The sequence below is a fragment of the Diadema antillarum genome, unplaced genomic scaffold (assembly GCF_040938485.1).
Source record: "Diadema antillarum isolate AM-2024a unplaced genomic scaffold, OU_Dant_1.0 seq00001455_RagTag, whole genome shotgun sequence".
Taxonomy (NCBI): domain Eukaryota; kingdom Metazoa; phylum Echinodermata; class Echinoidea; order Diadematoida; family Diadematidae; genus Diadema; species Diadema antillarum.
Genome location: NW_027272201.1, coordinates 1,131,874 through 1,200,360, shown reverse-complemented (window position 1 = coordinate 1,200,360; position 68,487 = coordinate 1,131,874). Strand labels below are relative to the sequence as shown.

The 68,487-nt window shown below is 39.5% G+C and overlaps 1 protein-coding gene across 1 annotated transcript; it reads left to right on the top strand.

Annotated features, from left to right (window-relative positions):
- The first annotated feature begins 16,511 nt into the window (after window positions 1-16,511).
- LOC139709623 (polypeptide N-acetylgalactosaminyltransferase 13-like) lies at window positions 16,512-49,200 on the top strand. Its single transcript, XM_071621582.1, has 10 exons — window positions 16,512-16,812; window positions 31,841-32,174; window positions 33,328-33,500; window positions 34,787-35,000; window positions 35,527-35,700; window positions 42,004-42,121; window positions 46,361-46,681; window positions 47,411-47,521; window positions 47,818-47,967; window positions 49,012-49,200. The coding sequence occupies exons 1-10, from the start codon at window positions 16,512-16,514 to the stop codon at window positions 49,171-49,173; spliced, it is 2,058 nt and encodes a 685-aa protein (XP_071477683.1). The 3' UTR covers window positions 49,174-49,200.
- The last annotated feature ends 19,287 nt before the right edge of the window (window positions 49,201-68,487 follow it).

Here is a 68,487-nt window from a genome sequence, read left to right as displayed (position 1 = left end):
ATTCGAAAAGCATCGAAGAGCACACTTTAAAGTTTGCTTTCTTTTGTTTAAAGGGATGGTAGAGTTTTGGTCGAGAAGGGGATTCAGATTCAACTTTTTTGTGAGATAATCAGAAACCGCTTGTCTGAAATATTACAGGCTAGCATACAATTCTAAGAGGAATTAAAAGTTTGGTTGATTAAAATCAGTTTTAAAATGGCTGAGAGATCCAAAATAAAGTAAAAACAAAGGGGTCCTAATGAACCAATTTGTTTTGCTTTGTTTCTTCATCTCAACCAAACTATACTATCCCTTTAAGGTGTTTGCTTTGTAAGCACCATACGCATATAACTAATGGACTCAATGTATAGTCTGAGACGGGCGTTCATTTGCAAAGAAGCTTACCTGTCGTTGCTTTGTATTAGCACAGCAAGTAGCGGGATAATGGAGAGAATGAAAAGATTTTGTCTTTACTTTTCTCTTTTCTTCCAGCTCTTCTCTGGCTTCTTTTTTTCTCTGCTTGTTTGTTGTATGTCGTTTCAAGTTACTCACCATCACGGCCAATGACCATGCCAACAAATTCTGTTATCTTTTCACCATCCTGGCATCTTCTTATATGTATGTTCTTTCCCTTTTTCCTCTTCCCTTTTCCCGCGTTCTTTTTTTTTTCTTGGCTTTCCTTCTCTCCTTTCACACATTCCTTCTCATTCCTCTGTCCCCTTTCCTCCTTCCTCATACTTTCTCTTTTCTTTTCCCGCCGAATCTTTTCCCCTTTTTCTTTTTGTTCTGAGGCGGTGTGATTTAATTTTTTCTTCCTCAGTATTTGCCTTTTCTTTTTCTCAAAGCTTATTCACTGATCGCCACGTAACAATTTGGCCATTCTATTTCTTCTCTTTAATGTTTAAAGCAGCTTGTAATAAGGGAAGCTGCTGTTTCGTGTAGCCATGTTAAATGTCACTCTGCATCCACTGCAATTGAGTATATAACATTATTTTCGCGATGAGTCGGGACCTTCTGGAGCACCGAGCAAAATTAGCTCCGCCTGAAATAACCCTTTGTTAGATCTCAGCACAAAAAAAAAGAAAAAAAGATGACCACATCCTACCAGTGTTCCTTGTCACTTTAATTCGGTGCCGAGGTTGAACCACTTACAACTTTTACGCCTATGACGTCATTTCCCGCTATGTGTCTTCCGGTGCGAACATGTTTTCATTTCTCGACCACCCCAGACAATCATGTACCCTTATTTCAACATCGCACAAAACATTGCCCATTAAACGCAGCTGCATGGTCCGTCCTCCCCTAATCCTCTATATACTAAGTATTCTTTCCGCCAGATCGTCGGGGATGTCTTTTTATTATTTACTGCGACTTCTGTTGTTACAGGCAGTGGAGCCGACTACACTGCAATCTTCACCTTTCTCTACTCACGGATAATGTCATGAAAACACGAGATCACAATGTACGTGAATATAGGGATGCCTCGTATTGTTGCCCCATTCTTCAAGGGACTGTTACGTTGTAGAGCACATTATTCACTAATACAAATTGGGGAAAATCAAGAGTGGCTGAGTGACGAGGTGAAATGTTGTTGGCTTTACACTGGCCCAGTTATACAGACATGGTTTGAAAGGATGACAAAAAGTGTTGTAACCTTGGAGGTGGTCATTTATTACGAGTAACATATCTACTGTCATTGATGATAAACTTCATGAGAAAAACGTCATATCGAAAAAAAAACAACAACAACTCTTGTTTATATGCTCATATAGCAAACCTATAGGCCTACCCGGAAAGCGTTTGATGTGATGTAAGTTAATACAGAGCGTTGTCAATGAATACCATCTTCATCACTGTAATTTCCTTTTAACCTGAGAGTAGGTTGAAAAAAAAGAAGATAGTTAAAAAACCAAACAAACAAAAACCTCTCACTCGCATACAAACAAGTAAACATACAAAATACATGCCACTGATTCGATCTTTGATACTAAATCCAATCCTATTTTTCTCTGTTGACATGAGCCCTGTGAAGTATAATGGTCGCCAGATTTCGCAGAGCTTTAAAACCGTCTTTGGACAAAGAACATTGAAATTACCGCTCTTCAAACTCGAAACTACCTAAAGGATCTGGCATTCTTTGGAGGTTTTAAACACTTTTACACCCGAATGATAAGTTGACAGCCATAAGTCCCCGAGTCTGAGGGTCTGGTCAACAGACTGAATAGAATCGCTTTACCAGAAGTAGGTGAAGCAATTAGAGGCTTTAGATCATTCAGGGAAAATCGACTATGTAATTATTAATGCCGTAACGCTTTCGTCTAATGCCGTAACGCTTTCGTGATTTTGCTTCGAGTATGCCTATAGTTCATGCGTTCAAGCCAAGGGGACAACCTGTGTGAAAATTACTGGAAAATGTGAGGAATGCAAGAATTAAAGTTTAGTTCTATGACATCACTATGCAAAACAACTTTACACGTTTATAGAGAAAAGTTATACTGTACACACCGATTTGGGTTTAGAAGGTTACATAATAGAAAAAAAATCGCTGGTCGTGCTTCTTTTACTAAAGCACTCACACAGATGCACGAACAAAAAACTAAAGCGAACAGACAAACATTAACCAAACACACACATATAAAAAGACACCTATAACCAAAGTGATACTTCCCGTGCTCGCCTGTTATGTACAGGAATCATATAGTTTTGGTTGAGACCTAATTTCAGGTTTCTAACATTTTTAGTGAGATAATGAGAAAACTCTTATGAAATATAAAAGAGCATGTAATTATATGAGGCATTCAACGTTTATTTGATGAAAATTGGTTTTGAAATGGCTGAGATAACCAAAAAAAGAGCGATTCTAATAGAGTGTGGGACCCACACTTTATTACGATAGCTTTGTTTTACTTTATTTTTTGATGTTTCAGTCATTCCAAACCCGATTTTCATCAAATAAACGTTGCATCCCTCTTAAAATGGTATGCTCTGTACTATATCATAAGTGTTTGTGTTTTTTTTTTTTGGTATCTCGCAAAAAGTTAAAAGCCCAATTCTCATCTCCACCAATACTTTACCACCCCTTTCAAGCCTCACCCTTTTGTCTTTCTAATACCAGGGAGGTGGTCCACCTCCATGATCTTACCATGGAGCCACTGATCTTACTATCACATGGAGCTACATCGAAGCTCCATATAAATCGTGTTACCGTGGAGTTGTAGTGTAGCTCCGTGGTCTTACTGGGGAGGTGGAAGAGCACCTCCCTGGTCTCACCATGGATCTATACCAGAGAGATGCCTGTAGTAAACACAATTTGTTTTGCCCACACTCAGCTACATACGAAAGCTGGACTTTTAGCTCACACTGCCCAGGTTTACCATGCATTGTCTGTCACTGTTGGTAAAGATTGGGTCCACATCTTTACCGACTTGATTTTTGTTTTTGCTTCAATGAAAAGACCTCCCTCCCACCTTATCATGCATCACCTTTTACTCACATTTAAAAGTCACAGTCTCATTTGCAAGTAAAGAAAAAAAATCTTGTTCAGGAAGAAAAATCTTAATTCTGACACATCGAAAACTGAGGCGTTCAGCAACGCAAAATGAGGGCTAGCGTTATATGGATGCACAGTATGATATTATTTGCGATAAGATTTACTCTGAAAGTCGGTGTCTTGGTGGAAAAACAGGAACAGACGCGGTTAAAGCCATAATCATAGCACTAATGAAATTGATTAACCTGAAGCTCACGTTGGCCAACTTGACAAAAACAAAACAAAACAAAAGAGAGACAAACAGCGGATTTGACGACTACATGTGAAAGCGTGAGCATGCTTAAAGGGGAAGGCTAGTAACTGATCAGTGGGAATCAGTGGAAATGCTGAGGGATGATTGTTCCAATCCTTATGGGATTCATTCAAGAGTTCATTGTATATCTATTGTTGTGTGAAAATGATTTGCTTCAGAACGGTCTCATATTCAAGTAATGTGCAGATTAATGCTTCCAGGTTAGCGTCCCTGGTCAGTGACGGAGCATTAATCTGCACATTACTTGAATATGAGACCGTTCTGAAGCAAATCATTTTCACACAACAATAGATATACAATGAACTCTTGAATGAATCCCATAAGGATTGGAACAATCATCTCTCAGCATTTCCACTGATTCCCACTGATCAGTTACTAGCCTTCCCCTTTAATTTCAGTACGCCATCATGCATTTATCTGATCTTATGCTTATAGTTGTCAGGGTATTCATATTGTCAACATCTCTCTGTTTGTATCCATGTGCTGTCATAGCAACTTATCTAACGGTTGCTGCGCTACTTCCGTCTATCTTTCGTGGTGCTTTTGATTTTAATACTCGATATCCGCTTAACAATTAACCATTTTGTCACAAGCGTAATTTTTTTTTTCTTTTTGAAGCGCTGCGAGCTGCGTGAGGCTGTCTGTCACTCAGATCCCGGCAGGAAATTCATGGGGATTTATGTCGACAGGACATTCAGCAGATCACAAGGAAGAATCCAGAAAAAACAACAACACACCACCACCAACAATAACAGCAAAATAATGATAAAGCTTCCCCTAAAGGAAAATGATAAGTGTTTTGAATGAGTAGGCTTTACTGAAACAACACAGACCAGGTATATGTTCATGGCTTTCCTGCCTCATGCACGGAACCAGACAGACACGCCCTTTGTGTGTTTTGAGGCACATAAAAACCTATAGCGTGAAACGCACTGTCCAAAGTCCCTTGGGTTATAGGATATATTCCAAGTTTTCAAGAATGCAGCAGGGTTCGTATGTAGGTCAAGTAAAAACTAGCATAATTGTCAGTTCGGAGGACTCGTGTATCAAAATCGACATGCAGTTGACTTTCAAGGTGGTAAATTCAATAACATCTCAATTTACTGTAATTAAGAACATCTATAAGCATGAAGAAAAGTTATGACGTGTCTGGTGAGATTATACATGAAATGATACAAAGGACAACGGGTGACCACAATTCATTGCTTAATTATGAAGATAGGTTTGATGTTTTACTGCTACATACAATACACATGTCTATAAGAGAAACACAGACCATTAAAAACTGTACATTGGGCAAAACAAAAACAAAAACAAACAAACAAACAAACAAACAAACAAACAAACAAAAAACCAAAACAAAGACAACGAAAACTGCTCGGTATATGCTGTCATCAATCTCCTCAAGAAGAGCAGTTTTTGTTTAGATCGCGATATCCAGGGCGGGTCACTGAGGAATCAGGAGTATCGATCACTTTACCGTTCGCTGGAGAGTACCAGGTCAAGGAATATAATTATAGACCAGGAAGATAGAAATATCTCTTTCCACCTCCCTGGATATGTCGTGATTTCTATTTTCTGCCATGACAGCTAACCTTGGAGTATGAAGTCTATCTATATTTGTACAGAGCAAGATATCCTGTAGCTCGCTCGCAAGGTTGAATCATTTTTAGTAATCATCCTCTCAAACTTGGAAGTGGGTGTGATCTCTTCATCTCTCAATTCTCTCAATGGCCTGCTCACAAAATCTTGACGAAACTTCATGTTTTGATGCGAAACTAATAGGAAAACGTTGCATCCTTGATAGAATCAAATCTTGATAGTTTTGCAATGGCCTAGTGGATGACCTTTAGGGGGCGCGGATATGTCTGGTGTTGAATTATTGACTAAGAGCGTGAGGAGAGATGCATGTGAGGTGATGACATCGCCTTGGCAAATTTGCGTCCTCTTGTCGCACGAAAACGTGTCATACTTTGAAATACGTAACTTTCTCGTTACATTGTATTTAGGTCCGATTGTGATGAAACTTCTTATACCGTTCAGTTTGTCTGTAAATTGTGTCGACACGAAGGTGCTGTGGACTTTCACTTGTATTTACATTAAAAACCACTTGGAAGGAAAGAGACGAACTTGAGGTCACGGAATGGGGGACTCGGCGGCTGGCCAAATTTATTCATCTCAACACCCAAGTACTTCTTCTTGACGTTTAGACGCCTGTAAATCAAAAGTCTTGTCGTATGAACGACGTAGTCGTGTGACCCTTATGCTGTTTCGATAGATATTTCTCCTGTGTCTTCATGCTTCTTTCTCGTTCTGGCGTCGACGGAATCATTTCAGAGAACGTCTCGGTTTTCTAGAGCTTGGGTTACATCGCATCAACATGAGTTTGACATTTCAGTAGCAGCGTTTTTTAGGGGTCAGCCCGAGTCAGCTGAGCTCACCCCAACGACCTCGACATTGCTCCTTTTTGTAAACGGGACATGACAAGAGGAAATCGTTCTGAAAATACCAGCTCATGATTTTTTCTTCTCCGTGGCATCGTGGGGGATTCGGAAAGAAATAATCTCATTACATATGGCATGCCGACATTTTAAACATATTTTACAAGCGGTAACCAAATTAGGATTAAGAAAATAATTCGAGATATTATCATAATCATAATCATAATCATAATCGTAATCATAATCATAATCATAATCATAATCATACTTCTATATTGTAGATTTAGGGTTTGCTTTTGCATTTCTCCTGAAAAAAAGACAAAAGTTTCATCGGGTAAGTCGAACTTTCAATGCTACATCCCTTGAATCTATAAAACATAAAGTTGTTTGATGTTTTGCTATATTAGATCAGTGCGGTGGCGGTGTCTTTCATTAAAGGGAAGGTAAACCCAAAGAGCAATGTGGATTGTGTGAAAGCAGCAACATTAGTAGAACACATCACTGAAAGTTTGAGGAAAATCGGACAATCGATGCAAAAGTTATGAATTTTTAAAGTTTTGATGTTGGAACGGCTGGATGAGAAGACTACTACAGGATATGACGTATGAGTGGACAACAATACAAAGAAAATATAAAGGAAATTCAACAAAAATTCACTTTTCTAGAATTATGAAAGAGCAATGGACCAACCGCTTTCAGAAACCAGAGGGAATAATTACTACCCTTAACATATGTCAATATCAAGTTGATGGAATTTGTAATTTTCATGAAAAATGGATTTTTGTAGAATTTTCTTTATATTTTCTTGGTATTGTTGTCCACTCATACGTCATAACCTCTAGTAGTCTCCTCATCCAGCGGTTCCAACACCAAAACTTTAAAAATTCATAACTTTTGCATCGATTGTCCGATTTTCTTCAAACTTTCACTGATGTGTTCTACTATTGTTGCTGCTTTCACTCAATCCACATTGCTCTTGGGGTTTATCTTCCCTTTAAGAGGATAAGATGATCCTATGTTTAATACCATCCCATAACTAATGAGTTGGCTAAGGTTTTCTGTACAGGGAAAGAAGACTAGGTAATTTAACTTACATATAACTTTAAAAAAAATACAAACAACGTCATAAAAACCCCGAAGTCTACGGAACCGAGGCCACTTAGTTGTGAACAATAGCTTTTGAGTGACCATGGCTAAGAACATGTACTATTAATCGTCGTTGCCCGCTCCTCACCATTCTACACTGTGATTTGAAGAGCGTTTTACCGCAAACACCTTGTCTGTGATAATCTCTTCGACTTCTGGAAATACCAAACAGATTTGAGGAATATCATGTAGTGAAGATTTTATCTAAGATAAATTGGTGGCCTTGTTTACTAGAGTACAATGTATCTGACGCTTTAGCCCTTTCTCAAGCGATAACACTTCCTGCATGGGTTAAAGAAAGGACATTTTTAGACGAGACTTCGGACAGATTTGAAGCTGTTAAATGCACCAGGGTTTTACAGTATGTTTCCCTTTCAAATCTTCCAGTACTACTTTTTGTTTATTTAATGCCATGTATTCTCCAGGGAGACATTTATTTCTCTTTTCTTTTCTTTCACATCCATAACATGACGGTTCAACCTTGAAACGAGTCATTTACCTTTCAGAAGTCATACTGTCATTGTCTTTTTAAACGACTGGAAAATAATGTAGGCCTACCAGCCAACTTGACAGTCATATCAGCCTGTTGTTGGGTTTTTTTTGTGGTACAATGTAGTTGTTGTTATTGTGATTACGGGGTTCCTCAATTAATTGTTGGTTTCAAGGGAACTCCTTTTATCACTGACGAAACATCGTGGAGAGTAGTCAGGTGGTACTCATGATATCTTCATGTAGATGTATGTGTGACCTGGTGAATATGATGCGCAAAGATTTTTTTTTTTTTTTTTTTTTTTTTTTGGGGGGGGGGAACACAACAGAGCTATTGATAGAAATTGACTTCACGATCCTTATGATTTAGCGTGAACGTCATTTACGTTAGGGGGTCCTCATGGTACGAATCTTTACCATGCTTTTCCCCGGCATTCGAAAATAGCATCGTCAGGAGTTTGTATGTGAGATCAATATAGGGCTTTTTACACTTGTAAATTTTTGCTTAGTCCCGTACCAACGGTGGGGCTAAGGGGGGGGGGGGGCTTTATTAGCCCCACCGTTGGTACGGGACTTTCCTTAGCCCACTTTCTGTTTACACTTGTTTTGGCCAAAGTGGGCTAGCCCCACCGATAGTCCCGTACTATCTGGCCCTGCAAAATAGCAGGGTTAGCACCGCAATTGCGGTGCCAAGTAAGCGAGTGTAAACAGAACGAAAAAGTAATCCGGGGCTAAGCGACGGAGACGAAGTCCGACCCCCACTGACCAATCGGAAACGAGGTGATCAAGTACTGCCGGTGCGTGCGTGTACGTGTACAGTGCACAGCGTAATCATGAATATTCATGTGGTTTGGAAAGTACCGGACTAAGAAATACGAGTGTAAACAGGTCAATTTTCTCCTTAGCCCCGGACAAGAGCTTAGTACGGGATCAATTGGCAAGCGTAAAAAGCTGAAAAAAATTGGTACGGGACTAACGATAGTCCTGGGTCAGAGAAAGTACGGGGTTAAGAAACACAAGTGTAAAAGGGGATTATGGTGAGTCCGAGAGGGAACTAGGCATTGGCTTATAGGCCTATACCTCGTTGGTGAGACATAAGAGTGGGATATCATCTGGCTTTTGGACAGTTTTGCTGTGAAAGTGAGCAAGTACGCTATTTTTTTTTTCGCATTCTTTACAGACATGTGTTATTCCTTTACCGTTCATTACGTAATCAGAGGTTTCAGATTGTGGTATTTGTTCCGTTTGTTCAGGGGTTCTCTCACACCTCCTCAGTTTAACCCTGTCGCTCCTATTGCATGTAACGTATACACATGTACATGTGAATTTTGCATGCATATCATCTCTCTTACTTTTTCGCCTCTCACTTCTCCCCTCTACACCTCCCCCCCCCCCCTCTCTCTCTCTCTCTCTCCACTGAAAACCAGGTCTCGGGAGATATTGTTTGAGGGTAATCACCGAACGCGAGTTGAGGCCACACCACACAGCAAACACCATTTGCGCAACTGATTGAACGCATGAGAAACCGGCGGGAGAAAAGCAAACGCGGTTGTTTAACCTGAGATGACAAACTGTTTGGGTTTATACTTCGGGAACACTTCGTGAGATCAGGGTAGAAAGCAGAACGCTGATAAAGGAACTGACAGTTCGGTGAACGGTGTGGGTGAACAAAATCGCCTCGCGCTAGCTAAAAGCAAAGCCAGTTAGCTCTCACATACATAAGTTGTGTCAAAAGTTAGCAACTCGAGTGGGCGCGCTGTTTATGGAATGTGCATGCATTTTTTGTGTGGGACACATTTCGTCGGAGAAACAACTGGGAAATTCATTATCATGACCTTGCAGTGGAACCAAAAATATCCGATTAAAAATGACACCAGAATTTAGTCCTTCGCAGACGACTCGGGACTAACCGTGACATTTCACCGAACTCGAAGTGGGTTGGGATATTTCGTTGTTTAGCTTTATCTTCTGTGGAATGCTACTACAACTGCTACTCTTTTATTTATTTTTTTTTTATTTTCTCAAGTTCTGCACGTCACAAGTTCATCCCGCCTTTCATTTCGCGAGCACTTTTGGGGTGAACCAGTTTTTTAATCTTGTTTGCAACAAGATAGCTGAATCTTTGCAACACGAGTTCAGACAAGAGCGATCAAGTTGTGTTGAGTCAGTTATTTGGAAATATAATTGTTGGAAGAATATTATTGTCAAGGGGCCAGTCAGTGAGAATATCGGAACAGGAAAAAAAAGAGATATGGTAATGATGTAAAGTGTGTGTCAAGCGAAACGCGTACTTTCGGCTTGCGAGTGGTTAAAGAGCTCGTCCTGCTTGCTGTAGGTGCACCTCAATGGTTCAACTTCAAGTGGCTGGGGCTAGCGTAGAATGTTCATGTGCGCTCAAGCCAAGAGGATTGCGCTCCTGATCCCGCAGAGCAAAACACATCTTTCGAGGGGATAACTCGGGTGAAAGATAATCTTGAGAGATCAGTGGATTTTAATTGCCGACATCGAGTGGTCAACCACCCACAGAGGGCGGGATAAACTACTAGTAGTTGGTTCTCTTTCGAGCACACGAGATTTCAGCTATTTCATTTTGAAAAGGAAGAGGAGGGATAAGGCCCTCACGATGTGCGATGCAGCGATATGACAAAAGGCCAAAGGATGTTGTTGTTGTTGTTGTTTTAGATTGTGGAGCTCTCTGCCGGGTGGGCAATTTGCTCCAAAAAATATAATTATTCAGATATGCCTGAAATTTAATTATAAAAACCTAAACTACTTTAAATTATTTACAAAAAAGCAAATTACATTTATTTTCATATTTACAATGATATATATACAACGGAAGGAAGGGGACAGGGTTCCGGAAATGATGTCATCTGCCTACTCCTGCATCGAGAGAAATGCAGGGTTACGCCGTTCCCGTCGGCAAAGCAGGTATAGGACCCGCCCGCCGACGCCGGTGATGTCTTGGCCTTTCCCGGGGTCAGGCGCCTCTAGTTGCCTTATCGGCCTAGGTGTTAATTATTATTAGCCTAGTAGGCAGAGACATCGTGGAAGAGAAGTGTTGATAGAAGAATAGCGGAAAGGGTGAAGACAGAACGAGAAGACAGACAGCTAGGGGGGTGGAGGGTGCTGAGCTCCTCTCTCTGACATAGGGTCAGCCCGTTACCAAGATTACATGCATGGGATATAAAAATGGATCACAATTGAAAGAAGCGTTACCGTCGGTCACGAGCCATTGATAATGCTAACCTTAGAGAAAAATGTAGATAAGTGTAGAAGAAGAGAAAGAATAGAGATATAGAACTAAGGATGGCGTTGAATATGACGGTGGTATCGGAATAAAACAAAGGCGTATTGAGTATATCGATGGTACATGTATGCGTGTGGAGTTCTCCCTTGCAGTCGTTTGACCTCTACAAACATACCTTGGTATAATTAATGTAGGTAGTGGCATAGAGATAAAAGGGAAGAGATATCAAATTGTGAAATACTGGTTTGTGTCCTTTACATATTGAAGCAGGTGGTCCATGGACTGCTGGTTGGAGAAAAGATCAGACAGCTGCAGGGTAGATTTATGTAATCTTTGTGCTAATGCTGTACGTTGTTTTAGGAATCGTGTGCAGTATAACAGGTAGTGTCCTACAGTTTCCGGGGAGTTGCAGGTGTGACAAAGGCCATTAGGGTGTTTGTGAATTAAGTGTAAGAAAGCAGGGAGTCGAGCACGACCCATTCTGAGTCTGTGAATGATAATTTCGTCTCGGCGGCAAATACAATCGATGGAGAAAAGCTGTTTGACATTACTATGAATGAAGTATAGATGACGACCATGGGTGGATGTGCGCCAGGTCTCGTTCCAGGCGTCCAGACATTTTGTCGAGATTAAATGTCTAATCTCAGAAACGGTAGGAGGGATCATGATGGTTATGTAATCTTTTTTTAGACTTTTCTTCGCGAGAGAGTCTGCACAATCATTACCTTTTAGACCACAATGTGAGGGGATCCAGACTAGGGAAAGAGAAAATCCATTAGATAATAAATGTGAACATTTCAATAAAATATCGCAAGTTAGGTCGTGTTTATTTGAGGAATAGTTTTCTAATAAAGACAGAGCGCTGAGGGAGTCTGAAAATATTGCAGCTTTCTGTGGAGAAGAAGTTTCTAGCCAGGTTAGAGCTTCTAAAATTGCAGTGAGTTCAGCACGGCATATGGAAATGCGGGAGATTCTTTCGTAGATTTTTATTTCGTGGCGGGGAATATAAATCCCAATGCCAACCCTGTTGCTGGTGGGGTCGTGAGAGCCGTCTGTGTAGAGATGAAGGTGTTTAGCATAGGTAGTGTTGATAATCTGGAGAGCAGTTTGTCTTTGCATTTCAGGGTGGGACGTCTTTGTGCAGTGGTCATGAATGGAGAGGTCGATTGTAGGAAATAATATTGACCATGGCGGACACGGGCAGTCAGATAGCGGGATGAGTTTGCTGAAAGTGGGAAATAAATGTGAAGTGCGGAGGGCAAACGGTTTTTTGTGTTCAGGCCATTTGACAGTGGCAAACTGCCAGCAGTCCGAGATGGCGGCCCGGGCTTGGTGAGTGGTGGAGAGAGAAAACAGATAAGCACAGTAGTTGAAAGCGGCCCTCTCACGGCGTATATCTAAGGGAGCTTCGTGGCATTCCACTTGGAGAGAGTGTAGTGGGGTGGAGGGGAGAGCACCAGTGGCTATACGTAGGGCGTGGCCTTGAACTGAGTCCAGCTTCTTGGCAAGTGTTGGGGAAATGGAATTGTAGATTTCACATGAATAATCAAGGTGGGGGCGAACTAATGAACGATATAATAATAACAAGGTTTTAGTATCAGCGCCCCAGGACGTGCCGGATACAGACCGAAGAAGGTTAAGGCGTCTATTACATTTATTCAGTATATAGTTTACATGAGATGACCACGATAGCGAGGAGTCAAAAATGACGCCGAGGTATTTGTAGTTTTGCACAATTTCTAAAGGAGCATCAGATACATGTATATTGAAATTACTGGCGGCAACTGATCGCGGATAAAAAATCATTACTTTGGATTTATTGCTTGATAAAGAAAGGCCCCATTGTTTCAGCCAAGAGGCGATGTTGTCGATGTCCACCTGTAATTTGAAATTGATGTATCGTAGGTTGGTGGAAGTGCGCCAAATCGCTATATCATCTGCGTAAAGAGATATATTGGATCTGCTGCAGTAAGAGATGTCGTTGATGAAAAGAGTAAAGAGAACTGGACTAATAACGCTTCCTTGAGGAAGACCGATATTTTGGTGATAAGTGTCGGACAGAAAGGAATCAATGCGTACTTGTATGGTCCGCGAGTCTAAAAAGTTGCGAATCCACTCAAGAAATCTACCTTGTAGTCCGATGGATTGGAGTTTGGCAATGAGAGCGTTGTGGTCGACGGTGTCGAATGCTTGGCTGAGATCTAGAAAAATAGCTGCGGTGTAATGTTTAGTGATTAAGGATTTACGGACATCTGATTCAAGAAGAAGAAGGTTGTTGGTTATTCTGCGATGAGGTAAGAAAGCGGATTGAGTGTGAGATACCAGATGGTGTTTGTTTATGACATAGGTTAACCTGCTGGATATCATTCGTTCCATGATCTTGCACAGGAATGGAGTCAGAGAGATGGGACGATAAGAACGTATGTCGTGCTTATCCTTGCCGGGTTTTAGAATGGGTATAACGATAGAGTGTTTCCATTGGGGTGGTAGGGTGGAAGTGTCCCATATGTGATTTATTATTCGTAACAGCGAATGAATCATGCTATCAGTCAGGTGGGATATGAGAGCTTTGTTGATCCCGTCAGCTCCAGGTGAGGAGTTTTTGGCTATGCGGATGGCTCTTTTTAGTTCCCTAAGTGTAAAGGGGGAATTTAATGGGGTGTTGTTATCATGAATGATGTTCGGTGTGGCCGTAGTGGGTAGTTCACGTGTTGAGAAATGTGAAGAGGCGGACTTCTCACAGAATGAGGCTGCTAAAGCGTTGGCTATAGTTAGAGGGTCAGAAGAAAGAGAACCATTGATATGGAGAGGAGGAAAAGTCGTGCCATGCTGGCGGTTATTGGAAAGTATTTTAATCTTACGCCATATGGTAGAGAGAGGAGTAAAACGGTTTAATGTATTACAGAACTGTTCAAAATGAGCACGTTTGGCAGATTTAATCGTTTTCCTCGCCAGAGCGGAGGCTTTGAGATAATCACAGAGATCAGAATATAAATATGAGCTTTCCAATCTTCTTTTAGCTCTGTGTTTAGCCTTGATAACCTGGGTGCATGTTGAATTCCACCACGGATTAGGAGGAAGTTTTTTTATTTTATTAGTTGGAATGGCGGTTTCCGCTGCTTTCTGGATGCACAGAATAAAAAAGTTGTAGAAATCATAAATGTTTTCAATGTCAACATTTTTCATCTTGTAAGTATTGTGTAATTCCTTTTCAAACAGCTCCCAGTTGGCCCTGTGGAAGGATAGGGATGGTTTAGGTAATCTGAAATCAGTGGGAGTGATGTTGGGTACAGGTGTATTAAGTGCTATATCACATTTGATCAGGAAGTGATCACTTCCCATAGTGGTAGTAGAGACAGACCAGTTGCATCGTGCGGCTAGAGAGGGACTTGAGAGAGTTAAATCTATGGAAGACGATGTCCCGCGTGAAATATCGATTCGTGTGGGGGAGGAATCATTCAATATAGATATGTTGTTGGATAATATATAATCAGCTATCAGTCTCCCGTTATGATCTTCCGTGGTTCCGCCCCACATAGGATGGTGAGCGTTAAAATCACCTGCTAATATAAAATTTGGGAGGCAATTGGAGGTTAATGCTTTGAGATTATCTAACGTAAGTTTTTTTAATGGATTATAAAAATTAACAACAGACAATTTAGCGGTGCCTAACAAAACATTAACTTGTTGCGCCTCGAGCGAGGGGGCGCAGTTAATGATGTCGTGTGCGATACCGGAGCGTAAGAAAATGGCGCATCCTCCTCTACGGGAGTTGGGACGGTGACGCCAGATGGGTACATAATGAGGAATAGAAAAATCAGTGTGTATATGACCCCAAGTCTCTTGAATCAAAATGATGTGTGGGGGAACGTTTGAGGTGTTAATGTGGTAAACTAATTCGTGTCCGTTGGACGATATTCCACGGGCGTTCCACTGCCAGAGCGTGAACTGCATACTGAACAGGGGAAGGGAAAACAGTATGCAGAGCAGCTGTATATCCATTATTGAGAAATGGATGTTAACAGCTCATGAATTTTTTCAGGAGGTATTATTGTGCCGAAACAGGTGTTGGCGGCCTGTACTGTTAGCTTTATTCTGTTGCTCTTCGAGTTGGCAGTCTCTAGGTTGTTGATAACAAAAACAAGGAAGGTGACCAGGTTTTCGACTGTAAGTGGAGAACCAGGAGAGCATTGCGAAGACTGGTTGATCTTGTCTACCTGTGTTGAAGCGTCTGAAGTCGAGGGTCTTGTGGGGGGAAGATTAGGGGTTGGGAGGACTTGAGATGAGTGTTTGGCTGTAGCGGGAGGATGTTGATAATGAGGGGTGGCAGACGATGTAACAGTAAGGGATGGGTTCGTATGGGAAGAAGAGGGTTGGTTAATCGGCGTGGGGAGAGCGACGGGGTCTGAGATGACTTGAGAAGCTGTTGGGTTTTCGGGCGGAGAGGTATGGGCAGGTTGTGTTGAGTTCCGTACTTGCTGGACTGCATCTGCATAAGATAACTTGTTTAGTACTTTAACTGACTGTATTTTCCTTGCCTGTTTGTATTCAGGGCAACCTGCATAAGCGGCACTGTGGGGCCCTCCACATCGCAAGCATCGAGGGGTACCTTTGATGGGACACTGGTCAAGTTGGTGGGGCTCACCACACCTGACACATCGCAGCTTGAACCGGCAGGTGTCGATGCCATGCCCAAATCGTTGGCATCTGAAGCATCGCGTGATAGGGGGAATGTACGTCGATACTTCGAAACGTTCGTACCCTAATGATACAGCTGAAGGAAGAGATTTGAGATTGAAAGTGACAATGACAACAGATGTGGCAGAGCGAGTATTATTGATCTTTTTGTAAATACGGCGTACATCGGTGACTCCCTGATCCCGTAGTTCTTGATGAATTGAGTCGTCTGATAAATCAACTGGAACGCGCTTTATTACTCCCTTTGTTAAGGTGAGGGGGGTATTAGTGTTGGTCACGGAGATTGAAGTGTTGCAGAAGTTGGTTGTCGCTAAAAAAGAATGTACTTGTTTTGAGTTGGCGCATTTAATCACGAACGATTTGGGGTGGCGTTGTACTTGTAGGACGTTGGTACACGGTCATTAAAAGGAGTTGGTACACGGTCATTAAAAGTCTGCTCAGCATGACACCAGTGATTTGCACGAACTCGTGAGGAAGACGCGTCTATCTATTGATTCCTGGCCAGGGACCAAACGGAAATTTCGGTGCTCACTGTCGTGGAGAGCGGTACATATTTTGAGATCGGTATATGAATGAATGATGCGAGCTTCGCTGCGCCGTACACAGGATCATAACCCCTGCAAACCGTGGAGTTGATGGTGCGGAGTCTGCCGCCGGTACCCGCCTGTAGACGTCGGGAATACACCTGGAGATTTAGATTCGGATATGACGCGGAATAGTCTTGGTGGTCGCCTGACGACGGTTCGCCTGGCTTGCAAAACGGGATTTTTCGCAACTTTGCTCCTCTGTCTCGTCGAGCTCCTCCTCATTCCCGGGAGTCCCCGCGAGTCTCGGAATGATGTCGCTGCGAAGGGGACGCTGAGGAAGAAAGCAGACGTTACGGACTACGAGTTCGAGTCTTCAGCTCTGCATCTCCACTCCCGGCCCGAGATCGGCGCTCAGGTGCAGAGTCCGGCAGAATCACCCGGGCATCAACGCGAACGGCCAGCCGCCACGAACAACAAAGGTGCGTGCCCTTTACTGTATTACCAGGGGTTTTTTTTTGCCAGGTATGCAGGGGTAGAATAAAAATGCGTGACTGTTAGTGCAAATTTACTTTGGAGTGAACTTGTGAACCGATACAGAAAGCTAGGAAGAACAATACAACCAGTCAGTAGGCAGTCAACGTTATAGGACACGGCGGAGAACGGTTTGAGAATCAAATTTCCACAATACTCATGGATAAATGAGAAATGGTTTCATATTCTCTTGGTGGTTACCTAAATTTGCCCTATAATCTACGAACAGTTGTGCAGATTCAGAAGGTAGGCCTAAAGTTGTGCTAAAAAACAATAACAGAACAAAATTTCGTCCAGTCCGTTGAGTAAATGAGAATCCGACGAACAAGATTGTTTAATCTGTATGATGTATATAGGCCTACTGATTTTGCTCTTGTATGTGATTGTGTACACGGAGAACCGTGTTCTTTCCACGAAACCAGACCAACATATCGACGAATTAACTCCTGATTTATACTCAAGCTGATTTCTACTTCACCTTCAAGGAAATTATTGCTAGTTTGCTACAAATATTTTTCATACATGACACAGATATTATCTTGCTACCTCCCTGGCCTGCTCTGCCAGTGGCTTGAACCTATTCAAATGATTTTCCCCAAGATAGATTACGTAAGAGGGATATACACGAGAGAAGGAGATAGATAGATAGATAGATAGATAGATAGATAGATAGATTATAGATAGATACTGTAGATAGATAGATAGATAGATAGATAGATAGATGGATAGATAGATAGATAGATAGATACTGTACATAGATAGATAGACATAAACAATACATAGATAGATAGATAGATAGATAGATGGATAGATAGATAGAGAGGGGGAGAGGGAGAGAGAGAGAGAGAGAGATAGTCACGAGACCCGTGCGGGGGCATTGAAGGAGGAGCAAACTGTTGCACATGCCCGCCTGCGGTGACTAAAGATTGTCGAAGAGGCTCCTAGAGCACAGTTGAGACGTCGAAATATAATTATTATTTTTTTGTCACCATGATTATTGCAGTCAGAAGCATTTAATAGCCTTGTCGAGCGCACAATGTATCTGTTGCTACTAATGTCATACCAAGGGCCCCTTTAAGAGATGGAGTTCCAACTGGCTGTAATTATTCAAACAGCTGCCATTTTTCTATTGATGCACAAAAGAATTCCACAGGTGCACTTGTGCCTTTGATGATCAGGCTTCCATGCCGCCGTCTTTTTGAGCAGTCTGAAGATTCATCTTAAACTCTAACATTATATGGGCAATTCCACGGTAACTCGCGTTACAAATAATGGGTACATTTTTGGGATAATGTGCCAATATCTTTGTAATTGGTAGGATCTACAAGTTACTTTTTTCATCATGGGTTAAGTAGACATACACCAACTAAATAAATCCAAAAAGAAAAATAAAGGACAAACATGTTGGGATTCTTGAATCATTTGATTTCGGTAACTCGCGTTACACAAAAAGGACATGGTCAATTCTATGAAGACCTCTTTTTGGAAAGTCTCCTCATACTAGACAATCTTGATAAAAGTTTTCCTACCTTGAATTGATAGTGGGTTAGGACTCATAAATTAACAATATCAAAGTTGAGTAACAATGACCTGGAAAAATGTAGGGAGCCTTTATGTCGGTAACTCGCGTTACATTATGTCCACTAACACAGGGTGACACAGATTGATGACATACAATTGTTCTGATGGCACTGAATCCTGTGTTGAATAATCTGAGAGATGCTTATTTGTGTAGATAGTAAAACGAATAAATGTTAAACAAATATTTTACTAATAAACCCAATAGAAGAGTGTGTTTAAGACTAATAAGAGCTTCACTCCTCATAGAGACCTTGAATATGTTTGAATATATACTAGATGATATAGGTGTATTATTACATTGTAAGTTTCAGAGTGTAAAGATGAAAAATGTTGAAAGTGTTTTTAAAACAAAACATAAAAGTATCAAACCCTATATACAAGTTTACGAAACAGCTTACAATCTTTCAAAAATTCAAATCCTATCTTTGTGAGGAGTGAAAACTAGTACATTTCTTTGCAACTGATTGACAAAAAGACCAGTTCGTAATTCCACTTTGTGCATGAACAAAAAAAAGATCGTTTGTATGAACAGGCATTTTGGTTTGTAAATTCACTGACATAAGCATCTGTGATGCGATGATTATTCATGCGATCCTTATCTAAATGATGCTTGCCAGCACATCCACCTGACAGCAAGAATGGTATTTTGCAATATAAACGGAAATAAGCTGTTACTGCATTCAATACAAAACAATGAAATGGATGCCTGCTAAATTATAAACTGATGGGAGTATTCTGATCCCCTGATCTAAATGCAAGTTCATTCTTTTTTTGAACAGAAGTTCCATAAATTGTTATGTCATGCAAGCTTATGCATTATGCTGCTTTGAAAACAAGTGAAGTGCCGAACCAACTGAGAAAAAAGAAAGGTCATTTGTACCAATGTGTACATGAGCTACAGTGTATACGAACTAGCTTATTACCCTACATCGACGTAAATAAGCACTGAATTGATCAGTGTTTTAGTAGTAGCCATGATAAAAAAGTCATGGGCGTACATACTCAAGCAGTATTCAAACTTGCGACCTCCTGATCACCGGACAGGTGTCATCTCCACTAGACCACCGTGCTTTCGCCCGACAGCAAGTGCTGGTTCTAATCCTTATAACATGCAGTGGGTACTGCGTAATTATTCAAATTCATGAAATTCTTCCGTTGAGATGTTTTCATTGCAACTGATTGACAAATTGCCCTACATCAATGTCAATAAGCTCACTGAATTGATCAGTGTTTTATTAGTAGCCATGATCATGATCATGGGCATACATACTTGAGCAGGATTCGAACCCACAACCTCCTGATCTCCGGACAGGTGTCATCTTCAGTAGACCACCGAACAAGGATTAGAACCAACACTTGCTGTGCTTTATAGCATTCTGAAATAAAAATTCTGTAATACTGATGCAGGAAATTCAAAAGATAAATCTAATGGTCTCATTCACTGCTGGATACATGTACAGTATGCAGTGAAAGCCAGGCTAGACTCTTCAATGTGGCATGTGATCAGTGGCCTTGATGCTAATCACAGTTTATTAGGCTGCCCTCCTTTGTTTCAGTCCAGCATAGTGTGTATAGCACTGCATTTGATTGTTTTCACCACAATCTAGCTCAATTAAGTGCTAAAATTTGCTTATGTTGGGGGAAACTTGTGTTTATAGTTGGTAACTCGCGTTACATGCCGGTAACTCGCGTTACATGCCGGTAACTCGCGTTACATGGTAACTCGCGTTACACTTTTCATTGACATTTTTTAATGTGATAACAGTGTTTATTCAAGTCAACATCCTGTGTACAGTATCAGGCTGTGATGAATTTAGAAAATTATGATTCCCAACAAATTACCTCCACTGCTTCCTTCAGAATGAAAAATATTTCTTGTTTCGGTAACTCGCGTTACATGTCTCAAGGGCTGAACTTCCATGTGGTGATTAGAATTTTTTGAAGGTGGCATAAAAATTTCCTCATGGGAGACTGAAGTAGAACCAATTTGCTTCTTTAAAATAAATTAATTGAAGTGCTAGCAGAATTTTTCTATTAAAAAAATTATATCAAGTTAAGCATGCATTTTAGCAATTTGGATGACTGAAAAATTGTCTTCAACATTTTTAGCTGTTTCTCGGGAAATATTTGACCGATTGATATAATTCTTTGAGTTTCTTTAACTTCAATATATGGGTAATACATAATGAGTAATTCTTTTGCAATATGATAAAGTTGAAATTTTAGTGCCATGTCCACATTCCCATGGAATTGCCCATATCGTCTATATATTCTGCTTGTTTATTTGTCAAATAAAATGAATGTTCTCCTAATGATAAAGCATATGAAACAAAAGTAAATCCCGTCCGAGATTATGTGCAAAAATGTAAACCTGAGCTGTTTGTATGAAAATATTTGAAACTGTACTCTCACTACAAAGCCGATTTTATCATCTTTCCGATAGCTCCCGGCAAATGAAACTGATATGGTATAATTTTCGAGTATAGTTCTTTATTCACTTATATGTTAGATTAGTGTAAAGTCTTGTAAAAACGAGTAATTTTGATTTTCATTTCATCAATTTTTGTACAATTTTCATTCGCACATCCCCTTGCCTGTACTATTAATGTACCGCTTGTTTTCAAAGAAGGGACGGCAAAAAGCAATTGCCATCATAAAGACATATTCTTCTTTGAGAGCAACGAGTCATGATGCTATGCCACATGAATCAATTGTCTTCCTATTTGTGAGACAGCTCCAGTTTAGCACAAACTTCAAATATTTCTGAGTGGCGGCATGAAACGTGGGATCAAAGGAAATGAGACTATTGTTACTCCATTTCTCAAACCTCCTTGGTCATACCGTGTAGCATTGAGGCAGAACTGAATTCAGTGACGGTAATGATTTTGATCTTTCACTACAACTGTAAGCATTTACACTGCCCGTATTGTCGGCAGCATAATCATTACCCAACCTTTTGAATTTGCCTTCTTCATATTTTCCAAGGCCATGGCCAGCAAGGCTACGTTCAGACGGTAATCATCAACTTCAAGGATAAGCTACATGGGGCGCCAAGTATTGCACGGTCGATTTCGTAACGAAATCAGTCATTTTGTTTAATGGACCGTGCGACACTTGGCGGCCCACCGAGAGCTTATCCTGGAAGTTGGTTTATCATCGTCTGTACATAACCATTGTGTTCCTGATGCAAATGTCTCTTTGAGTGTCACTTCCAATGTCAATGTCAAAAGTTTAATGTTAAGAAAGAAAGGAGACTATGGTTGAAGGTTTTGAATGTGTAATTATGTTGACCTGGAGAAAATAAGGCTAAAAAGTTTGGAAAAGTTTGGAAAAAAACAAGTTTAGTCAGACATTCAACTCTGTGGCAATAGATTGAATATGAAACGAGGTAGGTCATTCATACTGACTGACTACAGGAAAGGTTAGACGGAAATTGAGTGTGAATTACTTTCGGAAGAAAGGAATGACAATCACATGTTTCATGACCTCCTTTTTGTGTGTGCAACAAGTTCAAAAATATGCCAGGAACTCGCAATGCTGGAAGCGATATGTTGTATGAAAGATACTCCCCCCCCCCCCCTTTGGTAATGTATATATAATGCGTGTGTGTGTGTGCCACGATTTCACTTACAACCAATGATAGACATGTATATTGTCACGGAAGGTCATGTCTCATGTCAACGATCCACAGTAAATCACCCACATACTGATCTCTAGACGTGTAAACCTTGCTCGGACGAGCAAAGTAGTGTTTTATAATCCCACATTCACATTGAAAATTGTAGATTTAGTGTTTTCACTTTATACAAATAGATACTGACGAAGCAGTTATCGTATGTATACTGTGCGTTGAAACGCGTAGGCCTACCATGGTTTAACATTTTCAGTGGGCGTTGCCAGAAAGTCGAGCTGCAATCGATCTACTTGCAAATATCAACTCCAAATTTCGAAATTGATATCTCGACCAAAAGCAACTTGCAATCATTTTCAACTTTCCGTTGCAAGAAGGGCAAGCTTGCAATCAGTTCCAAGACTTTTAATTGGTTTGGGGGATTTGCAATTGATTGCAACTTTCTTGCAACGTCCCCTATGGATGAGAAATATTCATATGGAATATTAGGTACGCTTGTCGTAGCTCGGCAAATGATTAATAATCGATGTACTTCTTGGTACAAGAGTGGTGCATGGCCGTGGTAGGCTACTCAAATGAACTGAACCTTTTATCACGGTTTAGCAATTTGTACAATGCATCCTACAGCACGCTTAGAGTACAAAATATTAAAGTAAGCTTACATTTTGTGTAGAAACTCGCCTGTAGAGACTTCCTGTAGGCCTTCCTTTTAGAAATCAAAGTATGCATTATGTTGCTGAGGTCTAGAATGGAAACTAGCTTTGATTATGACATATTCAACTGAAATGACAATGTAGCATATAAACATAACTCAACGATTTTATCGCGACAATTTGACAACGTGCAGTATCTATGTGCAAATTCATCATAGTGGATATTTGATATGCAACATTATGATGATGGAATTTTTTATTACACTCTCGCTACACAATTTGTGCTATCAGTACGATTTTGTACACCTGAACTAGGAAACAAGCCATTTTCAACAATGATGTTCTTACACCAGACCACCATGCTGTGCTAGCATGACGTCATCAGGGCTAACTGGTGTAATTTATATGTGTGTATTTAAAAAGACAGCATTTTGTGGAATACCCACAGCTTTGCCCATGGAGCTTTCTCATTGCCTAAAGGGAAATAATCGTGACTTGAGGAAGCCTTGTCATAACCAAGGGAGCCTTATCATGGCCTACGGAGCCTTATCGTAACCTATAAGGACCGTTATCATGACTTCGGGAACGTTCTCATGACATTATGAGCATTTTCATACTGTGACGTATAAGGAGCCTTATCGTGGCTTACGTCTTATCGTTTAAAGATCATCGGGATCATGGAGGTAGAAAAGAGAAACCTTTCTACCTCCATGTCGGGATTTAAGGACTCATGCTTGAGGTCTTGCAGGCCCGTATGATCTGTATTGGAATGCGTATTTTCTTTTCGCAACATAACTTGAAAGGGTCATTATGGGGTAGGCCCTATGTGTTGATTGAAGACTGAATAGGGTGTTTTTGTCCCTGAGAATTGTCACAAAAGCTTAAGCGCCATTAATTATATGAAAGACATAATAACAGATACATTGTATTAAGTTGCTGGTGTAAAAAAAGAAAGAAAAATCCCCGCATACCAACCAATACGATTTTCTTACATTAAAAAACAAACAATCAAACAACAACTTTTCATTCATGTATTTTTGCTGCGATGCGCGTTCCCTCCGGACGAGACGGGAACTTGCAAACTCATACAAACGCCTGTCATGCCTATACCAAGTTGAAGCTCCTTGCCTACACTAATCTCCCAGCGGGAATCTGTAATGCAAATAGGGAAGCGACGGACTATGGCCTCTTTGAAGGTCAAGCCGATGGACTAGCCAATAGCTTGATGTTGTCCCCATCCCCACCCCACCCCCCCCCCCCCCCAATCCCAACTAATATTAATATATTTTCCTCTGGATACGATAAGCATAATTGGCAGACGGTGACAGATGGAAAATAAGCCTGACCAGGTCCATCATTCGAGAGATAAATTGGCGGGCTGTCCGAGCGAAATGCCTGGGATAGTTTTCGAACATTCGCAGCATTGTTACGTCTGTCTGACGCAAGCCTAACAACGCATCATCCCACGTCCTCATCCTATACCACAGAACTCTTACACCCGACCTTTTTTTTTCACACTCTGTTAGTTTCCACTCAGACTGCTGCATATTTTTTGTTCTTATTCTGAATTGTAAATATGTCTTCTGTCACTACCAGATAAAGTTATATTAAGAGAAAAAAAAAACCACAACCGATGGGCTTCCCCGTAATTGAATGGTTTTACTGAGTGTCGGATTTAATCCTCTCCAAAACATTCACCGAAACACTTGGTTCAATAGACTAGCCCAAGGCTCCACTGCATGTGTGTGTGTGCGTGTGTGTGTGTGTGTGTGTGTGTGTGTGTGTGTGTGTGTCTGTGTGTGTTTGTGTGTGTTTATGTGCATGTTTTATTCATTATGAAGTCGTAACGCTTGTATTTACTTTATTGCCTTTCCTTTCTAGAGCCCTATTCACGCTCACAGACCCACGTTCTGAATTGGTTGTGTTGGTATCGTCCGGCTCGGAAAAGTACAGTTCCGTCATGCCTGATAAGAACTTGATAATAAAATTTTCGGTGGAAATTTAATCGGTCGATTGTTTAGGTAGTGATTAAAAAAAAATGTTGTAGTTATCACATTTGATGCATTGTGTAGGTCAGTTGCATCACAAAACATCCTAGTATTATATTAAACATTTGCAATAAACCCTAAACTATAAGGAGATATCACTATTTTCTTCCTATTAAAACCATAACTGTAAACGGTTTAGTGTAAAAAAATTTTATCAGAATTATTGTTAAAATTGTGCATTTTCAACAACACTTAACATTGATTATAATGATTGCAATTTTGACATTGGTTGTTTCTCTCCCTAACTCACATTTTAGGACTATTTTGAAGCACTAGTGCTGGGTCTTTGTTTGATCTGCAAATGGTAAATAATGTCTACGTGAAAAAAAAGCAGTGAGTCATAAGCGATCTACATTGAAGTTGCAGGAGAGTGGTTGTGGCTGGGTTGCTTAGTTTCCGATACGATTCACTTCAAGTCACACCTTCATCTTTCCTGCCTGTCCCTTCGATCCAAGTGATGACAGAAAACGACAATATTGCTAGTCAACTAATGACTTAGTCAGCTTCATTCGAATAAAATAGGCCTACTCTATTAGACAGTATTTTGACACCAATTGTGTGTAGCCGATGGTTCACACCTTTTATTTGTCAGAGCTGAATTGAACATAATGTTTAGTCAGCACCTCAAATTAAGGTGGTATAGTGTATTGTCAATTGGAGCTATTGCTGTTTTCTTTTTCTTTTCATGTAGGCCCACATTTCTAATCTATTTTGACGATGATGGCAGTGGTAATGGAATTGTGATTAATATGTATCATTAATCATGAACCATAATGATTACATGAGGAAGGAGAAGAAGAATTTAGAGTGATGATAACAGCAGTTGTACTGTTCAATTAAATGATGCCGATGATTTATGTCAAAATTAATTCGTCATTATACTGTGATTAACACCCAAACTGTAATATTTATAGATTGTCATGACCGTCATCAGTGACGTAAGTAGAGGTAGCAATTGTCAGGGTGTTATTGTTTTCTGGTTGTTGTCATCGTTGCTATTGTTGTACCTCTTGTCGTGCGCGGATCTCCACGATGTTTACGTATTCCTCCATTTGTTCCGTAGAGGCCCATTCGCCGGGTCCTCCGGATTGTAATTCCAGCATAGGGGAAACGCATATTTACTGGGTTAATAGGTTACCATTGGGATCCCCAATTCTCTTCAATTTTCGCCTGACACTTTACGTCTACTCCGTCAGGGCCACCAAAATTTTCCCCTTCCCTCTGTAATCTGAAGATCAGGGGTGGTGGAATTAGGAAACATTAGCCCTCGGGGCGTGGAGGGCAATGGGTCTCGTTATCACATTATGATATCGCACCAACCCCCCATGGTGGCTCAAAAACGATGAGCTAGCTACTTGCAAATGTGTCTTATCACCATGCAGTATCCACTTTCATTTTGTGTTTCTGACTCTCCTTTGTCCCATTTTATTCAAGAGGACAAGCATTAGTATTAAGAACAGAAATCTCATCCAATTTATAGGGAAAAATAAGAATGTCATTGGGATACCATTTTTCATTCACTGACTGTATAGCGTTTATTTCTATCGTCCCGACTCAACATTTTCTGATGTCCTTATATAAGTGAAATAAAAAAGGCACGGGAAGAAATTTCAGACGAAGGTCAAATCTACCAGGTTTGCAGAAGACATGGTTACTACACTGTTTAATCTCGAGTCATTTTGAAAGGCGCAGACATCACGTGACAACTGCGTGACAACTGCGTTTCCTGTTCACATTGCGTCAAGGATTTTTATCTAGACAATATAATAATAATAATATAATACATGAATACGCAAGATGTTAGACTACCGGTACCTAATCCTTTTATAATCCACACCCAGACGCAGTGGTATGAAAATGTGTGTGTGTGTATGTGTGTGTATGTGTATGTGTGTTGTGTGTGTGTGTGTGTGTATGTGTGTGTGTGTGTGTGTGTGTGTGTGTGTGTGTGTGTGTGCTGATAACGATGCACATGGACATTATCAGTATCTTAGTGTATCCTTCAACCTGATTGGTCAGTCACATAGATAGACAAACGAGCATTGTCACCATGCAGGGTTTGGGCCATGTTGCATTCTGCGTTGACGTCACGTAGAGGACTATTAAAGTATTATGTGTCTATAGCCAACGGAGCGAAATATATGTATCGTTTTTTTTCTTTTTAGTTCAGTGGATTATCCATGCTCTTGATTTCTGTGAGAATAGTGTGAGTTTTTCATTTCATTACTTTCTTATCGCAGGGATGGCATCGACAGGGCTTACAAACAACTTTTTGTCAACTTTTCTTTCTCTCAAAAGTTCATTTCCCTTGACCTTCGTTTACCTCCCTGGAATAAGTCAGGCTTGAACCTTGATAGCATCCGGAAAGGTCAAAGGTCATCAGTATAATTTCTCGGAGAAAGGATCGCTATCGACAGCCAATTTGCAGCAGTAGGTTAAATCAGGTCATTGAGACCCTTAGGGGAAAAGGTTTATTATGTTGAATAGTTTTCGCACATGGTGAGAGTGCACAACGCACTCACCTTTTATCTACGCTACTTACCTAATATGGTATTTGTTGCGGATGATTTGACAGAGAGAGAGAGGGAGAGAGGGAGGGAGGGAGAGAAAGAGACAAAAGGGCAAATATATCGACATTAATTCGGTTTCTTACGTCTTGTTGGCGGCACTCCATTAACCGTGCTAATGATTCGTGACTTCTCCTTTCTTCACGCTCGTAAATTGGTCTAAAACCTTTAAAGGGATAGTACAGGTTCGGCCAATGAGATGGGGCTCAGGTTTCCAACGTGTGTTGATGATGATTTTTCAAGACAATAAGAAATTTCTTATGGAATATTGAAGAGGATAATAGTTCTTAGAGGAATTCAAAGTTCATTATTGATGAAAATTGGTTTTGAAATGGCTGAGATATCCAAAACAAAGCAATCCTAATAAAAATGACACCCACCTTTTAGTTTTATCAGGATCTCTTTGTTTTTAGATATCTCAGCCATTTCAAAACCTGTGTTCACTCCTAGAATTATATGCTCTTTCATATTTCGTATGAGATTTCTTATTATCTTTAAAAAAAAAAAAAATTCATCAAAAGACGTCGGAAACCTGAGGGCCCATCTCAACCGAAACTTACCATCCCTTTAAAGATGCCTAATTTTCTAGTCTCAGTGTAAATTGGGAGAGAGAAAGAGGGGGGGGGGGCAAAGATCTCCAGAAAGAGTCTAAAAGATAAAGGGAAGGGGAGAAAGAGGGAGGGGAGGGGCCGAGTGAGAATTTATCGATTATGCCGCAAACATAAGAACTTCAAACATTAGTCGAAAAGCTCCCTCTCTACATAGCATACTTAGTATCTGTTGCCGCGATGTACAGTACTGCTGCCCTTTTCAATAAAAAGGGGATTTACAAGTACAACAGATTTCTGAGAAAGTTCACTGACCGTCCGACCTTGACCATAGCCAGATTTAACCATATAATAATTTACAGCAAGCTGTTGATGGCAAACACAGAGTAGGCCTACTGGTGAGATTTGATGAGCGGGATACGAAATGACGACATGCCCTCTATTTCTTATTACAGTACTCTCCGCATAATCGGGTGGGCTCGGGCAGAGCGTTTCTTACCCGATTTAGCGGAGTACCCGATTAACAGAAGAACACGTCTCATTCATAATTGGCACATTAACTATGTGTATGTACATGCATTGTACACTGCACCAGACACCTACACTGTATGCTTAACACGCATGCTTGCACGGCCCATTATACAAACCTTACAATTGCTCAGTCATGAGCAATGATTTACACCCTTTTTATTGACAAATATGTCTTCAGAAAACTTTGTCGATTGTCTAGAGACTTCTCGCTAACACGCAGACGTTTTCCGAAATGAACACGTCTATTTGCGTGCGCTAGTCACGTAGAACGTCGGGTTACTTTTCAAGAAGTGACTGGGGAAAAGCAAAATTATTTAGCTGGTGCAAAATTATTTAGCTGATTTTCGTTGCAAACTTCCGCATTGTGAATGTTTTTGGGGAGAAATTAAGGGAGGAGCGCAAGTATGTTCAACTCCCGTCTGTATAATCAATTGTGAGTGCCAGCTACACGTGCAATGTTCGTTTACGTGTGGCAAGTCGGTAGGCCTACTGTATATATGGTACGTGACTCTTATTGTGTTTTCATGTTTAATCACTCCTCAAATGATCGGTCTTCTTTGCAAATTAAGCAGAGACTGCAATTAGCCGAGGAATATTTGACATTCATGATTTCTTTAAGTCTTATATTTGAAAATATATTTAAATATATTTAAGATGTGGGTAGAAATTAGACTAGAAGAAATTATTTACCCATTAATGCGGAGAGGCAATCCGATCATCAGGTAATTTGAACGTGCATTGGAACTGATTTTGACATTACTACCCAATTAAACGGAGTACCCGTTTAAGCGATATCCGATTACGCGGGGAGTACTGTACTTGTATTACCATTCAATCCATAGCACAACAGTATATTTTCATGAAGACATTGCATACTAAATTATGTATCATTCTAGTAATTTCTGGTCATTAAAAAAATCGTGGGTGCTAATGTCGTTTTTGCTTCGTTTTTTTTTTGCTTTTTTATTCTATTTTTGCATTTTCAACAGAAACATATTAAAATTTTACAGAAATTAGATATATGAATTACATCACAACACACAATAAGAGATAAGTTTACAGAATATATTATTAAGAGCTTTCTTGCTCGTTCTCCCTCGTTTACATTTACTGGTAGTTAAATTGAAGGAGAATATCGGTTTGTGTGAGTGTATGTGTGTGTGTGTGTGTGTGTGTGTATATATGTATATATATATATATATATATATATATATATATATATATATATATATGTGTGTGTGTGTGTGTGTGTGTGTGTGTGTGTGTGTGTGTGTGTGGTAGGCGTATGTCTTGTTTGGTCATTTTGGAGAAACTTGCTGATGGTTACCGGATTTACTTGATCCTGTATACATTTAAACGTGCACAGTCGTCGGTGTTTTTGGAAATATTGTAGTTGTAGAAAGCTACGTTTGTCTGTTTGGTGTCAGACAGGAAGTTCCCGGGCTAATATTCTTCTACCAGCTAGGGGCCAGGCGGTATAGTGGGCTGCCTTGACCTCTTCAACATTATTAGGGGTGCTGGCTCACTGCGGGGAAGTAAACGACAGACGTATACAAAGAAAATGAAATTGAATGAAAATGAAATTGAATGAAAATGAAATTGAATGAAATAAAATGAGGAGAGATTATGCCTGAAAAGGGCAACCTGAAATAAACATATCCACTCATAGAAGGCCTAACGACTGTAACTGGTATTTGAAAGAAAAAACAACAACCCTGGGCATTTCCAGATTTAATTACTAAATCGCATTATTCAATAAAAAAAATTTGAATCAAATAACCAGAAAATACGAAATGGTAATAAAACAGTTTGCTAACGTATTCAAATTGTATGCATACGTTTAGGACACGGAGAGGCCTTTCGTGACAACGACGAGACACTATTGCATGTAGGCTGATGTTTATTGGATATTGTCCAGTTGATGTATGTTGTCGTTTGTTTTTGTGTCCTCAGAGATTAAACAAAGAGCGAAATACGAAACTAAACAAACAGAATCCGAAACAGATAATTCATGATATCGTTGAATGGTATCTCGGTAGTCACCTACTCTTAAATTTTGTTTTCCGGAAAGTTCATTGAGAGGCCTATGCCTAATGAGTTCCGATTTATTGTGGTTGGTGATGTTTCCCTGATACGCACCTCAAAACATGAAGGTCAACACGCAACAAAAATAATCATTGTGCTCACATACTTGCTATTGATGATATTGAGTAGGCCTATTGGTTATTCTACGGACATGTTTGACGACAATGATCACTACTGTAAAAAAAAAAGGGGGGGCACCGGGGGCAGCTTAATGATCAATAGGGTAAAAATAAAGGCCTTGTTTAGGCCTATGGATTAAAGTTTGAAGGGTTATACTGTATTTCACGAAGCATCGTTAATCTGCTCTGGCTATCTATCTAATCTATCTTTCCAATATAGGCCCCTATCTAATATCCATCTATATTACTATATCAATGGATTTATCTAACTGTCTGTCCATCTTTATATCTGTTTATATATCACCGTATCTATCGATATATTCACGCGTATACATACGTGTTATGTATGTGTTTACATATCATACTAATCTCGGGGATCTTGGGATGATAGCACTGTGTGGTTCAAATTCCAAATTTTTGAAACCACGACTCTCTCTTATTGGGGTGTTTTATTTTCTATTTGTGTATGGTCAACCATTGCAATACTAGTACACACTTTTCTAACTGAAAATCCGTATGCTTGTATAGGAACAGTTTTCATTCCGTTGAGCGGTTTCAGAATTGGCACTTGTTACTCTACACTTTCTCCGGAAGAGCAGGTGAGGTGCTCTCTGCGGATATTCAATGCATTTAAAATCTTACGTGTGTTTGTATCTGTAAAATGTTGTGCATGTGTGTAGGATTGCATGTGTGTGTTTGTGTGTGTGTATAGATTTGTGTATTAAGATCCGTTTACGTTACATCATTTCACTGCTGTGACTTTACGAATTGTTGTGGACTTCCCATTTAGATGTGATGATGTTCATTTACGTGAAATGAACTACAATTTATAACAAATTACAACCCTCGAACACGGATTTCCCGACTTTGTTAAAACTTTGCCTGAGCTTTTTACCGATCATTCTGCGTTAGCTGAATCCACATTCTATGTTTGCAATAATTTTCCCTCGGGAAGTACTGTACATGGGTTGCATTTCTGTCAAACCTCCATGCTCGAGCGATGAATCTGAACTTCTTGAAAAAAAAAAAGTCGTGGAGTACAAGTATAACCTTTGGTGAACTACCAAAGTTGATCGACAGCGATCCGCCTCTTTGGGGAGAATTTGTCATGACAGGCCTGACAGGTTAATACAGTACAAACAAGCCGGTGAATTTCGGATTATTCGTCAGCTCATATTATTATTATATTGTCTCTTGTATTCGCCCAAACCAGGTCAATATGCCGAGGAAGGAAGCGAGGTTTTCATCCAGATCAACAGCACGAGAGCCATTGCGTCCAAGTATTCCGCGGCAACAGCTCACACCCTTGGAAGCGAGAATGGGCTCGTCCCGCCGAGACGAGAGGATATTCCGGAGGAGACTCTACCATTCGAGGAGCCGGGGTACGTGTGGAGTCCAAACGGACCAGGAGAAATGGGTCGAGGTGTCGTCACCCCGACAAAAGACAAGAGACTGTCTGAGGCTCTCTTCACGAGACACCAATTCAACCTTCTTGCCAGCGATCGGATCGCGTTGAATCGATCGATACCTGATGGTCGTCCGCCGAGGTAACCCTTAGATGTGGCGAGTCAATCCTATAAGAACGGCCGCATTTTTCTTAAAGTCAAGTTGTGGGTGTTTTTAAGGAAATGTGGATCATTATGGACAAAATGCTTATGACACCCCTGTGTCATCGGTCATGAATCCAATGTTGCAACAGCCACAACATATAATGCCCCCCCCCCCCCCCAAAAAAAAAAAAAAAGCTAAATAATTAAATTTCCAACTTCTTTTGTGGTATTTCTGTTCAGGTAGATCAGGTCTTGCTGATATGAATTGTACGACCATAAAACCAATGGCCTTCGTCCCTTTGCAAAATGTAACCGGTCGAAACCATACCAGCATTATCAGTCGAACAGTGTGCCAAGATGTTCTTGTAGTTTATTGGAGATAAAGATACATGCAATTGGGTGTTGTTGATATATGCGCAAGTTATAGGTTCAGTCCGCCATCAGTTTTACTCTTGTTCATTCCAATGTGTTTCACCCGATCTATCTATCTGTCTGTCTATCCATCTATCCATCCATCTATCTATTTATTTATTTATCTATCTATCTATCAATCTATCTATCTCTCTATCTATCTATTTATTTATTTATCTATCTATCTATCTATTCATTTGTTAATCTATCCATCTATCATTATTTTATCTATCTGTCTGTCTATCTGTGTATCTATATATCCATCTATTTATCTATCTATCTATCTATTCACTTGTTTCATCTATCCATCTATCATTATTTTTATCTATCTTTCTATCTGTCTAGTATCTATGTATGTATTTATCTGTCTATTTTTATCTGTCTATCTCTCTATGTATATATCTATCTATCTATCTGTTTATCTCTCTATGTTACTCTCTATCTATTCATCTGTACCTGTGTATCTCTCTCACTGTCTGTCTGTATTCTTCTCTCGCATTCGTTCTCTCGCTGTCAGCCTCGCCCTCTCTCTCTCTCCCCTCTCTCTGCATCTGAATGATCCATCTCTCTCCGCATATACCGCACCTGTCATCTTCCTGTTATAATCTGTCATATTTCCTTTCCCTGTCTATCTGTCATATCTCATTTCCCTGTCCATCTGTATCTTCCAATTTATTTGTGATATATCAATCTCTCCATCTCTCTCTATCTGTATCTTCCATGAACACCGTCTATAAAGATGCCGTTTGTTCCAATATCGTCGCAACCTCCCTCGCGCGTCGGTGGTCATCGTCTTCCACAACGAGGCCCGTAGCGTGCTGCTTCGGACGATAACGAGTGTGATCACCCGTTCACCTCGACATCTTCTGGAGGAAATCATCGTCGTCGACGACGCCAGCGACCTCGATGGAGGTATCAAAGAATTGAGATCGGCTAGGCAGTAATAAGTATACTAAGAATATAGGCATGCAATTCTACCTGGCGAAGAAGAGGTGCCAATAGAAAGATACTGTTTTCACTTAATGGACAAGTTCACCTTCATATACATGTGAGTTGAGTGAATGCAGCAATATCAGTAGAACACATTAGTGAGAGTTTGAGCAAAATCGGACAATCCGTTATGAATTTTTGAAGTTTCTGCTCAGTCACGGCTGGATGAAAAGACTACTATACAATGTTTGTAGCTTGTGATGTCACATGAGTACAACGATATAAAGAAAGAATAAAGAAAATTCAACATATTTCCATTTTTCTCGCATAACAAATGAACACTCGACTTCTCTCTTTCAGAAGGCAGGGGGAATAATATTACCCCTAACATACGTCAGTAGCAAGTCGAAGAAATTTGCACTTTATTCAAAGAGTAAAGTTTTGTGAAATTCTCTTTTTATTTTCCTTATTATAGTTGTACGCATGTGACATCATACACTGTAGTAGTCTTCTCTTCCAGCAGTGACTGCGCAGATACTTAAAATATTCATAACTTTTGAACGGATTGTCCAATTTTCCTCAAACTTTCACTGATGTGTTCTACTAATATTGCTGCATTCTCTCAATCCTTATGTATATGAAGGTGGACTTGTCCTTTAATAAGGATGAACATGATGTCATTATGTATTGAATATAATTCTTATAACAGAATTATATATTAAAAATTTTGTACAATGTAAATAATATTGCTTCAGGTAGCTTCAATCTAATTAGAATGCATCCCACGAGTACATTTTGGATAGATTAGAGCAGTACACAAAGATTATTAATACAGACTGGCAGCTGTAACACAAAGAAGCAATTTCAGAGACTTTGCTCAAGCAATCGGTTACTCAGTAGTCTTGCAGACAATGATTACACTATTACAGAGTTGTCGAATTTCCCTGACTGGACGGAGGAGCAGGCTCCGTGAACACTCAAATATCTCTTTATATCGTAACAAGAGATGAAAAGTAATCTCCCTGATTTAGAGGGCATTCATTAGATGCATGAAATAGAAAAGTGTCTCCTTGATTGTTCTCTAGAAACTCCCAGATCTTGACGTGTCACTGATTGACAGGATCCATCAAGCCTTAACTCTCTGTGTGCCTGGAGTGTCGATTGGCGCAGAAAACTATCATATTTCAGGATTGTACACACTCTCTAAAGTCCCTGGCACAGAAAGGGTTAACAATGCGATGATTTCATCCACTTTATTCACTTTGTAGGCTGGTACAAAGATTGGCTGGAGAAGTACGTGTCGGGTCTGGCAGTACCCACACGCTTGCTTCGAATGCCGAGAAGGAGCGGGGTGGTGGGAGCCAGGCTAGCCGGAGTGTCAGCGGCTAGCCGCAACTCAAAGGTGCTGATATTCCTCGATTCTCACTGCGAATGCGGCACTGGTTGGATAGAACCACTTCTCGACATCATCAGTAAAAACAGGTATTGTAGATATTTCTTCTGTTATTTTTGTTAACCTTTCCGGGGGTAAGAAGAAAAAAAAATCCGATATATCTGTTCACGGTCATTTCTGGGTATACTTACAATGTATATGATGGCGTATCTTTTAAAGGAAAGAATGATGACTAAATGTGTTTTATAGCCGATTTTAGGGTGTGAGGGGTAGAAAAGGGGTGACTTTCCGATCAGTCATAGTCTGTTAATGTAAAGATTGTTTTCTTTTCATTGTGTACATTTTCTATCAGTATCTTACCTCACATATCGATCACCTCAAGATACGAGGACGTTTGTTTGATTTTGTTTTTAAACATTTACCATCATAATTGCTGGAAACACTAAGTTCAGTTGAGAGATCGAGGGCTCTCTACCGAGACCAACTTCCTGATCTTTTCCTTTTTGCCACCGTATAATAATTTTTGCATCAAATGCTTTGATCGTATTGAAGTTTAGTCACTAGTCTTTCGCACGTCTCTCTCTCTCCCCCCCCCCCCCCCCCCCCCTCCCAAAGTACTCATGTAGTCAGTCCGGCCATCGATTCCATCAGCGACACGGACTTCGCCTACACCGCCATCGCGGGGATGGCGCGGACCGGGGGCTTCACCTGGTTCCCTGAATTCATGTGGACCCACGCCTCGGCTACCGAGATCAGAAGGGTGTGGCATGAACCCAGCACCCCTCTCAGGTCAGTGCACTTTTTTCACTTAAGAGAATGCAAACCAAATGTATTACATGAATTGAGGGAATGCAGCAATATTCTAGTAGAACACATCGGTGAAAGTTTGAGGAAAATCGGGCAATCCGTACATTTTTAAGTGTCGTTGCAGCCATCGCTAGATGAGAAGACTACAACGATTCGTCACGTCATGTGTGTACAATGATATAAAAAGTATACAGAAAATTCCACATATTTTCACTTTCTATAGCATGATGAAAGAGTACTTGACTTACCTCTTTCAGTAACAAGTTGAGGGAAAGTGCACTGTTTATAAGAATAAGATGTTGTGAAATTCCCGCAATATTAATTTCGTTATCGTTGTACTTTACCTGACGTCACAAACTGTAGTAATTGTCTCATCCAGCGGTGGCGGCACCGAAACGTTAAAAATCGATAACTTTTGAACCGATTGTCCGATTTTCCTCTACCTTCGCTGATGTGTTCTACTGAGATTGCTGCATTTACTCAACCAACATGTTTATTTTGGTTTCATTCCCCTTTAAAAGCTTGCTTCCTGCAACCATCCTTCCTCTTTTCTACTTCGACATTGACCTTGGTCTGTCATAATAAATAGAGTGATGGCCAGGGTTGGGCCAAGATTTCATCATTGGTCATTATTTCATATCCTACATTTCAACTCGTGTTATCGTTGATGACACTCGTCATTGATCAGATCCACACGTTGTTTGCGCTATTTTACCTCGCAATATGCTCGAACCAACCAAGATCGTATAGCACAAGAAGCTCTGTGATTGGGTCAAATTAAAAATGATAAGATCCGGGGGGTATTTCATTAAGCCTTTTGTCTGATTTTCTTTTTCTGACAAACTGTTATAAGCTCCTGAAATTCGTGTATCTGATTGGCTGAGAGCAAATTTGACGAATTTGTCGGACAAAACGCTTCATGGAATACCTCCCAGACATACTGTCTGGAAAGAGTTTGTGTAGCGTCTCCGTGAAATAGGAAGCAAACTATTCCTTAGATGCTTGTGAAAATTTGAGTCTCCTCTTTAGAGTAATGCTTATCATTTCGATATATTAATGAAGTCTTCTGTCTGGGAGTTGCATTCTATCAAAATTCTCGGAGATATACAAAACCTAAACACTTTCAACATGGTTGTGTCAGTATGTACGATGTGTCCTGAAGACTGGCTTAGTCTCATGTAACGAAAACAACAACACCACCACCAACAACAACACACACATCCCATACTGCGCACAGTTTCATTATAACGTCATTCTTTCTAGGTGTGGCTCGAAAGAAATGTCAAACTTTTACTTTAAATCAGAATTGAAACTTTCAGCTTTCCGCGGCTACTAACAGACTAAAGGGTTTTCCCAGGTCACATTCTGATCGCCAAGGCGCTGGACGCTGTGTACACCGGATCGAAAAGACAGACAATTCAATTTGACCAAGGATCCGAGTGTCAAATCAGCTCTTGTCCGGGGAGCGATTTTCGGACAGATGTGTCCTTTGGGCATGTCATGTCCAGTTTTTGACCCATCCTTCGTTATCAGGGTGAATTGGCGGGGAAAGTAAATTTCAGCCTGCAGCATGTGACTTCATCAATTTCCCTCTTTTCAGTGGAAGAGCTGTAGGCATCTGATTATTACCTATACGTACCTCCGCCAGTACATTCTTTATCCAGTTCTACCCGCTGGAAAGTTGTTGTGGCCCTGATGACTAATAGGTGTTTGTCTTTCTTTCTTTTTTAATCAAGTGATGTATAATTCAGTCGCAATGTTGTTAAATGCTTTGACGAAAAGGAACATTGCAGAGTACAAGGTGCAAAGGTTTCAAGTAATTTTCAGACCACAAGTTAGATGTTAGACCACACAGCCATTTGTGTGGATATTATTAAACAAGCAGTCTTTTTTTGTGGTACAGAGATAACTTTATCTATTAAACAGCATTTCCTACAAAGGACTTCTTTTGCGTGTGATTATAAATGACGAAACATCTATCATTCCTTGTGTTTGAATATGCTATGTTTATTTGTTCCAAGGTAAACGTGATGTAGAATCACCCTTTAAAGGGGAATTCCTGACGTGAAAAGTTAATAAGGTAGTCTGATAAAAAAAAGAGAGTAAAAAGTGAAAAGTTAGTCTGATAAAAAAGGGTAGAATTTTATAAGCACAGAAGTTAAAATTTGATTGAAAATTTTATGAAAATTAAGAAAGTTGTTAAATGTTATGAACGTTGCTACTCTTGCAGAAAATGTACCAGTCAATATGAATATGTAAGTGAATGAGTTGATAATGTCATCGCCTCACAACTGGTCAAAAAGTTTGTGAACAAAATCTTAAATTTTCCAGCTTTGTTATTCGAACGCAATTCTGTCCCAATCTCATATCCTGATATACCACACTTATCATTATTTTAGAGTTATATTACCAAGAATAACATTATGTTTTACACTCCTATAGCAGGAAAAAGCAAAACATGAATTTCCGTTGGTTACTTGTACATGAACGATGGAATATTGTGAGGTGATGACATCATCAGTTCCTCATTTGCATATTCATATAAACTGTTCAAAGAGTGTTTTCTAAAAATTAGCAAAGTTTATGATTTCAGAACTTCCCTAATATTCATCTAATTGTGATCAAATTTTCGCCGTTGTGCCAGCTTGTACCATAATACACTCTTACTTTCAGACTAACTTTTAACCGGTCTGGATACCCCTTTAAAAGGGGGGAAAGGGAATGGAGTTTAAGGGGTGGGGTTAAAAAAAAATCAGTCCGTGGGTGGTAAGTGAGATCCAATACGGCAAACAGTGGACCCTCCCACGAGGAATGTATATTTACCGGAGAGTCATGGCGTGTAACATTAGGACATGATGTGGAGTGATGGACTACGCATGGTGTGCTTTTATTGGGACGATCGATGGACGCGTATGTTGTCGCTGGAAGCCAGATCTTTCGCAGTATCTATAAAAGGATAATAAAAGCACACCGAACGGGAAGTACGACAGAGGTTCATTTCCATTTTTTTTTAATCCGGTGGCATGTTCGGGAAAATGAATAGATGATTGAGAGAGAATATATGGTCAGGTTAAAAAAAAAAGGGGAGGTTAATATGAAATGAAACAGTGTATGTAAAATAAAAGAAACGGGATCGAATTGTTAAAAAGAAAAGAAATGACTGTACTTCATTTTGTAAGATATATCAATGAAGACAATTCTGAATAAATTCATTTGAATCTGAATTTGGAAAAATTAATCTAAGTTGTCATTTTGAACAACAGATAGAACGTTTTACTTCCTTATCATAATTCGTTGGATGAGAAATAAAAAATGGGGACCTCTTCGTTTTTTGCTGATGACATCTACGTGGCATCAGTATCAGTATAAGCCCTTATTCTTACTCACCACTTCTGTGGGATAATCGAAAGCGTCAGAAAGTGTACGTGATGATATTACGACCATTTTCATCCACCTTTCTCTTTCTACCCCCTCTATTTCTGTCTCTCTCTCTCTCTCTCTACCTTCTTCCGGAGGCAGAATGAGGTTAGTTGGAGGGAGAAAGAAAAAGAAAAATCCCGCCTATTTTTCCAGTTCATGATCATTTTCAATTTCGAAAAAAACGTCACAGTGAACTGTTGCCAATCCTCAAGGGGTCTGCAGTAAATCCCTCTTCGTACTCTTATCTTTACCAGCCATAAAAAAGGGGGAAAAGTCTGACAAATCAACAACTCCTGCCGAATTGGTTCTCCCTCAAAAATCTTCCGTCCCAACTCGTTTACGTCAAGTCACGAAAGAGGGGAAAGAGGTAATCCGTTCGCCGGTGTCAGACGCAATAATGCACCTACGCGCAGAGGCTGCTGGAAAACATGTGCATAGCATGTGACAGCGCCGCGAGGGAAGAGGCGGAAAAGAGGACTGCACATACCTCCGATCAGGCGGGTCCTTTCCACCTCCCTCTGACCCTCCGGTGCATGGGTACATTAGAGATTCGGTGATGTTCCCACACACTGGGTCATGCTTCCATAGATCTCACACGTCCTAGACTCAAGAAAAACATCCCAAAGGGCTGAAACGTTGATACGCGACATTCTCTAAGAATAACATTTTTTTTTTTACACTAGTGAAGACACAATGTCATGTGAAGGTATGAAACCCTGTCTTACTTCATATGCTGCTATCATTTTCGTATTTTCCCAAGTAACATATCTCTCTCAAAATATTTGTGAACAGTCGGTATATCAAGAGACATCGCTTAGTGCGCTTCACACAAAGAGATAAAATGTCCAAGAGAAGATTATTATAGACTTCAACAGATGACTCCATTACATTATAATAGCTGCTTGCACCGCAGATTTAGTTCTTTACGACTCATATTTCACCCTTGTCTTTTCTCTTTGGTTAAAAGGTAGCCGATTGGCTGCCCCACGGGGATTATAGGTACCAACAGAAGCATTTTCTTCGTCAGCCGCTCTTTATTTCACATTCCACTACTTCCCCGTTGTCGATGCGCCTCCCACATCTCGTTGCCGTGGTGACACACGTCGATACTTCCTGTTTACCTACTTGGATGATTTTGACTGCCGAGTGTTACGAGGAGGAAACACGCTCTCAATGTATAATGAGCGTCCTCCTTTCAAGGAGCGAAGAACACAGGCATGTTTGTCTCGGCTCTGCAAAACGACGGCGTGTAGAGCAGATATACTTATAGCCTTCCCATCTGGCGGGTAGATAATCGTGTTTCTTTACACGATGTACATGTGTATGTATGTATGTATGTATGTATGTATGTATGTATGTATATGTATGTATGTATTCAATATATGTGTGTATGTGTGTTTGTATGTATGTATGTATGTATGTATGTGTGTATTCATCCTAGGTAGATAGATAGAGAGGGGGTAGGGGAGAGACACATCACGTTGGAAGGTGGTGGCCCTGTAAAAGTGTTAAGGTCATCCAAGCACATATCCCTATATTTATGTACACAATCAGCGAAAATGAAGAAATAGCTCCAAAACAGAATGGAATTAAAACAACAACATCAAACACCCATTAAATACCTAAAGAAAAGAAAAGAAAAGAAAGGAAGGGTGTAAAGTAGAAAATGGTGTCGAATGATTTCAAATAAAGTAAACGAGTATTAGACAGACACGATTGGGCAATGAAAGACAAGGAAGAAACAATGATAATACGCGGCGTCCTCGTATTCAAAGGAAATTACTACCGTTTCTTACTTTTGTGTGTGTGTGTGTGTGTGTGGGGGGGTTAATGCAGATGATTTAGAATACAAAAATGAGATACAAAACACAATGTAAGCTGGAAAATGACAAAGCCCTCACTAGGCGCGCTGTGCTTATGCTTTATCAATGTACGAGCACTGTGTGCAATCTCTGAAAAAAACAACAACAATAATGTATTTGCTTCGAGTGTTGTTTTTTTTTTCTTTTGGAAGCAGCAATCATCACGATGGATATGCTATACACACTACATGTACAGATAAATCTTCATACAAAGTAAGAAGAAGGAGGATTATGAAGAGAGAGAAGGAGGAGGAGTAAAAAGGAAGATGGAGAAGATAACACGAAGTGAAACCTTGCACGACTCGGTGCCGACAACTAAATCAGAGAACGTTGTCATTTGAGACGCGCACGATATTAGATCCTCTTTTGGTATGCCCGCAATTCACGCGCTTCAAATATTTGCGTCTTTTCGTACGATTTCTCCCCGAGAAACACGTTTTGATTGTATGAGGGTTTACACAGATAATCCAACGCTTAAGCCATGTTTAGATTCGTTATATAAACATCATATTTAGCAATATGGATTATTCGAAATATCTTGTAAGACCCAATTGGATGCTATAGCATAGGACCTGGTGGAAGATAATCCTGTCTTTATGACTGTATTTGCGGTATGATTGCAATTATACACGGTTATTGTTATTAGCTCACAATTCCTGAAGGTCTAACACATTATCTCAAGTATAAGAGCATCTGGCGTTTTGTTTTTTGTTCGTTTTAAAAAAAATTAGAATTCGTTCTCTCCCCCTGAATTGCAATGTCGATGGTGTCCGACCAATGTGTGGACATGAAATGTGGCCTGAAAGTGGAAGGCAGACCGCCCCTCAGGTCGTGCCGTAAAATCGCTTTTATTATCTGAGAGCCGAGTCATTGTATTCATCTCACATAAAACGCGGAAAGAATACACAAGCGCACGAACATTATCGAATTAAGCTGTTATACCAAGGTCCTTCACCCTTTACTTTAATTCATCTGGAAACTTTTCTTTATGATTTTTCGACAGGACTCCGACAATTGCTGGCGGTCTGTTTGCCATCGATAAAGAGTTCTTCGAGAGGCTGGGCTATTATGACCCGGAATTGAAAATCTGGGGGAGCGAAAATCTGGAACTGTCTTTCAAGGTGAGCAGGGGGGAGCTAATCTTTTTTTTAGGTGATCCGAGTATCCTTCGGATCACCTTCTGTATCTGTACGGATTCTTTCTTCTTCTTTGTTTCTTTATTTCTCCGCAAAAGTTGTGCAGAGGTTAGCTCAGAAAGTCCGCTGCCTATCAATTTCAAAATTATACCACGTATGCATCATGTCCAAAAGACGACAAATCTAATGTATCATTGTGATCAGTCGACCGTGACGTCACTATGACGTCATTATATGAAAACACATTCTCAATCATATCTCATTAATGGAATGAAATTTTTCAATGAAATTTACGTCACATATATTTCAAATTATGCGCATTCTACTCATGTTCTCAAAGTTCATATTTTCTCTTAAAACGTGCGCGTACGCGCGCGTTGAAATATTTGTATGCTCCAATCGAGCTCAAATTTTTTTTGCACACGTTTCAGACCATTTGGAGCATTTTTTGAAAAATTGAAAAAATCGGACGGACGCGTACGCGCGCGCGCATATACGCACGCACAGCTCATGTGCAATTGAAATTTCCAGTTTTTTCACTTTGATCGGATGTCTGAAATGTTAAGGAATATTTATACCAAGTTTCAAATCAATCCGACTCAATATGACGTCATACGGGCCCGTCAAAGTTGAAATTCCGCGCGCGCGTCAATGGCGATATACAGTGCAACTATGCCAAAAAACTGCCAATTTTAAATCCGATTTTACTCGTCAGGATGGACGGTGACCCCCCATTTTCTGTACATATTTTGAAAGCTGATGAGTTGTACATGTCATTTCATGGGGTGGCAATGCTGACAAAATGATTAAAAGATATCAAATTTCTTAATAAAGTAAAAAAAGTAAATTTTCAAAATGACGTCATCAAATTTCAAGTTCATTCGAGCATATCTCACTAGTCCTTTGTCAATTTTCACCCAGATTTCAGTATGATGTAGCTTATTTAATGTTCTTTCAAACATAAAATTACAATATTTTGATTGGATAACGGTATCACCTCGTAAAAATGGATTAAAAGTAATCTTGTCAAATTTGACCAGTTTACGTGTTATCTCTATGGGAGTGCAGTTTTTCTGGAAATGAAAATTGACATGACTATCTTTATCGAGCACTAGCTCACTTAAGCTTCGGTAAATTTCTCCCAGATTTTAATATGTTGTAGCTGAGACTTTACGCTACCGTAAGTGTGCCCTTTGTTTTTTCATACGATGTCAGAATCACGTCAAAAAATTGGATTGAAATTCAGGCTTATCTTCGATGTATTGAGATATTTCTTTCTTTCTGCAACTTTCTTTGCAATAACTCAAGAAAAACGGCCTCTATCACTTCTATATTTTGCACATGTTTAGTTCATGTCACGTGAATTATTTCATAAAATAACAACTACTTGATCGGACACCATCTTGGGTATGTAAATTAGGGTCAAAGGTCATACGTGTTTCACCCTGTATCTTAGTGAATAGATGTCCTATCTTTCCCATATTTTGCATACGCAAAGACCATGTTACAAGGATCATTTCACAAAATAACCACTTTTTACTCAGATGCCATCTTGTCTGTACAAATTGAGGTCAAAGGTCATATGTACTTCTTTTTGTATCTTCGTTATGACGTGTTATCTCTATGGGAGGGAATTTTCTTTAATGTGAAAATTGACATGATTGTCTTTATCGAGCACTAGCTCACTTACCCTTCGATGAATTTCTCCCAGATTTTAATATGTTGTAGCTGACACTTTGCGCTATCGTTTTGTTTCCTTTGTTTTTTCATACGATGTCGGGATGACGATAAAAAATTGGTTGAAATTAAAGCTTATCTTCTATGTATTGAGATATTTCTTTCTTTCTGCAACTTTCTTTGCAATAACTCAAGAAAAACACGCCCTATCACCCCCATATTTTGCACATGTTTAGTTCATGTCTCGTACATTATTTCATAAAATAACAACTACTAGATCGGACAACATCTTGGGTATGTAAATTAGGGTCAAAGGTCATAAATGTTTCATCTTGTATCTTAGTGAATACCTGTCCTATCTTTCCCATATTTTTCACACGTATAGACGATGTCGCGAGAATCATTTCACAAAATAACCACTATTTCATCAGATGCAATCTTGGGAGTGCAAAGGTGGGTCAAAGGTCATATGTATTCATTGCTGTATCTTCGTTATTCAGTGTATACAGAATTTGGTACCAAAGATGGCAGATATGACTCCCTTTTCTAAATGAGAATGCAAACATCACACGGCCAATGTCTCTAAACACAGATGAAACTTGTATGGTCATGCCTATTGCGATCAGGACTCGAATCATTGATAAAAAAAAATCGGATCACCTTAATTTGTCAGTAATGACAAATTACAATCTCTAGTTTTCTTTTTTTTTTGGTATAGAAAGTAGCGGTATGGGGGGGGGGGGCATTTCATGAAGCGTTTTGTCAGATATTTCATCTGACAAACTGTTATAATCTACTGAAATTCTTGCATCTGATTGGCTGAAAGCAAATGAAATGTCCCCCTGGATTATACTATACAGTGCTAGGATGCTAAAGCAGCTCTGGGCGTTGTGGTAGATCCATGTTCACTCAAATCGTGTGTAGGGTGCACATTGACTCCACGCCAATACCGTAACGTTTTCCATGGCTTATAAAATTTGTGAATGATGCCCATCACTTTTAACTGAGTACATGTGCAAGCTTTTACACTACCAAACTGGTATAAACTAAAATGTCACATGAACACGCTGTGATTGTAATCTGATTGTTATTTATAGCGGGAACGATCTCCTGTTATTATTCAGTTCCAGTTGTTGTTGCCATGATTTAGAGGATGAGGTTCCTGTTCTAAGATTAGACAGAGACGTGCCGAGTGTCAGACATTATTTTCCCGCTCATCTGGGTGTGTAGTCTATATCTTCTAAACTCGATGTCTTGTGGTGTTGAAAGTGAATTGATCTTATTTTACTTAGTGTCATTTGCTATTGAAAAAAATGCCGGTATTATGTATGCCGCCGACGACAAAATTGATTGTGATTGTGTTTACCTTAGCAACATTTACGTAATGAATTCTACGCGTATTGTTTAAAACGCTAATGATACTAACAATTCTGTACATCTAAACTTATTTTGTTTTGACTTGTAGGTCCTGAATCAAAGAAAATGCAGTTTGCTTTCTCCAAAACCGATCGGAATCAAAACAACTACTGTAGTACATGTATCACGTTATGCTCATCTTCACCCTGTTGTTACTCCCATTATTACTACTATTGTTGATAGTATAGACATTAATCCCCACCGCCATCAACATTAAGACGACCACAACCACAGCAACAGCAACGCAACCTGATACGACTACTACTGCCACACTAGTAATCCTAGTATACTACTACTACTGCCACGACAGTAATCCTAGTATACTACTACTACCTGCTGCTGCTACTACTACTGCTACTATACTACTACTACTACTACTACTGCTACAACGTGAGTTGCTATTATTGCTACACTAATACTACTTATACTACTATATCTTTTTTATACTGCTATAACTTCTCATAGTAGTAGCAGTAGTTCGATCCGTCTCCTTTTCGTCTCATTGTAGCATACGATATAGGCCTAGGATAGTCCAGCTAAAAAGACGTCTGTAAACCCAAGACTAGCGAGGATACCAGCTAGACTTGTTAATGGCGTGAGATTCCTTCACAAACACGTCTCCCCCGGCGTATGAATGATGGCCATTTCCGTTTGATTATGTTCGCGAGATGTAAACACTGGCCATGTAGGTGAAAGCTCGCGGGTCACGTGAGCAACGACGTCGTCGCCATCAAAAGACATACTTGTCAAATTCTGCACTACAAAAACCTGTCAGCAGATGTCGTTTCATCATTCGGTTGGTTTGATGATATGTTTATGTTCTGTTTCTTGAGAGGGAGGGGATAGATAGCAGAAAAAACACATGGGGGAAAATGTATAATTCGACAAATAACCTACTTGTAATTTTGTTCCCCTTATCCCTAGCTATTTCTTAGGAATCACGAAGGAGAGATTAGAATAAAAGTGAACATGATAGTCTTAAAGTACGAAAGGAGACATCACACCCGTAGGTTACTATGTCATGGTTATCTCTTAATTCTTACATTCAATTATATATAGGAGACTGCGAGGTGCGCTTCTAGTTGTGGTGACCGACATGATTTTTTATTTTCCGGGATTACCTTTCTGCAGGTTTGGCAGTGCGGCGGGAGTCTGGAAGTTGTGCCGTGTTCCCGCGTAGGTCACGTCTTTCGCGCCAAGCCTCCGTATGATTTTCCCGGCGACCCAAAGACGATGCTCCTGCGCAACAACAAACGAGTGCTGGACGTGTGGGCGGATGAATACAAACACCTCTTCTACAGCTTGATGCCCGAGTACGCCACTGTGGATTCGGGAAACATCTCGGCTAGGTTGCAGCTCAGGGATCGCCTCAGATGCAAGAGCTTCAAGTGGTATCTCGAAAAGGTTTATCCGCATCACATCATACCGACCGAGTTCCAGCTTCTAGGCAGAGTGAGACTGAGTTCTGTTTCTTGTCCCTTACGTCACTTTAAGGGCTAGTCTATACCATTATGGTGTGAGGAACTTTCCAAAGATTTACCATGTCATTTAGAAACGAATAGTAATATTTATTTCTGATCCTGTCAGCTCATTGACTTCGTGTGACATGTAATTCCTCTTATGTCCACGACCTCTTCAAAAGATGTCTTCTTGTCGTACAAGTTTTCATTACTTTCCCGTTGTTCATAGTGAACTTTTCTTACTGGAAATTAATACATAGATTTAAAATAACACAAGACCGATTGTTTCTAAATTCCCCTTATTTCTTTATCATGCAGCTAATTCAAGCAGTTGGTTCAATCATAAACATTTCCTACTTGCAATCCATAGTTAAATGAAACAACCATAGACATGCAGATTGTTCATGAATTCCCTTATCCCTTCAATACGTAGCTAATTCAATATGTCAACCCTCTGGCATGGGATCCTGGTAGGCCATGAGTATGTCTTTGGGAATTTCAGAATTTCGAAGGGAACGAGTTAAATTTCTTAGTCTTGGATAACATGAAACTGAATAGGACAACAAAATACGTCACTGCGTGCTATGTGTTTATAGTGTCATTTCCTGGTAAAACAAAAATAGCGTTTTGAAACATAATCTATATCGTGATATCTGAAGAGGAAATGCAGTCATGATTCCGTGTATTTTATGGAGTTATATGATGTGCTTTTTTCTTCCAGATTATGAACGAGGGCGTCAATCTCTGTATCGATGTGCTACACGCCAGCAATGGAAGGCGAATTGGTGCTCACTTGGCTCTCAATCTCTGCCGAGAGGGGGCGCTAGCACAGGTACTACAGCGTGCATGCCACTGGTGCATGCTAATCCTCCAAATGAGAGAATGATGCTTCCTTCAGATCCTATACTTACCTGTACTTTAAACGGAACTCGCTGATTACAAGTTATCTATGTGACGAAACCTCTCTCCTTAGTGTAGTAACAATAAAGACAAAATTGATAAACATCGTTACCAAATGATACAATGTCGATGAAAGAGAAAGAAGAGATGAAGGATTAAAAACTATAACGATGAAAACGGAAGTGTGTTATTATTTTGACAATTATCGTCTTCTGTTTCTTCAACCAGACCTTCTCCTTGAACATGGGAAGTCAGATACAGCACGACCATTTCTGCCTGGCGTCGGCAGAGGGCGACAATCACGTTATGCTGGTTGGCTGCCACGACGCGCGAAACAATCGACAGCTGACCAATCAGCAGTGGCGATATGATGAAGAAGTGAGTTACTAGTACAAAACTTGTATCAGGTCGAGCTGATTGGTACATTCCATTTGAATGACGTGGTCCAAGTCATGCTTTATTTATTGTGTCTTTGGCAGTCCACGAACACTGGCATATTTTCCTGTGTTTGTTTGTTTGTTTGTGTTATCTATTTGGTTGTTTTTAACGTGTGCTTGTGTCTGCTACCGTGTACTAATGTGTGTCGTTGTTTTTCGTACACTGAAGTTCGACTTGCAAACAGTGTATAATGTAGAAAAGCAAACGAACAAAAATAATTAGTGTCTCCATTTATTATTTCCAATCCTTATCAAGTGAGAATACCCTCTTTTATTCCACCCCCCCCCCCCCCGTAGAGAAGATTATTTTGCTTCTCTTTTTTTTTTTTGGGGGGGGGGGGGGCGAGAACCGCCAAAATCTTCCATGACCTATTTCTGAGGTCCTGAAGATCTCCATCACAATCATTTTTGTTGATTTTGTTTTGTGGTATAATGTTGATTGTTTAAAATGTGTAATGTTCAATATCTAAATAGTTTAGGGGTACTCTAACACTCCTTTCTTCCTGTGAAGTAGTGACTGAGAATGCGTTATCAAACTTACTAATATTTGCAAATTTTGTGGACATTTTATATCTGGAAACCTAATAGCGAGCAGAAGACCGGATAAGTAAATAATTCTAACCGTAACAGCTAAGGCATTGTCAGGACATGGTTTAGTCTCGCAACGGGCGAGCTTGCCCAAAACTTACTCGATTTAGCAACAACTAATTCATAGTAGCTGGATTTTGCCACAAGGTCCCTAGAGAGAAAAAAAAAACATATTCATGAATTCGAATACAAGCTAGGCTGTTCATTTGAACCTTTTCATCTGAATTATTTTAAATGTAGTATGTGCGATATTACTCATTGCTACGTGAGACAAATTCGGGTCAGCTTTTTTCCTTTTCATTTTTTTTTTTAGTATGCAACAATATTTTAAGAAGATATGCATAAAACTGAAATGGTCTGTTGATCTTGTTTGCTGTATATGTTTCTATTTTTTCAGACCCGTAGTATAGAACACCAACTGACCGGACTGTGTATGGGTCTAGCGACGGAGCTTGATCGATCCGTGATGAAATCGTTCCTTGTTCTGCAAGACTGTTCTTTTCGTCCCGCCCAACAGTGGACCGTATTGGACACGCCCATTGAATCTCCATGGAGATGACCTATGCCCATGGCAACCGGGAGGAGGATCTAGGAGGGATCTCTGGTTAATCCGAGCTCCTCCCAGTCTTTTGTCCGCCATAGGAAATAGTTTCGTGATATGGAGTATTATGATGTCATAATTTATATGTTCAATTTCAATTTTCCATCTGACAAATGAAGATGGTTACATAGCCCATGTTAACCTGCGGTCGCTGATCTTCCATTGGATCCAGTTGTGAAGTATCTGGGGCCGACCACTTTATCGGATCGTGCACCCTGCTCTTTGCGATGAATGAAGCGGGATCTTTGACAAGTATTATGGATTATGACTCTCTCTTACACGGGGCCACCGTTTCATGTCGTATCAGAGGGACGGAGTTTTTTGTGCTTCTACTAGCATGACTAGAGAGGACAGCACGATGACGCACAACATTGCTCAGTATTCTAAAGACTCATTTGGATTCGATTCGGTCAGAAAAAAGGGCAGATACGCTGGAGACTGAGCCACCACGCCGCTCCAATTTACAGCTGCTTTGATAACAGTAATGCAAACGTGGAAGCCATGGAAAGACATGTGACATCATAGAGAAACACTACTACGTCATAAAATAGATCGTGATCTATCCATTCTGTCAGATTATGTTGCTTTTCATCGTCCACAACATCATATTACCAGTTGAAAATGAGCCCCTGACTTTGATGAAGATAATATGATGCATATTGTTGTGGAATCATCTGTCAAATTATTTCATATGTTAATCTCAAAACAATCTCTTGAAAGACAATACTGCTGAAGCGTGTTTTTAATCTTCATTAGACAGCACTCGTATTTTCAACCCTTATAATCCTCATAACCTGCATAAAATGTAACGCAACCACAGACGTGAGATTCTTTTGAGAGGAAAGCTTAGTCCCATGTGCCTGCAGTCGGCGTCTGGGATAGGATCTATAACACAATTCTTCATCCCCAAAGTTTGAAGACGTGATCTTCAGCATTGCTTGTATCGAACCTCGACAACTCTATGTACCCCCAAAAGGCCCTACATGGAATCACACACACCTATACACACATATGTGCTGTGTCGTCAGACTGGGGTGTATGGAAACTCTCCAAAAGCCCTCTTATTCTATATCTTGTTTCTCAATATGCAAGCAGCAGTAATAATGAGGATTCTGATCGAGGTATAATATTATTGACTAGAAGAGAGATTAGTGTTAACGTGATTCGACTAGGGATGTTAGAAAAGGACGTTAAAGGGATAGTATTGGTCAAGATAAGAATTGGGCTTTTAACTTTTTGCGAGATATCAAGAAACCACTTATGAAATAGTACAGAGCATACCATTTTAAGAGGAATTTAGAGTTTATTTCATGAAAATCGGTTTTGCAATGGATGAGACATCAAAAAATAAAGTAAAACAAAGCGATTGTAATAAAAGGTGGGTCCCACCGTTTGTTAGGATTGCTCTGTTTTGGATATCTCGGCCATTTCAAAACCAAATTTTATCAAACAAAACGCTGAATTCTCTTGGAATTGCACACTCTTTTATATTTCATTAGAGGTTTCTCATTATCTCGCCCCAAAATGTTAGAAACCTGAAGTTAGCTCTCAACCAAAACTATACGATCCTTTTTAAGTAGCAGATCATACATCGATTTACTTACGAGGCTGAACTTAGCTTTCACTTTGTTCCAAAAGTTCTCCGTCAAAGGCTTAACGGTACCACATTCAGAGGAGTATAACGTTTTCACATTTGGCGGCGTTCTGTGTCTGAAATATTTCACATCTCTGCGCGTACTTACATTGAATTTATTCTTATATGTACAATAATATATGAAATATAGCTTGAATACGTCATATATATTTTATGCATATATTATACATTTACATGTTGGATAAAATGTGACCCTGCATCACAAAACCAACAAAAAGTCGCCAGACATGGATTTTTAGTTAAGGGCAGATTCTGAAAGAGCAGACTCTAAGCTTTAAAATGATGTATCAATTCAAATGGGCTCCCCATAACCTACCTAAATATTAAAGACAATTGAAATTGAAATACTGGAAAGAAAGCACACACTCTGGAAAAGTGTGAACTTAGAAAAGAGGCTCTGAAGTACAGGGTCAACTCAAGCACTTAATCTTTACCAAGCCGTGCTAGCAGTGCGAGGAAAGAGACAAAACACAGGATGTAAGCCACGGGAGCAACAACAATGAAGAGATTATCAGATGAAGCTAAAATTGAGCATGTTCTATTCACACATTCTGTCCATGATTAACGCAAACTTTCAAAGCAATAGCACTATCCTTTCGAAAGTTATTACACTTGAAATTGAAAAGTGTGCAAAGGATTTCAAGAAATGAAAAGGGGCCTCTAAGACATATGTGATTATTCTACTCTCCCCCAAAAAGGGTTGTAGGAAAAAATGCTGAAAACACACTTTCCCATTCATGTTCTGATTCCAAACTGAAGAATAGTGTAGAAGGATAGCTCTTTCAGAGTATATGAAAAACTCAAGATTGACTCAATTGACCCATGTCACCTTTGTTGAGTCCTCACGTAAAACCAAGGGGTGCTACTTTTTGTTGGTTTTGTGATGCACGGTCATAAATGCCCCTCAAAAAGAGAAAGGACTGATTTGCTCTCTTTCAGTCTCGAACAATGTTTGTATAACAACGTGGAACTATCGTCAAACAAAGTAAAAATACTGTAGTATGTATTAAGCCTACACACGGAGTCACGTTTTCTTTGCCGGACCAAAGAATCCAAATAAAATATGTCAAATACAACTATAATATCATGTATTGTAGTTGTTTGTGTTTGGGTCTTTGTTACACAGGTTGGTTGTGTCACAAGCCTTGATATAATCATGCAGAGCAGGCCCGTAGCCAGGATTTTTCAAGGGGGGGTGCGGTCACTAAAAAAACGGACCTTCGGTACCAATACCAATGATGACACACACACACACACACACACACACACACACACACACACACACAATTATATATATATATATATATATATATATGATATATTCTTTGGACGACCGAACTACAAAAGTTGTATAAGAATTTGCGCGCAAAGCGCGCCGCAAATTGTGAATTTTGACTGTTTTAATGACGTTTTAAAGTCTCGAGGAAATTTGTATTTTTGTCTGTTGCATACAATCGCGTTACGGTATTTCATCTAGGAAATGGTAAAAACTCATTTTGCCAGGAAGTTGCAAAGTTTAATTGTGTTCGAGACTCTGCGCGCGTAGCGCGCCGCAAAATTGAGAATAGTGATTTTCCTGGTGTTGTTTTAACTTTTATTTTTTCTATTGTATACCCGCGTTAGCAGGCCTGAAGCCAGGATTTTTAAAGGAAGGGGGGATTGCGTTAATTAGCAAAACGGTCCTTTGATACTGTCCCGGGAGGGGTAGCGACAATTAAAAGGTGGACACCATGCTCATACATGGACTTTCAAAATGGCCCCTAAACGAGTAATGATCATATGATTTTTTCGGGCCTTAAAAACAAGTATTCCTTAAATGTTTCCTGCACCCTAAAGAAGTACTTCATCATGATTGAACAATATACCATTTTCCCAAATTTCGGCCTTGTTGATACCCTTTGATTATATACGCTCGTACATCACACTTTCCATCTAATCCGTGAGAAAAAACGACCCCTATTACGCGTTTTCTTTAGCGAGTATGGTCACGGTATCCACCTTTCAGTTGGAGTTTTCCATCCCATTGGATGCTGTTTGGAAGATGAAACATTCACTTTACTACACAGTTTATCAGCCGTTGGTATGCGAGTTTGTCAAAAACGAAAATAAATAAGAAAATTTTTAAAACAAAATGAATTGTGAATGTGAACCATTTATATTTTGCCTCCTTGTGGTAGGATATTTCCAGCATTTCCGAACTTTCAAATAATCATTTTAGATTTAATAATATTAAAGGTAGTAGATCCGATTCGCAAACATCTCCAATATCAGTCAAATGTCATATTAACCATCATGCTAAGAAGGTTTTCTTTGTGAAATTTGGAGGTCAGTGAAATTCAAAAATTAAACATCCGTTAGCCATTGGAAGAAGTTGAGTGCAAATTCAGACCTCAGGCTTAGTGCTCAGATGTTTTCCTATTTGATTTGATCTGTCTTACTGTGCACACTAAGATACATACTGGAATGGTTATTTCTTATTTATTAAATTATAGTAGCATATTTGGTTACTAGCTGTCTCTAGGCATTTTCGAATTTGGGCTGCAAAGAGATCCACTACCTTTAAGTTAGAAGAGAGATAAGTAAATAATGATAAAATAAACAAACAAAAAAGAATGAGTTTCTTTTGTAATACTATCTGACAAACTTTTTACTTTACCATTTTACTTCATAGCTCAGCACTTTCCATTCTCTCTCATACCCTCTTACCCATTACATTTAAATGAAATACAACTAAAATGAGTTTGCGTGCCTGCATAATACTCTTTGGAAATTATAAGTGAGAATGTTCTTAGGTTTTGGCTCACTTTAAAATGAGAACCAATAGAACTGTCACAACATGAGAAAATGTATAAGTAATAATCAACAGTGCATTTCCGAATTTGGCCTGCAAAGAAATCCGCTACCTGTAAATTAGAAAAGAGATTAGTAAATAATGATAAAATAAACAACAAAAAAGAATGAGTTTCTACCGCCGTATCCAGAACAGAGCCTGAAACGGTGCAGGCTCAAGAAATCGTTTGTACTAATACGTCTTTAAGTACTGTGTGATACTGTTGACTCAGACTTCTACAAAGCTGTAAGTGAGAATTTTAACCCAATCCGGCTCATTACCTGTGTTTTTTATGAAAAATATGAATAATGAATGTAAATTAAATAACGACGCGTCACAATGCAGTCTAACGCTCTCACAATGTTATCATACATAGGGTTTTTCCGTGACTGTTTTTACTCCGGAGCTCTTGCAATATTCAGGTTTTTGTAATACTATCTGACAAACTTTTTACTTTACCATTTTACTTCATAGCTCAGCATTCTCTCTCATACCCTCTTACCCATTACATTTAAATGAAATACAACTAAATTGAGTTTGCGTGCCTGCATAATACTCTTTGGAAATTATAAGTGAGAATGTTCTTAGGTTTTGGCTCACTTCAAAATGAGAACCAATCGAACTGTCACAACATGAGGAAATGTATAACTAATAGAGAACTGGAGTAAGACAGGCCTTTCATTTTGTTTTGTCTCTCCTGATCGTTCGTAAGAAATGCTAATTCATGACCACCTTTTCACAATTTGATTGGAGCATGCATTCATAATGGAAAATAGTTGACATAATAATCTATCCCCAGGCATTATCATGCCAACATGTACTTATATATACATGTACTATATCTTTGTGAGACGTAGATATAAAATGTCTCAGGTTTTCGATTATAGTAATTTCGAGGAAATTTCTTTAATTTTTATCATATATGTAAACTTGAGGCTATTAGATTTCCATCCACTTACCTCTGTTCCTGTGAAAAAATGCAAGTGTCAACCTCAATGTCATCCACGAATCGCACGTACTCGGGCGGCCAGTGGAAAAAAAAAAAAACACCGGTCACACGCGCCAAGGGCCATTATATTAATGGCATGCAGTGCCAATATAATAATAGTTCGCACAAATTGATACATAACATTTGTGTTTGTGTGCATGGGGACGATCCGATGGTTCATACAACAAAAGGGTTTCGTACAATTATTTTTAACATTGTTAAACGTACTCTTCCACATTTACGTGGCATATAATGTGTCTTTATATTTATTTGGATTGTTATCTTGAGAATTGCTAAAAACCGTTATTATGAAAAAGTGGACCTTTCAGAATTTGGGGGGTGCGTACGCACCCGACGCACCCCCCTGGCTACGGGCCTGCAGAGAGGAATAGTGAGAGGGAGGGGGGGGGGGGGGAAATTGGGAGGAATTGGGACACATGTACCGTTTAACTCTTTTATCACTAGGTAAAGATAGTTTATGAACTCAAATACGGCTATAACTTGAATTTTAGATATTTTACACACCGGAGGTTTTTTTTTTTTTTTTTTTTTTTTTTTTTTTTGCTTTGTTTGGAAGAGCTTGCTATTTACATCACGACCACCCGCCAAGTACGCGCTCTATTGACAATCTGCAGTACCTTGCACGCAAATGTATCGAATACACCATATGTAATATACAGATGAAACATTTCGTCACCTATGGTGCCACCCACATTGAATCTTGTTTGAATAGTCACGCATTAATAACACTTAAAGTTAATCCTTTGGATCTACGCCGTCTTATCGCGCCACTCGGTAAACTACGGGCTTGTCTCCAATATTGTTTTGGAGTTATTTTTTTTTCGACCAGAGAAGATGGTTTTATTGTCCATATTCAGCTGCACCTGGTCTAGCTTGTCTTCCATGGGGTCCAGTTGGGTGTAAGGCGGGACCACTTCGCAGGGTTATGCACCTTGCTCTTTACGATGAATAAATGAAGCAGGATCTTTGTACGTGCGCGAGTTGTAACTCTCTCACACACGGGACCTTCATTTAAATGTCCTAGCCGAGGGACAGAGTGCTTTGCCTCTTTAATATCAAAGGCGACGGTGATTACACACAACGTTGCTCTGGTAGACTCGGGAATCGAACCCGGGTCCTTTGGATCTGGAGACAGACGTGCTGCCGACTGAGCCAAATCACCACCCTTGATGAAGAAAGTTGTTGTAATCTCCGTCAGCATGACCAGTTTAGTAGAATTCCAGCGTGTTGCCCTTTTCCGGAGATGCGAGTTTGTAGTGAAGCAGTCGACACGCAAGAATCTTCCCGCTGCATCGCTAGAGAAAAATGAAGTGAAGAGTTTAATCGTAAAACGAGTAAACTATTTGCGATTAAAGTTGCTAAAAACGGGAAAAGTTGGAAAGCATGAATTATTTCTAATCATAACTTAAAGTATATTGCTTGTTATGTAACAAGCAAGGTATCACACGAAAGGTTTTCTTATGATGATGGACTTGCTGTAAAATGTTGAAAAATGGCGGCTGACCTGTCTTGCGTTCAAGTTAGCTCTTCAAGAATAATGACAAATGTGGATTCAATTTAGCTAGCAACTTGGTGCAGAGTCCGAGGAAAATTGGGTAACCTGCTGAAAATGTCTTTCACAGATAGTGGCTTATCCATAAACTACGACTTTATTTTAATACTGCATGTCCACCTCTGCACTATACTGCCTCAATTCAAGGTAACGGAAGACACACTCGCACATACGCACGCACTGGCATGCGCTCACACGCACACACATGCATGCACACACACACACACACACACACACACACACACACACACACACACACAACTTTTCTCTTTTTCATATAACTTATACTTGCCAGCAATACGAAGCCCCTAATATTGTCTTCACCAGTGTCCAACCAAAGCAAAATTGTTCTTGAAAGCATTGTTATTTAGTGTTATGAGAATATTCATCATACTGAATCTTTCGGGGATTTTAAAAAGTTTTTTCAACATTTGCCGACAGGCATTCAATTCAAGCCTTCCTCTCATGTAGCACCACCTTTTTTTTTCTTTTTTTTTTGCTGGGATTTGAGCATGTGTGTGTAATAAATTTCTTGCTTTGGCCATAGTATGATGGTTGATAACAATTTAATGCATTCAAATCAACATTATTCATTCATTTCATTTCCATTCATTTCATTTTCAGTAAAGAGTGTCAATGTACAAAACAAAACACGAGAAAAGAATAATATAGAGATGTATATCATCAATATATGGAATACCATTAATGCCAGTGGCGTATCTAGGGGGGGGGGGGGGGGGGCAAGGGGGGCACGTGCCCCGGGCGCCACTCCTTGGGGGCGCAAAAAAAAAAACGAAGAAGAAGAAAAAAAAAGAAAAAACGAAGAAAAAAAAAGAAAAAAAAAAGAAAAAAGAAAAGAAGAAGAAGAAGAAGAAGAAACTACCCGGAAGGGGGGGGGGGGGCAGAAAACCAAATTAAAAAAAGATAAAAACAAAACATAACGATGACTCGGACAAAATGACAATGTTTATTGTGTTCACACAAGAATTCTATGTAAGCTGAAATACAATTTTCGGCTCGCTCGCTGCGCTCGCTCTCTAAATTTTAAATAGAAGAAGAAGGTAAGAACAAAATTTGATGATGAAGCCGACAAAATGACAATGTCTATTGTGTTCACACATGTCATTTTATATTTAGCAGACAAAATGTTTCACTGAGCAGCGGCTGCAATTTCTTTCGTTCTGAAGCGATCGCCAATTGGATCAAAAGAAGGCGCCAACGGTTCCGAACATACGGGGGGGGGGGCGCCAAAAAAATCAAACAAGATAAGAACAAAACGTAATGATGACGTGGAAATATACAAATTTCGGCTCACTCGCTCGTACTAATTTAGAGTATTTCTTCAAGCCCTCAGTTTGTTGGTAAAAATCGTTATCTATAAGGCCGTCACTATATCTTGATTGGAATTGTAAGATTTGATAAGCAAAAAATGACAAGAGTTCCATGTTTTGTAAGCTGAAATACAAAAATTTTCGGCTCGCTCGCTGCGCTCGCTCGCCAAAATTTATCAAAACAAAAAGGAGATAAGAACAAAACGTGATGATGATGACGCGGAAATATACAAATTTCGCCTCACTCGCTCGTACTAATTTAGAGTATTTCTTCAATTCCTTAGTTTGTTGGTAAAAATCGTTATCTATAAGGCCGTCACTATACATTGTGTCTTGATTAGAATTGTAAGATTTGATAAGCAAAAAATGACAAGAGTTCCATGTTTTGTAAGCTGAAATACAAAAATTTTCGGCTCGCTCGCTGCTCTCGCTCGCCAAAATTTATCAAAATAAAAAGGAGATAAGAACAAAACGTGATGATGATGCGGAAATATACAAATTTCGGCTCACTCGCTCGTACTAATTCAGAGAATTTTTTCAAGTCTTCAGTTTGTTGGTAAAAATCGTTATCTATAAGGCCGTCACTATACATTGTATCTTGATTAGAATTGTAAGATTTGATAAGCAAAAATGACAAGAGTTCCATGTTTTGTAAGCTGAAATACAAAAATTTTCGGCTCGCTCGCTGCTCTCGCTCGCCAAAATTTATCAAAATTAAAAAGGAGATAAGAACAAAACGTGATGATGACGCGGAAATATACAAATTTCGGCTCACTCGCGCGTACATGGGGGGGGGGGGGCATTTCATGAAGCAATTTGTCAGATATTTCGTCCGACAAACTGTAAAAAGCTACTGAAATCCTTGCTTCTGATTGGCTGAAAGCAAATTTTGTGCGACAAGCTGTCGGACAAAATGCTTCATGAAATGCCCCTCTGGTTTAGAATATTTTTTAAAGTACTCAGTTTGTTGGTATAGATAAATCGTTATCTATAAGGCCGTCACTATCTTGATTAGAATTGTACGATTTGATAAGCAAAAAATGACAAGAATTCCATGTTTTGTCAGCTGAAATACATAAATTTTCGGCTCGCTCGCTGCGCTCGCTCGCCAAAATTTATCAAAATTCATTACATTTAAATCACCCTCAAAAAGACCCCTTTTAAGGGCTTGAAAAGCATATCATGTGGACTTTGCTTAAAGTCTCTACCGGGATGGGGTTGGGGTTGAACACTAGTCTTTTTCAGAAATTAGGGGCGCAATTTTCGCGCTTGCCCCGGGCGCCGTTTTCCCTAGATACGCCACTGATTAATGCTATGAACTCTCGCATTAGTACAATTGTATATCCCCTTGTTATTATCATTATTATTACCACTTTTATAAATTTCAACGTTTCCATTTCTCGTTCTTATTCATTTTTACTATCATTACATGTATTATCATATCAAAGAATTATTACAACAATGATGGATTCCTAAACCTCACTAAGTCCTCGAATAATGACGATAAATGCCTGCAAAGGCAATTATGCTGATTCCTGCTGTAAAAATTATTATTTATTATCATCTTTAACTCTTACTTTGTTCGATGGTCGAAGGCGGTATTTTGGAGGCTCCTCGTTCCGGTTTGTCGTCATCGCAAGATGATCCTGCACCAGGAAAAAAAAGAAGAAAACAAAACAAACATAAAGACTCAATTATACATAATCAAGTCTTGTGTACATTTAGCAAAAAGAAATAATACTATACACACATTATATTTATATAGTAATACACACCAAAATTATTGAAGGCGTTCACTGCAATGTTTCTAAAATTAGTGCCGACACACTGACAGTGTAAAAATATAAGAAATAAAGTCAGTTTGCCTACTTTTTCACAATGGTAACGAAGGGGAGGAATTGGGCAGACAAAATAAAGAACACTCAATAAACTGCGCGTGGTACAACAATAGCCGTCACAGTCATGACAGTGAAAACGTATAATGAAACGAGGTTACGGATGCATGACGTCACACTACCCCGAAAGTGAGCGAAGATGGACACACGATAAAAGAACTGTTTAATGCTGATCGCATAAGCTTGATGTAATTCTTTAAGTCATTTCAGGGACAACGTGACGCCACATTGAATGGGTGTTTAAGCCACGCTACCCCAAAAGTAAGCGGAGATGGACATACGATAAAGGAACTGTTCAGATTCTTCACTCTTAAAACATCCGAGTCAGAACTGACCCGGAACTGGGTCCGTTGGGGTCACACACCGTTCCGGGTAAAAAATGACTTGGAATGTGGTCATGAAGACCCCTAATGGGGTCACCCTGACCCAATTCATTACTCTGAATGGGTCATATCTGACCCCATTCCTTATCATTTCTGACCCTGAACGGTGTGTGACCCCAACGGACCCAGTTCTGGGTCAGTTCTGACTCGGATGTTGTACGCTGATGTTATCAATGAGGCCATCGTATTAAAGGACAGCGTGACGCCACATTATTTAATGTGTGTTTAAATTGTTTTATTTTGTCGAGACCAGGAAAGAATCTCTCTAGAATCTAGACCCGTTCTAGGTTGTCCTGGCAACGAATAAAGATTCTCGAATCCTGTATCGCGTCATAGTTACCCACGAATCATACAACCCACGAGTCATAGAGTCCGCGAGTTATACAGCCTGTGAGTCCTACAGCCCATGAGTTTGACACCCTTGAGTCTTACACCAGGCAAGCCAGGCCCACGAGTTTGACACGTAATAAACAAGACCCACGAGAAAAACTCATTTACGGCCCTGCGATGGGAATATCGAACTCGTGGATCGTTTTTAACTTGTGAGTTTTTTTTTTTTTTTTTTTTTTTTTTTTTGGGGGGGGGGGGGTTGTTGCTTAGAAAAGTGTCATACTCGTGGACCTTGTCTGCCTGGTGTCATACTTGCGGGCCTTGTTTGTATACTGTCGGACTCATGGGCCTTATTTGCCTGCTGTCGAAGTCATGGGCTGTACGACTTGTTTGCTGTATAATTCGTGGATGTCGAACTCATGGGATGACAACGAATCGCTTTGCCATCGTTTCAAAGTCTGAAATTCTTTTGAGCTCTGAATCGAATTCCAATGTCACCATCATTGTCATTTTATGAGTGCATATAGGTTTAATGAATTCATTTTTGCTCCTGTCACTGCTTCTATGCCAGTATCGGGCTTTGATACATCAGCCATGGTGCCTTTCAGAACGTCCACAAGCTGATGCGGCATCACTTCCCCTGAGGTGAAGTCAACAGAGGTCGCATTAGATCTTCATCCTTCGTCTATCCATGATCTTCATTTTGGTCCGTTGCTAGCTTCCATATTCTTAGTTTGATAATTGCTACGGAGGACATGCTGTTCAGAGAAGCCAGATCAAAAGTTTTTGCCTTTGTGACATAAATCATTTTACCGCACTTAGACTGTATTGTCAAGAATCGCAGAGCATTCACTTCCAAAGTCTTGTGTTACCATGCAAAGCACAGCAAAATATTTTCAGTTCATCCATCACCTCAGCTGTCCCATTTCATGATTCAGCCCTTGTATGTACATGATTTCTAGGACTCCACGCATTTACTGGCTGCAATACCACTAGTGCCTTATAGGTAAGGGGAAGGGAAAAACAATGTCGAGGCTAATGAGTCATTTCATGCTGTATTTCCAAAGCTTGATGAATCTTGAAATGTTAAAGCTGAGATGATGATGAACTGGAACGATTTACCTGTGCCTTGTATGGTAACAGAAGAAGGTGAATGCCCTCCAAACTCTTTACAGTCCAAGTGCGGTGAAATGGCTAATGTCACAAAGGCAAAAAAACTTTGATCTGGCTATGATACCACCCTGCTGAAAGGTTTTAGAGCAGCATGTCCTATGCAATTATCAAACAAGAATATGAAAGCTAGCAACAAACCGAAACGAAAGACATGGATGGACAAAGGATGAAGATCTAATGCGACCTCTGCGGACCTCAAGGGAGGTGCTGCCGCGTCAGCTTGGGGACATGCATCCTGGTAGTCACTGTAGCTGATGAATCGGAGCCGATACTGGTATGGCAACAGTGACATGAGTAAAAATGGATTAATTCAACATATACCGCACTCAGAAAATGACCATTATGGACATTGGAATTTGATTTGGTTCAGAACTCAAGCGCAAATGAATATCAGACACTGACAGGATGGGGAGATGATTCCGCATCAGCTTGGGGACTTCTTGTTAGGCACCATGACCTATATATGAATCGGAGCCCGATACTGATAGTGACAGTGAAAGTAGTGAAAATGAATTCATTCAACCAACAGAATCACAGAGTTACAATGATAGTGACATCGAAATTTAATTGTAACAGTGCTCATGGGCAAACGAGTGTCAGACTTTGAAAGGATAACTTAGAGCTGGTAAATGACTCCATCAATTTCAACTTATCGGTATTAAACCAGTGGTTATCATTTGAAGCATTTCGATGTTGGACCCTCAATAATTTCATCGGAAATAAATCATGCTGGAAAAAATACATAATAATTAGCAAATGATTTTTATGAAACATCATATAACCGATTCTCCTGTGAACAATGTTACATTTACAAAGTTTCTTTATACTTTCAGATGGAATACAAAAAATTTAAAAAGAGGTATCACAAATATAATTGGTTAGTGTTGACTATGTATGAATGATAATAATATTTTCAAAGCATAAGTTATGAAACCTGACTAAACAAAAAATACTCTTGAAAAAAAGGCTATTGGAATTTGAGTATCTAACAGCAACCAACTTTTAGCAAAGAATGAATGTATTATATGCCTCATATGATCTATGAAATCAAACTCTTATTACTGAACTATCATTGTCTAATAACCATTTCAGATAATGTCCCATGAAATGGGGAATTGCTTACATGATTTTATAGTCACATTAAATGATTTGTCGTGGTAAATTATGATAGAATTATGTTGTCATTATGATCAATAGAAATGGTGACAAAAGAACTGTAGTTGTCTCCAATTTCTCATTTTAAGCTGAATTTCTCCTAGTTATTTTCTTTTATATTTTCTTTAATGCAAATACTTGAAGTTTCTGATCTTTGACGAAAAGTGATTGCTAGACAGCAGAAAAGAACTTACGGCGGCTTGTGTCACACACCTTGCATGCACACTAGACATCTCAAGTTAAAAGACTTCAGGATTATCAAAAAAATATATATATACTAAATTCTCTTTAAAGGATTCGAGTTTGTTGAGAAGGCAAAATGCAGATGTAATCAAAATCTTCTTTTCCTCATAGCTAATGGTGTTAACCTTTAAGGGTCGTCTTAAAGTAATTACTAGATTCAGTTGAATTTGGTATTTAGATGAAACTCCACTGTGAATTTTGTCATCGATGCCGCTGTCTTTGCCGTCATCACTGAAGTCAAATGTATTTCAGCAGGTGTTTGATGATTTAAACAAAATGATTAAAGTTCCGATTCTACTTGAAATACAGTGCACTCCCGTTACAACGAACACGGTTATAACGAAATTTCGTTATAACGAAGTAAGTCTTCTGGTCCCAAAATTATCACCATTAAAGTCTATGGTACAAAATTCGCTTACAACGAACACGGTTATAGCGAAATTTCCGTTATAACGAAATCTTTTCCGAGTGCCACAGACAAAGAAAAACAAAAGGAATGTGCTCCGTTATAACGAAATGCGAATTGCTTTCGAAGATACGTAGCGGAACAAGCATTTATAGCGTCTCTGCATGGGTGAATGCTTCACACCACTGTGTGTTCGCTCCTTGTGTCACGCACAGTTTCTGAGGGGAACTTGCGTTTATTATTGTAATACAATTATCCCATCACATTTCACATAGCTTTGCAGTGTATGATGAGTATTTAGCAAACAAAATATGATATATAAACGTGGTTTCCTTGTTTTCGTTATATATGGCATTTGTTCGGTTATAACGAAATTTCGTTATAACGAAAGAAAACTGCTGGTCTCGAGCATTTCGTTATAACGGGAGTGCACTGTATACGCGTTAATATATCAATTTACTAGTCACCAAAAGGGACAATTTGTTGGTTCTTATTTCGCACTCCTCCTGCCCTCTTCAACATCTACAGAAGAGGCCAGGATTAGAATAATGGCTCATTTGTTCTTTTTTTAATGAAAGATGGTTGTTTATTTAAAGGAAAAGTTCAACTTGACAGACATGTGACATGTGGATTGACACCAATATTAGTAGAACACATCAGTGAGAGTTTGAGAAAAATCATACAATCCGTTCAAAAGTTATGAATTTTTTAAGTTTCTGCTCGCTCACTGCTGGATGAGAAGACTAATACAGCTTGTGATGTCACTGTCATGTGTAGAACGATATAAAGAAAATAAAGAGAAAATTCAACATATTTTCACTTTTCTTACAAAATAAAGAACACTTAACTTGTCTCTGTCAGAAGGCAGGAAGAATAATATCCTTAATATAAGTCACTGACATGTCGAAGAAATATGCACGTTTTTCATAAAAACAAGATTTTGTAGAATTCTCTTTATATTTTCCTTACATTGTATATATCGTTCTACGCGTGTGACATCACACACTGTAGTAGTCTTCTCATCCAGCAGTGACAGTGCAGATACTTTAAAAATTCAAAACTTTTGAATGGATTGTCCGCTTTCCCCAAACTTTTACTGATGTGGAATTCGTACGATTGCCGCATTTACTTCACCTACATGTACCCGAAGTTGGACTTATCCTTTAACATCCAGACTAAATTCCAATTAATATAGTGAATTAACCACAAAGTAATGAATATCTAAATTAGCAGAAGAGCTTGTGCTGACTTAGTTTGTCGACCGCACTAATGCCCATTTTGTTGTTGATGACCTGTAAGTCTCTATTGCCAAATTTTCAAAAGAAAATAATAAAAAAATTAAGACATTTTAGGTCATACTGCGTATTAATCAAATGAATATAAATTCCGTGAAATCAACGGAATAAACAAACAATCAGATATTGAGGTTGATAAAATCATTACCAACGAGGAAATGTACATATTTGACTGACCCAATTACAAACATGACTTACAATATTTTACGAAATTTTAAAAGAGACTAAAACATATCTTAAATAATCTCTGCTATGTCGTAATTCTAGTATTTGACGTCGTCTTCATCTTCGATGTCGTGACCAATGTCATCATCAAAAAGAACCATGGCCACCTTTGATTTCTCATTTTAAGGCAACTTTTATTCAATCAGGTGATTGCTGATTGCAAAAATTGATTAAGGTTGTGAATTTACATGATAAAAAGATTCATTTTTGATACTGGACATAAAAAAGGCATTTTGGAGGCTGATTTCCAGACACCGCGCATGCGCACTTGAATGTCTACAGAAGAAGATCGGATTACAATTAGGCCAAAATCTTTTGTTTTCGTAAAAAGGGATATTCATTTAATATCCAGACCAAATTTCAAGTCATTCAACAAATTTTTCACAAAAATATACAAACTTAAAGGGTGAAACTTGAAAAATTGCACAAATTTTTTAAAATTTTGTTGAATTTTGTCGACATCGTTGCCCATTTCGTTGTCGATGACGACAAACTGAGGGCTTATATTGCCAAACTTTGCTTTGCATCATATTTCCCATCTTCTGAGGAATCTAGAAATACCAAAATCTTTGGTTATCAATGAAAAATAAAGGCATGGGGACCACTTTATTAGGATAATACCCAAATGCTATTCCCCCCATATTCGAAAAGAGGTCGTTCCGGAAGTGACGTCACAAAACGTCACGGGGCGGGCCTTGGGACCCAACTATTTTTTTGTTAACATCACTTTTCTGACCCTCCAGACCAAGGGCTACATGGAAACACCAATGAATGTTAGGTGCAGAGGGGGTGCACGTTGACCCCTACAAGCCCATGGCCTAGCTTATTTGATGAAAATTGGTTTTGAGATGGCTGAGTTATCCATAAATAACGTAAAACAAAGTGATCATGATAAAATGTGGGTCCTACCTTTTGCTAGTATCGCTATGTTTTGGACATCTCAGCTATTTCAAAACCAATTTTTATCAATAAATATTGATTCTTCTTTGAATTATATGCTCTTTCATATCTCATAAGAGGTTTCTCATTATCTCACCGAAAAAAAAAACAAAAAACAAAAAACAAAAAACTGAAGCCAGGTCTCAACCAAAATCATATATCCCCTTTAAAGTTTGTAAGGTTAAAGATAAATTATATTCTAACCAATTAAAGTGAAAATAAATTCGTTTCCTTCCGTACCAAAGACAAAACACCCAGATTATTTCATCCAATATGTTGGGAATTGTTCCATTCTTCTTTGAATGGGTATCTTCGTGGGAAAGATATTCATCGATGTGACTATGATAATCAAAACGAATCCATACTCAAGATCGGGTAGTTCTGATCGTTTTTCGTGCGCTCTCATGACACACTTCTGAAATGTCTCCTTTTCCTGGACGCTTGCTTCAGCTTTCAACGTTTCTGATAAAATACCAATGCAACTCTACACGAGTTGACAAACCACTCACCCGTAACCCAATATATGCTGTTATGATTTCGCGGTTTTCCCAGGAACTAAAATATGTATGATATACAATTAAAAAAAGATCAAAGGAACCCGGAATGGATATCATTTTACAACGTATCCTCTCCAGAAATGAAAGTGTTTAGAAGTTTAGATTATGCCAAATATGGAATAAGCATAATAGTATCTTGAGTGTCTATTGCCAGCAAAGTGGGGCGAGGCAGAAAGAAATTCAAAGGCATATACAATGTATATCTAATGTGTAGTTTATACATGGTCGAACACAGAGCAATGAGATATTCTATTGGAGCCCTTTGAAATGAAAGTTGTATCCGCAGTTGCATCCGAAGAAACAGGCCTACCAGGCAACTCTTTCCGTTGTGGAATTTAATATCGCGGCGATTATTCGCAAAAGGAATCAGAAAGCCATCGAGGAAAGGCGGAACATGACGTGACAGAGGACCAATATGTGGCCGCTAAGTTTCCAGCGATATACATAAGCACGGTATGATGCCGAGACTGGATTCTTACTGCAGGATGGTGCATTAAGACGTCAGCTCCACGACTGTTGACTGCGATACCGTATCTGACACACTAAATCCTCGCAGGCAATACCGTAACCACCTCCTGGTTACGCAGAATCTGTAGCTGAACTGCAAAGGCCAAACACTGATGGCATAAGTTGATCAACGGGTCATCTATGGTTACGTGACTGATACTACTGCCTATGATTATTTGATCTCTGTTTTCGACCAACGCGTAAAGTACTGATGAACCTTCTACTATCCTATATAGTTGATGAAGCACTAGGTTGTTTTTGCCCCCTTTTAATGAGCAAGAGATTTAAGACTGCATGGAACGTCGGTTAATAATTCTTTGGAGTTGGTAGATTGTGCTGGTGACGAAGGATTTACCCATGGGTTCGAGGACCTTTGGACTGGTGTTAAGTGTTCGACAATACATTGGCACATGCCCTCGACGAATAGTGAAAGCGTACTATCTATTGTCGAAGGATTCAGTTCGTGCTATATCATATTTCACTCATTGTATTTTTTGACTTAAAATTCAAAGGCAACAGCACACTCAAGAGACAACGAAAATGGCACTACTCAGAAAATTATTTCCACTTTATCGAGTGAAACCTTATGGTTTTATAATGCTATATTTTCTGGCTACACTGTCTGGGTCGTATGGTAAAATAAAGACAAGATATATGTTTGTAAACGAAGGCGACCAATTAAAGATTTCTTGTGAAAGAGATCCAGAGAAAAGTAATTTCCTCACATTCTCCAGAGAAGTGTTCAACTTTAAGGAATCAACTGACATGGTCTTACTCAATGAAAAGGATTTCCCGAGTAAACCAAAGGTGCTTATGAATGATGTTAGAATGTCAGTTGTAATGCGTCAATCACAAAAACTAGAGGTCGTGTTACATAGGTTTAAGAAGAAAGATTCGGGCGTGTACACGTGCTCACGCACTGCGAACAACATGACCACAGTCATTCGTCAATTCTTCGTTTACTTGATAGAGTGTAATTGTTCAGTGAAGTCCCATCCAGACCCATCGCCCAGGGGGAATAGTGTACTTCTTAATTGTACTTTACCTGAGTTGGCAGGCGTTGAACTTCAATCTGGATACGACGGGAATGCAAAGATGATTCCAAACAACTCCTTTTCATTTATTGGTCAAGCAATAAGTGGAAATAAATCTCATAACGATAAATTTACCGTAGGTTTCTTGTCAGATGTAGGCAATTTTACCGCAAGATGCAGCTCTCCTGTTAGTTTTCCAACCAACCCATGTACTCCATCAACGAAGACACCGGTCTCTTGTCCAGTCGTTACTGTAGTTGTTGTTATACTACTCGTTGCCGTAAACATTGGAGTAGTGTTTTATCGACGTAAATGCGTGCGGTCAAAACGAGAAAGCGAACGCGGTCAGATTAGCGATACGCGTGAGCATAACGAAGAGAGATCCCACTCTTGCGAAGAAACCGCGGCTCAGTCACCGCCTGGGACGGTCGGGGTAGACGCAAAAAGAAAGTTCGACGTTATTCGCAGCGAGTTCTTCTCTGAAGATGAAGAGGTCGTTTTGAACGACTTGTATGAGTCTACGCCGGCTGGCTTTTCCCATGTATCTCCACATGGATCGAGGATCTGAAGAGGCTGATGACGAAAATCACAAAACCTAGGACATACAGACGTCATACACCCGACGAAAAAGTGGCGGTGCTCTTTGCGTCGTCAGATGTGTCTGGAGATGAGCAGGAAACATGCGGTCTGCTCGGTGATCGGCAAAGATTCTGAGACTTCGACAAGCACGTGGTTCACGCCGGAAACATCCATG

Bases quoted from the DNA above. Each gene is read 5' to 3' on its own strand.
- LOC139709623 (XM_071621582.1), top strand. From the start codon at position 16,512: ATGACGCGGAATAGTCTTGGTGGTCGCCTGACGACGGTTCGCCTGGCT. The intron at 33,501-34,786 runs GTATCAAAGAAT...TTCACTTTGTAG, and splicing joins CGCCAGCGACCTCGATGGAG to GCTGGTACAAAGATTGGCTG. The intron at 46,682-47,410 runs GTGAGACTGAGT...TTTTTCTTCCAG, and splicing joins AGTTCCAGCTTCTAGGCAGA to ATTATGAACGAGGGCGTCAA.